Genomic DNA, 72,089 nt, shown 5'->3' on the forward strand with positions numbered 1-72,089 from the left:
GGAAGTCTTACTCGTTGATTTCTACCAGAGAGAAAAGATTGGATCCAGTCGAGGGCCTTGTCTCTGACGCCAGACATGTGAAGTCTGCATATCAGGGTGTGGTGGGAGACTGTGTCGAAGGCCGCCAAGAGGTCGAGCAGGATGAGGGCCGCAGTCTCTCCCTTGTCCAGCAGGGAGCGGATGTCATCCATTGCAGCTAGCAGGGCTGTTTCAGTGCTGTGTTTTTTTCTGAAGCCAGATTGGGAGGCGTTGAGGATGTTGCGGTCTTCAATGAAAGTTGCGAGTTGGCTGTTGATGGCTTTCTCAATTACTTTCGCTGGAAAAGTGAGCAGGGAGATGGGCCTGTAGTTCTTGAGGTCGGTGGGGTCCGCTGAGGGTTTCTTGAGGAGAGAGTTAGTCTTGGCGCGTCTCCAGTCGTCGGGGAAGGAGGCGTCTGCTAGGGAGTGGTTGATGGTGAGGCAGAGCTTGGAGGTGATAGTTTCAGTGCCTCTGTTGAAGATGTGGTGGTGGGGGTATGGGTCCGTGGGAGCCCCGGAGTATATGGTCCTCATGGTCTTCAGTGTATCTTCGGTGGTGAGGGGGTCCAGTTGGTGATCGTTGTTTTTTTGGTGTCGGGTTCAGGTGGAGTGGGTTCTGCACGTAGGTTGTCCTCACAGAAGTTGTCATAGATGGTCTTGATTTTGTGATGGAAGTTTGTGTTGAGTTTGTTGCAGAGATCTTGTGAGGGTGGGATGTCCATTGCTTCGCTGTAGGGTTGGGCGAACTCCTTTGTGATGCTGAAGAGTTCCCTGCTGTTGTGTGAGGAGATTCTTCCTTGTATTGCTTTCTTTCTGGTGCTTTTGATGAGATGGTGGTGTGCAGTGGTGGTGGCTCTGAAGTTGATTTGGGCTTCTGTAGATTTGGCTTTTCTCAAAAAAAATTCAAGGTGTCAACATGTGCGTCTGGATTCTCTGAGTTCTGTGGTGAACCAGCTGGCTTTCTTGGCGTGGTTGCTGTTGTTCTTTTTGAGGGGGGCTATGGTGTTGGTGCAGCTGGCGATCCATTTGTGAAAGGTGCGGGGTGCGTGGTGCAATGTTCAGGTCATGGTTGTGTGCGATGGGGGGGTGGAGTTTGCAAGGGTGGCGGTGAGCTGGTCGTCAGTTATTCTTGCCCAGCCCAGCTTCTATGAGATCGTTGGTGTTGGGGTTTGAGGATGGTGGGTGTGTTGAAGGTGAAATGGATGCAGCGATTATCTGTCCATGGAAGTTCGGAGGTGTGTCTGAAGGTGATGAGGTTCCTGTTGTGAAGATGGGGTTGAGGATGTGTCTTGCTGAATCCATTGGTTTTCTGCATGATCTGACAGAGCTCTATGTTGTGGAGGTTGTCTAGGAGGGATGCGTTGTTGGGTCTTGTAGGTTGTCGAGGTGGAAGCTGAGGTCACCCAGCAGGGTGTAGTTGGAGGCTGCAATGGCTTGCGCAGTGATACTGTCTGTGATGGAGTTGGAGAGAGGTGCATGGGGCCCGGGTGGACAGTGGATGAGGGTTCCCCTGAGGGTGGACGTCGGACTTGTCTGAAGTTTGAAGTGAAGCTTGTGGGGTCTTCTGAGTGTGTACTCAGTCGGATGTTAGACTTGTGGACAATGGCGATTCCCACCCCGGGGTGGCTGGTGAGGTCTTTCTGGGTAATCTTGTATCCTTGGGGAATGGTGACGGCAATGTCCGAGCCAGAGGTGGTGTTGATACAGGTTTAGGTGAGGAATGCGACGTCCGGGTGGTGCTATCAAGGAGGTCCCAGATTTCTGTAGAGTGTTTGTGGAGCGAGAGGACGTTGAGGAGAATGCATTTCAGGATCTTCAGTGTGTTGTTGTGGGTGGGTTGGGCGGGGTCGAAGGTCTTGGTGGTGGTGTAGGATTGGCGGCAGCGGAGGCAGCTTAAGGGTCCATCGGTGTCGGCCAGTGATGAGGGCTTGCAGTTGTTGTTGCGTCCTGGGTTGAGTGCGTGTAGTGCTGCTGGTGTGTAGAGGTGGCGGGTGGGAGTTCCAGGGGTCCTGTCGCTGGTCGCGGTCAGGGCGCGGACGGGCGCAAACGGGCTTGCCTTCGGCACACCATCGGCACACCATCGGCACACCCACTGCATGCGGCCGCCATTAAGTAGGGAGAGGGAGGAGTAGAGGACAGCTGGGAGTGGGAAAAACAGCACGAAAAATGGGGCGGGCAGTAGCGGCGGGGAGAGGGAAGAGTGAAAGTTGCGAAAAAGCATGAAAGAGAGAAATGGCAGAGAATGCGGGAAAAATAGGAAAATTAGAGTAAAAGGCACAGAAAAAGAGGAATAAGATAGAAAAAAGCACAGAAAGCGCAAGGGCACAATACAGCGAGCAGAAAGGCACGAAAGGGAGAAGACAGAGAAAAAGAAGCGGCGGGCCAGTGGGCAGCCTAGCAGAAGAGCAAAGCTCTCCCACTAGACACCAGGGATGAGGCACAGGCAGGAGCCTGCGGGTGAAGGAGGGCCTCGAACTTCTGACCGGGGTCAGAGTTCAACAGACACGGGTTGCACTTACTGGAGGAGCAACACGGAGGCAGAGCAGTTCTCTGACTAGGTCAGTGGGGTTGATCTTCCTACCGCGCAGTGGCTGCCATTTAGTAGAGAGAGGGGGGCGGAGAGGACAGAAGGGATGCAGGAGCGGGAAAAGCAGTCCAAAAAAGGGGGGCAGGCCAGGGGGGGCAGCAGCGGTGGGGACAGGGAAGAGTGAAAGTTGGGAAAAAGTGTGAGATAGAAAAATGAAAGGGAATGCGAGAAAAATAGGAAAATTAGAGTAAAAAGCACAGAAAAAGAGGAATAAGATAGAAAAAAGCACAGAAAGTGCAAGGGCACAATACAGCAAGCAGAAAAGCACAAAAGGGAGAAGACAGAGAAAAAAGGAGCAAGGGCTGGTGGGCAGCCTAGCAGAAGAGCAAAGCTCTCCCACTAGATACCATGGATGAGGCGCAGGCAGGAACCTGAGGGTGGAGGAGGGCCTCAAACTTCTGACTTGGGTCAGAGTTCAACAGACATGGGCTGCTCTTACTGGAGGAGCTACACGGAGGCAGAGCAGTTCACTGACCAGTGGGGTTGGGTTAGAGACATAGCATACAAATGGAAGTCACCACACAGCCCACCTCACAGCAGATAGCGGGCGGAGGTGTAAACGTTATTTCCCTTTGAGGCAGTTTGACTCAAAATGTATTCTTTGTGCCCTTGTGATGATATCCCACCTCAGACACTGTTGCACTTTACCCTGTTTTGTAATTTTTATGAAACATTTAGGTGAAGATTTTTATTACCTATTTTAAAAAGGCAGGGGTTTTGTTAGTGCAAGGCAGCTTTTTATTTTCTCTGCATGGTAGAGGATGCTGCAGTCTGTCATGTGGTGGGAGGTTTTCTAAAAAATGCAATACATTGGAGTAACTCTGTCAATTTTTCATGTGTTACTTACTTATGTTTTTTCAGTCCATTGTTGTCATCTGATTGTACATTTTATGTGATGTTTGTTCTTTTCTGGTTATTTTTATTAATTGAATAATGAGATTTGACTGATATATATGTATTCACTTAAAAAACAAAGGTTACAGTGATGTTATAATTAGGCTCACATTTTAAACATACAAAACCTTGGAAATTCACTTCTTACAGTTAGAGTTATCATTAAGTAACTATAACTCATGGTCTAAGGCAACTATAACTCAGAAAATATGCGTGCAGGGAAACAGATAAAAACTTCTCTTTCTGCAAGTGAGAGCTGTCAAAGCTCCCACCAAGTCAGAGCAAACAACTATGTCCCGGGAGTGGGCAGCCTGGGACATAGCAGGACCAGCTGTAAGGGGTGGCGGTCCCAAGGGCCATCATTGGCTCTGTGAGGGGGGGCATGTGGCCTCCCCTCAACCTATACAGCCCCTGGGAGGTGGTGGTCCCCGGGGCTCCAAAACATACCCCCTTCATTCTTTTATTGAAGCCTCACGGAGTTGGTGGTTCCTGGCACTGCGGCGGGTGACCACATGGCCCTCGCATTCTATTTGATTGAAGCCCTGAGGAGATGGTGGTCTCTGGGGTTGCGGGGGGCCTAGTGCTTCCCCTACATCCAATTTCTTTTAAAGCTCTGGGGACGTGGCGGTCCCCGGTTCTGCTGCCCCCCTCCACATGCAATTTGTTTAATGTCCCGAGGAAGTGGTGGTCCACAGGGCTGTGGATGGGCCGGCAGCCCCCACACACATAATTTTAGCCCTGGGAGGTGCCCCCACCCCTTTTTCTCAGTCCTCGCTTGACGGATCACCCTAAAACTTTTCAGACAGGAGCTGATGTAAGCATCAAGTTCTTTGGGAACATTTTGTGCAGATTCGTCAACAGATGCCAAAGATATAGGCAAGTAAAAAAATGCTTTTTCTATAGAAACTAGCTCTTAACCACCTAGTGGTGACCACCACTATATATATATATATATATATATATATATATATATATATATATATATACATATATCCACAGCAAAAGGTCTAGCTGCTGGTGCGGGCATTGGGGTATAGACCATTACCCCCAATAGATCCAAAACCAAGAAGACGTCGCACTCCCGGAGGTTTCTCTGTTAATTTTCATTTATTTCAACCAGCATGAAAACAGACCCCACGCTGGGGAGTGCAACATCTTCTTGGTTTTGGATATATATATATGTCAAATCAAAAAAATCACTGCACTCCCAGGAGATTCGTATCAACCCATTTAATGGTAATAATCGTCAGCATTTCAACCATTACCACCTACGCGTTTCGACTTCCGTCTTGATAACGGTGGTTTAACATAGATTGATTTGCACCTGATTAATGATTTTTAACTTGGAAAAGCATTGTGGGAGTTGTTGTCCATAATATATGTAAGTATCAGCAATGGCATATTAATTAAGGCGGCAGCATCATACGATCAAAGGTTTGCAAGAGCATTTCAAATCCTTATAGTTTTCCCCAATACTCCGTTGTTTTCAAAGTTCTTTCAAATAAATGCTTTGTTATAACATGTTTCCTTTCAGCTCAGTGCTGCAGACACCGTTATTGCCTTTCCAATGCTCGTTGTCCTATTTTCACTCTCCCACACATGCCTTCTTTAGGATATTAAAAGTCCATGTAGATAAGCTCCCGGGCCCGTACCTTCTGGCTGTTTCACAGTGTACAGGCCGCATCGATGCCATGATGGAAAAGTTTACAAACGTTGCAGAATTTTCAACACGGCGCATTTGAAGTCACCAGCTATCAAGCTTATTTGAAGTCTTCAAGTGTAAAAATACACACGCAAGGGATTAGTATCCCCATTTCCATTCTTCACAACGTATTTGCTCTTCTCCAACTGGTCCCACACACATATATATACATATATACACACATGTGTGTGTGTGTATGTTATATGTTACACACACACACGCGTAATGCTTGGTAAACATTTGTTTGCTTGATTAAATCCCTCCACATAAATACCCATATGTACTTAAAAACAGCAATATTTACATGGTCTGGTGCCCACATTTATCATGTGGTACATGTTTATAGTTTCAAAGTGCTTTGAGAATGCTTGAAAACAGTTATAGGTGGTAAATGTACTTCTGATTGAAGAAAATATATAATATAGGCTCTGCTAAATGGCTCTTACTTCTTTCATGTTTACAGAGCACCGTATACAGCTTATCAGAAAGCAAACAATAAGGGGTTTTTAACAACTTTTGCTAGTGAAGTTCAATTGCTAAGATTAAACACGTTTCCCTCTTAGCACTGATTTATTAAATAATGTATGGGCTATGGCGTGAACAGAGAGAAATGAAACAAGGAACTATTTGTCCTGTCTGTATGAGGAAAAAACCCACAGCTCCTTGAAAAAACATCTAAAGCAGTTAGTTGAGAGAAATTAATTTACCTTGCAGACTTTGAGATTGTCATATCTGCTATCTATACAATTTTTTTTATTTCAGGGTGCTCATTTATTTAAGACTTCTATCAAAGAATAGCGCACACTCTGACGGTGACATAGCCTAGACAAGGGGTTAGATAGTCGCCATTTTGGTTTATTGCAACAGTTTGGGATCACAATTAAGGGGCCGATATGACAAAAACCGTTACAATTTTAAGTGTGCTGTAAATTAAACATGCATACGCTTTGAAAACAATTACTCTGCCTGAAAGCTGACCTTTATTGATTGCGAAAATCCATATTATTCTCAGCTTCTGTGCCATTATTTTTTATGACTACTGACAATTAGTATTTGATACTTTTTAGAGCCCATATGTTGCGATCTGCTATTCCCTTGTTGCCATTTTCATGTTGCCTAAGACAGCTGCGTGTGCTCCCATAATGAGCACAGGTCGTGGTTAACCTGTATTTGTTACCAACAGTGCTTAATTGGTGCTGGTTGTTTCCGGTGCTGAGCACCGGCACTTATGATTTTAGGGCCGGCACTTATTTTTCTGCCTCAAGCATTTACTGCGAGCAAAAGACACATATGGGAAAGACGGAGGAAGAGGGAAATGAAAAAGCGTTACAATGGGAGAAAACTGCATGAGTGAGCTGAATGGGCAGGGAGTGGCTTTAAATGGATTGAAGAGGAGGGCTTTGGGCACCGGCACATTTTAATTTACAAATTAAGCACTGGTTACCAACCTTCACACCAGCTCTTGCTCCATACATATCACAACATCAGGAAAAAATGGCTGGGGTCCCATCCATTTTTGTCTCCGTTGCTCCAACATCCTAATTTTAAACCATCGAAAATGGTTTACCCTGCTGTACCTCTTTTGCCGAATACCTATCTTGTACCTTACAGACATATTTTACCTCAGTGCCCTTACTTGAACACAGAGACACTTGTCTTGCCTTGAATTTACAACTTGCCTCCCTCTTCCACATTCTGTTTCCCAGCATTAGTCTCCTGTTACTTTTATTTGTCCCATACTGGACATTTCACATCCAGTATCCGTTTTCATTCCAGAATCCCTACTTCCTTCACTCATGTGTCCCCTTTACCTTCTACCATGTATACAACCCTATTGTCCCCTTACACCCTTTTGTCCCCATACACTGCCCCGCTGTCCACGTGTAGTGCAAAATCCTCCCCCTTACGCATCAAGTAGTTGGTTCATTTAAATAGCGGACCCTCCATTTCCAATGTGATCTCTATTGGGTTTAACAGAAAACAATTAATATAATTTGTATTTACAGCAGTATTTGCACTAGGTTAATTCTGCTCATATGATCTCGCTGTTGCATTCTCAAGTATGCACTACTTTGCCACTTGATCAGAATATTTGTCTCCCATTGTGACTATGCTGTCATGCCTTATGGATTGTACATTTCAGCACTGTTTGTTGTATTGCTCCCAAAAGATTAAGAATGTAGGAATAATTTAGGATGGCAATACCAGATGTTATAAACCTACTTTTTGACAACAGCTGCCGAAAATCACGTAGCACTCCAAACTAACACTGGATGTCTTTGTAAATTGTCACATTTAATTCATATGCAAGGCAACAAACCCTTGTCAGTACAATAAACTCTGCCTCTTGTGATGACGTTATGTTAGGCAGGTACAGACTGCAAAAGCACCCCTAGTGCCCCACATGGTCTCTCAAACAAGCCTTCCACAAACAAGGTCAGGTCAGTAATTTCAAGTGGATCATCTTTGGTATCTGGTCTTGGTTTGGGACATAAATCCGTAACATTGACACAATTGGGGTCTGGATTCTCATCATCAGTGTATTCATCGCTGTCAGAAACTGGTAGCAACGTTGCAGGGTGCAGAGAATTGCACCGCCTGATCAAGATGTTTTCAGCTGCTAACATGATTTGCTCACAACTCAACAGGCAGCTGTCAGGGGCTGAGTTCTGGAATAGGTCCGCGAAATTTCAACTGAATGAGGAACAAACAAAATGAACATATGTCCCACTACAATCGCCACGCTTTGTTCAATTGCAATACAAACAGCTGAAACTGCCTTCAGACAGCCAGGAAGAGCTACAGCTACTAGATCTAATTTAGCAGAAAAAAGTCAACAGGTCTCATCACCCTTTGTTTTTGAGTTAGAATAGAAATTGAACATTCTCTCTTCTCATGACAACTAAAGGAAAAATTCCTTAGCATACTCCCTGAGGGCTGCTGCACTACATAAATTTCTCTTAATTCTTGGAAGGCCTTCATGCATTCTTCATCAAATGGTACTGGATCCTTGATAACACTGTGAGTTAGCCTTATTATAGGCTTTACAGTCAGGAAAACGTTTAGAATCCACTAACAACAGTAGCTAACTATCCGCAGGAACATCCTCATCTTTCTCTAGGTAGTTGGAGGATTCATCTACAGGATTGCAGAAATTAGTTGTTTTGAGACTTTCCTTGCTTCTTTTTCAATGTGATGACCAAGATAAATCAATTATTTTTCACAGCACTGCATCTTTTTTTGATGAAACATTGTGACCACTGTCGGCAAGATGATTCAAGAGTGTAATAGTATCTAGTTTTCAATCTTCCCTTGTCCTTGTTTCCACTGATAGGTCATCAATCTATTAAACTAAAACTGAGATACTGGGTAACTGCAAATTTGCTAAATATATCTTTAGAATCTGACTAAAATTGAGGGGCTTCCGGCATACCCCGTGGAATTCGACACCAAGCAGGGACTTTATTTTGGAACCAAAATGTGAAAAGATATTGACTATCCTCATGCAGAGGAATGGAGACGAATGCTTGGCATAAGTCAATGACTGTATACCATTCTGCATCGACAGGAATCTGAAATAATATTACAGCAGAATTTGCTACCACCTGTCAATATGAAATCACAATCTGATTGATTTTTCACAGATGCTGCACTATTCCCCAATTACCATTTGTTTTTTTAATGCTCATCTCAGGATAGTTGCAAGGACAACCTAGCACCTACTGTAGAATACCTTTGTCTATCTATCACTTGTTTATATGACAGGCTTTCTTTTGCTTCTTTTGAAGTTTATGTTGCCTAATACTAGTATAACCAGCATTTGGTTCACCTGAATTCTGACTGGCATTGCACATTTTATCAAGTTTGTTTCTTTACCTGTAAAATTCCACATGTGACATGGGTGTGGTTAGAAGACCACATAAAGATTACAACATGGTCGAGAGCGCTTGCGCACGCTCGACCCTAAAAATGGAGGGTTAGGCCTAGCACAAAGGTTTAGTTTGCCAGGTCGATAGGACAGTGTTAAACCCCACTATAGGCTTCAAGGGCAGGCCTGATACGTGTTTAGTGGTGGCACAATGAGTGCTGCAGCCTACCATTAGCATTTAAGTTACAGGCCCTGGGTACATGTAGTACTATCTACTAGTGACTTATAAGTAAATGAAAGGTGCCAATTAGGTTCAAGTCAATTTTAACAGATTTTAGGGAGAGCGCCCACACACTGTACCATTTGTTAGTAGGAGTAAAGTGCACAGGATCCTCAAAACGAATTCAGCAAAAACAGGAGGTGAAGGCAAAAAGTTTAGGGGAACACCACGCTGAAGATGTCAGGTCTAACAGGTGCTCATTCACCTCACCTTCTACATACGGACCACTGTGGTCCACCAGTAGGACTGCACCAAGTAAGCCATCCTCCTCTCCACTTAGGCACTGCCATTGTGAATTAGTCTCCATGAAAACTGAGATAAATCATTATTTATAATCAATAGATTACGTTGGCATCCTTAATTTTGTTCCATTTTGTTTGTCATGTTTTGCTGCATCATTCTACATAAGAGTTTGTTGGGCTTGTGCAAAAAATTGCATCTGTGTTTCATCTGTTGTATTTTAGTGAATCTGGGGTACAAACCCAATCTGGATTTGATCTGGATTCTGTCTGCACTCATGCTTCCAGTTCCCCATTTTACCACAGAAATAACAAGCAGTGCTCTTCTTCATCGTTTTAACATTTACATTTACTCCAGAATTATTCACATTCGCTCTACCACGAACCTGTGTCTGCACTGTTTCATTCTTCATTCTGACACCTTTCATAGGATTTACTCCATACATTCTAGAATTATCAGGCTGCACAAAATCCAAATCAGAACCCATTGCTTGATTTCTGTTGTTTCACTCAATCTGCTTCATCTGAACAGTCATGAGCTTCTCCTTAATCTTTTTCTTCTTTGCGTCAAAACAGTTATTGAAATGCTTGTGTTATGGGCATCACATCTAATCACGTTACACACTCCTTGCCACTAGTATGTCTTCATCATGTTATTGTGACATTGGTTTATCCATTGAGTGCCTGCTTACTTAGGAACACTAATTGTACCCTGGTGGGAGAGGTAAGCACCACTTTTATGTTTACTGTTATTTGTTTGATCATTTATTTTAACACTGGTGGCAGTGGTAGGCAGCAGCTTATTTTTATTTATGTACATTTGGGCTTATAATCCTGGTGGCAGTGGTAGGTGCTAAGTAGATCGTCTACACATGCATGTTTACAACAGAGCTGCGTGATAAAATGCTGGTCTCCATGATGATTCAGCCATGGAAGTGCATTTGCACGTGTACACGTGTCACGTGCATCCGCCACTCGCGGGCACGGTTATTTAAACAATGTTATGAAGGAACTCACTGCTTAGCTTTGTTGGATCTTCAGCATAGCTTACCTGGCTCTCGTCGGCACCCTCCTGGCTCCTGGACCCATGGTGGCATTGATCCCACGTCTTCAGCCATTTGGATGCAGGTCTACTTGTCGCATTCGCTGCACTGCTGTATGCAGATTACTGCATTGCCTGAAAAGGAAGCACAAGACAAAATAGGACCACAAGACTCGGACAAGAATTCTAGCATCTTGTTTCAAGCGTCGAGCAGGCACACCACATGACAAGGTAAAATCGAGCCTTTGTATATGTGCAATGGATTCTAGTGCAAGCAGCTCTTTGATTGTCATTTATTTCCCAGGAAAGCATACTTTTGAACTAACGCTTGACTCTGATCGGTTCAACTACAGGAAAGACGTATTTCCTGTAATAGCTGCCCCATACAAAACTGTGTATTGGGACATTAGCAGCTCAAGACATTGACAATTAATAGACTTTCAAGTCAGGGTAAATGTTTATTCTGAGCGCCAATTGCTGGACAAATTCCTGCAGATTATATTGGGGGTCATTACGACATTGGCAAAATGACCCCCATTGTCTTTTCTCTGTGCAATAAAAATCTGTGCAATGTATAGAAGGCACTTCTTAGAAAACGTAGTTGTTGTTCATTATGCACTAGTTGGTATGTTGATTTTAAAACCTGACATATGTATTGTTTTGAGTGTTTTGAGTTGACACATATCTAATATGTGTATTTCAACTGCAGAGCATAATCATCCTCAGAATCCACACCCTCCTGAACCCAGTGGTATCTGACACAGACCAATCTGAATCATTGAAGACCTGGTATTTCTCTCTTTCTCTCTTTCCCACCTCCATGTCCATTGGCAACTTTTAGGTGGGCAATGTATATTTAATTGCTACCTCATTAGTTCTCACCAGGATTTTGGGAATACCGTTGCCCCATTGGAACCGCCTGGAGTTCAGGTGAATGGCTCACAACAGAAGGCTAAGCCACAAAAAATAGTGTTAACTTTGGATGACGACAACATGGATCCCTTGGCGCAAGCCTAAGCTGAGGCTGCCTCTGATACAGAACAGTTACCTACTATCATTGAGACCCTTCATGTGGAAATGCAATAACTCAAGGGAAAAAATCAGGAGCTAAAAGGGGCATTAGCACTTCACAAACCCTTCATGCAGTGGAGAGAGACCATACAGAAGCTCCCCATTCTCAGTACACCCAAGTTTGGAGGAAATCACACTCAAACCAGCACATCATCAAGCACAACCCACTCAGATCAAACTGTACATTAAAAAAAAATATATATACATATATATTTATCTTTTTGAATTTTCCATATAACAGTTGTCTTTCCTTTCAGTACAATTGTTATGTAAAAAAACATTATAGATATGAGGCGTAGACAATATTCACTGACTGTACATAGCTCAATAATGCTCTTGTTCACGTATCGTGTTTACATATTTCAAGGAGTAAAGACAGCAAAAGTAAGAAAGAAAGATAAAACGAAAGAAAAGAAAGTGCCCGTATTCCTCTATGTTACGCGTACTAAACCAGTACCTTGTACAATGGCATGGTGATTGGTTAGCAACTTGATTAATAACACAACTTTAGTTTCTAGCGTTCTTGACCGTATAGTAATGTCAAAAGTTAATTCAATCACGCAGCCCCGTCGTTTGGGTTATCCCATTTTAGGATTGTAACCAATGCTACGGTGTACTGGAGTTTGCTATGCAGATGTGGACCGTGTTAAGGGAGGCAGTTCATCATTTTTAGCTTCCAGCTTAATAACAAAAGCCAAAATGTACATGTTACCATTACAACCCCAAGTTGCGTACCATTAACTAATGCAGAAAGGTTTACTGGGGATACATTACACTGCTTTCATGAGTCAGTGCCAGTGGCATTTCAGCAAAAGTTGCCTTCCTGATTTTCTATCTACGGGAGTTGCGGCCAATTGGTCCATTCTTCTAATAGAGACAAATGACCTCATTTTGTATAATTTTACTGCATTTAAGACTGCCATTACATGATTGTTTGCTAAACATGTCTTCATACAGTCCAGTGATAACAAGCTGTTAAATTTATGGCAAGGTTCCAAAGACCTCTTAACTTACATCACTACCTTTAATTGTCCAATTTAAAAAAAACTCGTTGGCTAGAGGAAAAATGCACATCTCTCTTCTTTAGAGGACTGAGAGATGATCTTGAAGATGGCCTCTCACATATAGTAGACTTGCCTGAAGATTGCTCAGAATTCATTAATCCAGTTGTAAAATTAGACCATAGATTAAGTGAACGAAAAACTGAAAGACCCCATGGTGAAACCAAGATAGTAGTATTAAAACAGACAGAAAAGAACCTAATGAGAAAATATCAGTGGCAGAACCAATGCAGATTGGAGGGATCAGGGGCTCTCTAAGCAAAGAAAAGGTGACGGAAGGCCTACCTCTGCTTTTACTGTGGCAAACTAGGGCATTTTGTGACTGTTCACTAAAACCAGAAAAAAGAAAATCTGTTGCTACCACAGAAGCCCCCAAAAAACAGGAAAACTAACTCTCTTGTGAAGAAAGTAGGTCGCTTCTCCGAGAGAGCCAACTTCCAGATCTCCCAATACCTCACAAATGTGATAAACCCTGTTCCCAGACACATATCTATCAGAATAACTATCAGCCTGTCACAACAAAATTGGCACATTTTGTCCGTGCTCATTGACCCAGGAACTACTGGGAATTTCTTTGACTTATCCTTAGCGGATAAGTTAGGTGTTCAACATATAGCCAAGGCAGAACCAGAACAAATTCATGCTGTGGATGGCTCTCCGTTGTCTTCTGGCTTGATTCGGGTTCACACCAGTCCATTGACTCTAGTTTGTGGCAACAGACACACGGAGGAGACAATCTTCAACCTCATTAGTACCCCAAAATTTGGTGTTATTCTTGGAAAACCTTGGCTAGAGCATCATAATTACAAAATTGATTTGGTCTCAAGAACCATTCCCTTAGATTCTCTGCTTTTAATGACCAATGGTTATCACGGGGCCCAATATCGGGTGACACCACTTCATTGTGCTGTAACCGACGTTCCCCAATCAGACCAACTACCAAAGGAACACCAAGATTCCCAGAATGTTTTGATCCGGTTTGAGCAGCCCAATTACCCCCACCCAGAATCTATGACTGCTGCATTGATCGTGTTCCCGGGGCAGTCCTTCCATGTAGTAAGATTTATACCTTTACCGAATCTGAGATGCAGCAATTACCCAAATACCACTCCATACTGTCTCCTCACCCCTCTTTTCTGTTTACCAAAAAATGGGGAATTACAGCCCTGCATCAATTACAGGGTGGGCAACAAAGTCACAATATAAAATCGGCATCCCTTGCCCCTAATACCAGTCTGTGGTTCCACTATCTGGTATTAAGTCTGTGGTTCCACTATCTACATGAAACTGGATTTACGTGATGCTTGTCATCTAGTACATGTAAAAGAAGGAGCTGATTGTAAGATGGCTTTTAGAACAAAATGTAGGCTCTATGAATAGACTGCGATGCCCTTCGGCCTCTGTAATGCCACATCAGCCTTTCAATGCTTAATTAATGAAGTACTTCACGATTCCCTTGACGTCTGTGTCATCATCTGCATAGGCGACATTCTGATTTACTCAAAAAAGGAACAAGAACTCATCCAGCATGTTCAAGCCATACTGCAATGGTTATGCAAACCCTCCCTGTACGCTAGAGAAATTAACTTTCCATGTGACGTCAGTGGAGTTTCTGGTTACCACCTGTCACCCTCAGGGATTATTATGGACGCTAAAAAGGTTGACACGATTCTCACTTGGCCAACTCCAACCACGGTCAAGGACGTCCAAAGAATCCTTTGCTTTGCCAATTTTTACAGACTATTTATACAGCGATTTTCAGAGATAGTGGTTCCCATTTTCTACATTACTAAGCTTCAAATCCGCTCTCATATTATGACATCCAGACCCAGATCAGCTATTTTTTGTTGAGGCGGATGCCTCGCAGTTTGCACTGGGGGTATGTTGTCTCAGAAAGACCCACAGACAGGTCACCTCCATCTCTTTGCTGACTACTCATGAAAATTACTCCCTGCAGAACAAAATGATATGATAGAAGAAAAGGAGTTATTAGTGATTAAGTCTGTGTTTGCAGAATGGCAACATCATTTATTAGGAGTCAAACATACCATCACAACATTCATGGACCACAAGAACTTACAATTCATTAGTTCAATGAAGGCCCTCCCTCCACAACAAATGCATTGGCTTCACTTCTTCAGTGATTTTGACTTCCTTATTACATACTGACCTGGAACCAAGCAGTTGCAATCAGATATCCTTTCCAGATTTGGGCATTCTGGAGACCCTAGTTACACCAATACCACTCCCAGTGTAATTCCATCTAACAAGATTGTGGCCACCACAGACACAGACATCTTTATGGCTGCTGTGAAACAAGTACTCAAATAAAGCAATCCTGAAATGTGGACAAAGAAACCGAGCAATACAATAGCGGATGGTTACTACCTTCATGTGGGCAAACTATACATGCCAGACCAGAACTTACAACATCAGGTTATTACTTGGAATGGTGACTCGGCCTTTCCATAGTATCCAGAAATACAAAAAAGACCTATATAGTTGTTTATGGAACTTCTGGTGGGGATCCAACCGTCATGATGTATACCTTTATGCCACTACCTGTCCCAACTGTGCCCATAATAAGGCACAACACGTAGCACCATCTGGCCTTTGCCAAACCTTACCAATACCACCAACACCATTGCACACAGTCTTTATTTCACACTTTATCTGTCTGACTTCATGCAAACACACAGACATTTTAGCGGTTGTAGACATGCTTTCTAAGATGGACCACTTCATACTGGTAAAAGGCATATTTAGAGCTTGGCAACATATTTCTCCAACATGTAGTCAGGCTCCATGGGCTACCAACTACGATAATTTCTTGGCACAGAAGCCAATTTACATTCATAATTTGGGTGGCATTTTGTTCCTTGTTAGGGAGTGAAATAGCACTCTCATCAGCTTATCACCCCCAAAGAGATGGCCAAACAGAATAGGTCAACCAAACATTGGAACAAACTATTAGATGGCTCAGGTTCATGCTTACAAGTTCTTGGGATCAGGCTCTTCCATTAGCTGAATTTACTTATAATAACACTGGTACACTGCGCTAGGATGTTCACAGTATTATTACCTCACTGGGTTTCACCCTCGCATTCTCCCTCTGGAAAGGCCACACACTTAAACACCTGTCCCTTCAGACTCAGAGTGACTAGCCAAACTACAAGACAGTTAGCATAAAGCCAGGGAATGTTTGACTAAAAACAAGATCCAAATTAAGGTAGAGGATGTCAAACATAGAACTCCTAAACCTAAGTACCGGGTTGGGGACCTTTTTTGTCTCTCTACATGCAACATTACTTTAGAGGGACCAAGAAAATTACAACCACGCTTCATAGGGCTGTTTGAAATCAAACAAGTGTTGGGCCCTGTCACTGTCCATCTTCAGTAGCCTCCTGACTATGCCATACACCCAGGGGGGAGATTTGTAAACATTTTACGGTGGGTTAGCATCACAAGTGTGACGCTAGCTAGCACAAAATGTTTTTTTCCTAATTTACTTTCCGGTGCAAAACTTCCACTGGAAATTACCCTAAAAAAAGCAAAGCAGCGCAAAGCACTGCTTTGCGTTACTTAGCACCAAGGGGGCATTACATGGGTGGTATGTGGGTGTTCCCATGCACCCACTCTTTTGATGCAAAACCCTACTTACAAACAATAGTAGACAAGGTTTTGCACCAACAGTTAATGTCTTTTAAAAGCAGGCGTTAAAGAGGAAATGTTTTCATTTCTCCTTTCTTTTCTGACTTTACACGTGTGCTGCACTGTACAGCATACATACAACGTGGAAAAAAGTTTTAAAGTGTATCTAAAAATTGTAATTTTACTGGAAGGGTACCCTTCAGTACTAAACCTATGCTAGACTCACGCACACTCCCTTCCACTATGGCCCAAAGGTGTGTGTGTGGCGCACAGCCATTAAAAGTAGCGCTGGCGCTGGGGGGGGAGGGGAAGAGAGAGCCAAATCTCTGTAGGTAGGAAACTCCTCTTCTGCTCCATCCTGTCACACAGCACAGCATTTTTCTCTGCTGCACTGCGCTTCGTGACTTCTTGGTAAATCTGGGCCCCAGTGTTTCATGTCTCCTTGATTAAACTCAACCATCCTGAAACCAGGATAGATTCCCCAGCTCCTCCTATCATAGTCAGAAACCATCAGGAATGCGAAGTACAACGCATACTAGATACAAAGCGCACCCGGGGAAAACGATACTATCTGATAGACTAGAAAGGGTATGACCTGTCCGAATGATCATGGCAACCAGCATCCTTTGTTCAAACAGTGTTTTCACGCTCTCAATCCAACTAAACCCTGTCCTGTAAGAAGACATTTTTTTGGGGGGAGAACTGTTATGAGGATCACATCCCATCCAGTCACGTCCTTCGTGCCACTAGTATGTCTGCGTCATGTTATTGTGACACTAATTTATCCGTCAGGTGTCTACTTGCTTAGGAACACGAATGGTACCCTGGTGGCAGTGGTAGGCAGCACCTTATATTTATTTCTATATATCTGTGTTCATAACCCTAATGGCAGTAGTAGGTGCTAAGTAGAACGTCTACAGGTGCGTGCTCATGACAGAGCAGCATGATAATATGCTAAGCGCCATGAGGATTCAGCCATGGAACAGTGTTTGCACGTTTACACAAGCAAACTGCCAAATTTACATAATCACCCACCGTGCAAACGGCCACAGTCTGCAATGTGCTTGATTCTACACCGTGGCAGCAAGACACGTGTCACGTGGTCTGTCACTCGTGGCCGCGGTTATTTACATCTTTAGCGTCACTTACCTGGCTCTCACCGGCACCCTTCTGATTCAACAATCATTCTTCCATTGCGCTCCAAGCGCTGAGCAGTTAAACCACTAGACAAGGTAAAAACGAGCCTTACTATATGCGCAACAGATTCTAGTGCAAGCAGCGCTTTGATTGTCATTTATTTCCCAGGAAAGCATACCTTTGAACTAACGCTTGACTCTGATTGATTCAACTACAGGAAAGACGTATTTCCTGTAATAACTGTTCCATACAAAACTGTGTATTGGTACATTGGCAGCGTAAGACATTGACAATTAATAGACTTGTAAATCAGATTAAATGTTTATTCTGAGCACCGATTGCTGGACACATTCCTGCAGATTATTTTGTCTTTTCTCTGTGCAATCAAAACCTGTGCAATGCATATAAGGCACTTCTTAGAAAACGGAGATGTGGATTACGCACTGGTTTGTATTGTCGCGTAGGCTCTCATTATTCTAATGAGAGTACTGGAATTTGAGCACAGAATCGCCCGCGGAGTTGGAGACAGAGTCTGACCCACTGCAGGTGACACCTTTCGCTCCAATCCAGGTTTTCCTCCGGCCAGTTAGCAGTGCCTCATCCCTACCCGAGGGCAGGGATGACTGGGCAGCCAAGCGCATGACATAAGTGGTTTCTCAGGGAAGCCGTGGTCACTCAGGGCTCATCCGTTTCTCTCAGTTTCCTTAGTCTCATACATAAAATGACAAACAGAGGCAGTATATGTTTCAATAATGATTTTAATAAAACAACTGCATCTTAGATAGCAAAGCATGAGCTGCAATAACCAGGACGACACAGCATGACAGTATTAAAATTGTGACCAGGAAAGTGAAACATAAAAATAACGCTATCATATTGTCACTACGGTCAATAGACTAACTCCTACCTAGGCTATGATACAGCACAGCGTGTTAAGCTCTAATTCTGCCCTTCAGGTTCCACTGGGAAGACATCATCCCCCATACCTGCGCAAAGGCCTGTAGTCTGCGACAGCATCTGTAGCGAAGCATTCGGCAAGCAGCATACAGTAGTGGTTCTCTAGCTGGAATCTCCCTCTATAACGTGTAAGGGACAGGGAAGTGTTTTTATAATAACACAGCTGATGTTCTGAGAAGATGTCCCTATGTAAGAATGTGTGTTTTCTACGAATATTGGAGACTAAACTTATACCACGTTCACCAGCAATGTACCGTGCTGTAGCCTTGGAAGAAGCACAGAGTGAGAAAGAATGTCTTGTTTGAGAACTGAGTTGTGGCCTAGGCAAAAACAATTAGATAAACAGAAAATAAAACAAGACCGTAAAAGTGGCTGTTGTAACAGTAATAAAATAAAGGCGAATAAAATATATCTAGATTAGAGTGCACAGCGGCTTGGCATAGTGTGTTAAAATGACGTGCATGGCGCTATAGCTAAAATGGCTACACAACAGTATGTTGATTTTGAAATCTGAGACATGTATTGTTCTGAGTGTTTTAAGTTGAACCATATCTAATAAGTGTATTTCAATTGCAGAGCATAATCATTATGAATATATTCCTGAGCAGTCTAGTATCTGGTGAACCTGTGTCCTGAACCCAGAATCCACGCCCTCCTGAAACTAGCAGTATCTGACACGGAGAAACCTGAATCATTGAAGCCCTGGCATTTCTCTCTTCCTCTGTTATCCCACCACCTTTCCCCCTTGGGAACTTTCAGGGGCTCTATGTATATTTCCTTGCTCCCTTGTTAGTTCTCCTGGGATTTGGGGAACATTGTCACCTTATTGGAACCACGTGGAGGTCAGGTGAGTGGCTCACAACAGTTTAGCATATTTAAAGATCTTGTCAATAGTTTTGGTTTGCCAGCGCTTTACACAATGCTGAATCTAAGAACTAAGCTGCACAAACTCAAAACAAAAGCCAATAGGAATCCATTAATACCTTCCTTCTCAGGCTCTTCAACTTTGCTGCACTTGCCACAAATCTGCATAAGCCTCTCACAATAAGCATGCACTGATACATTTGACTTCTCTGTAGCTCCTTGCCTATTTCTCTTCCTTCTCTGGCACTTTCTTTGTCAAATGTTGTATCACCACTCTGTACTTATCAGCAACCACCTCAGCTGTAGCATTGTTAGGTGCAACTATAGCTGAATCCTTTTTCGGCCAAGTAGTATTACTGTAGCCTTGCATTCTGTTCATAAATCACTAGGAACAACAATCTCAAATAATCGAAATCAATCCAGAGCATTTTAGTAGCTGTCACTAGTCAATGAACGCCTTTGTAAGACTTGTCCGATTTCGCTCATAATTTTGTAAAACTTATTGTAGAAGCATAACGATTATCCCCAGTCCAAGGCAGATGTACAGAATTCCCTTCATGCACTTCTCTTAAAGGAATTTATGACACAGTACTCTCTGGTCCTGAATCACTAGTTACCACCTTTGCTTTCTTCTCTGTCTCAGTACTTTTCTTTTTAGTGGTAACATTTTGTTTCCATTTTTCTCTGTACTTCTTTAAGAATCTTTAGTCATTTGTTTTCTCAAATGAATCTTTAATGTGAGCTCTCAAAGTAACTAAGTCTATTTTATATTTCTCTTTTTCACTCAAATCCACTTTATAGTTTCTTTGTAAATTCCTCACTTTACTTATATAGACCTCATATTCATCAGCTAATACCTCAAGTATATTGTGTGCTTCATTCGCACACCTTGCCGTTTCTCAAATGAAATATCTCATTTCAACTATGTTATATGGCATTAGTCTATTTAAAATAACCGTTCCCTCTCAAATTTCTCAAAATTAAATCTTTAAGAGTCCAATGTTAACTTATCTCGCTTTAGGAAGCACAGTTGGTTCAGGAGAGGCAGAAGCAGCAATATGCACAGTAGTAGACACAGTAGCAACAGTAATAGAAGTGGTAGCAACAGCAGTAGAGACACTGCTACTAGTACAAGGAGAGCTTTGCCTAGTTGCCAATGTACTCTCAGGTGGAACACTTGCACTCAATGTTGTACTCTCACTTGTCACTGCAATTACTGTCAGTTTCTGTACACTTGTAGTTGGTTCACCTGATGCACCCATGTCAGATACCAGGGCAGAGATCACCTGTGCTTCTGTGTATGGAGGAGGTCTAGAATTCAAAAGATAATTTTAAAAGTTAGCCTCATTATCTGAATATTGTTCTTTGTCTTGTTTCTTTCTTTCACCCTCATCAGCGTTTGTCTGTCTGCTCTTTCATTTACTATTGCAAGAAAACTCTCACTCTTTCTACCATATCCTCTCTCCAAAATCTGTCCTGATTATCACACCTGTTTAGTAGCGAATGCTTCAGCAAACCATTATACTCTTTTTTTCATTTTCGTTCTCACCTTTTCTATGGCCATTCAGTCTCATTTGTTCAATGCCTCAAACTGTGTGGGTCTAGAGAGTGGCTTTCTTTCATTCATTATCTGTCTCAAGAAGTCTAGCTTCCTAATTTTAAACATACCCTTTAGAGGAAAGTGAAAGTCCTCATTGCCAGAGGTATATTCATGCCAGTCTCTAATTCATGCACACATAGAGAGCCCAACATCTGTCAACATTCTGTATGCAAGCGAGTCCTCTAGTGGAATCTCCTACTGTAGCAGGTAATGCCAGGGGCTTTAGGCTTTTTCAACACAGCAAACATTATTCTCACTCAAAATAATCAGACATATAAAATGAAGAAGCGAACAACAACCAATCCCAGTGCGGCTAGGCTAAAAGAAAATCAATCACAGCACGGCTTCGACAGTAACCAACCAATTACACCACAAATAGGTCATGAAGTCTCACCAATAGCAACATCAGCAGCAAGTTAGAAAATAAGATTCTCACAATCAATAGAAACAAGGCCAGTACCTTCACAGCACTTGTCAAACACAATCCACACTAAAGCACACTCCTGTCTAGTAGCAGTCCACCTCTGATTAGTGTATTCACTTCCATGCACAAAGGAACAAATAACACCAACCTCATTAGACATGCTAATTCCTAAGAAGGTAAACTAGTTATTAGAAGGAAATTCATATCTGTGTAAATGCAGTGTCTCATAAAACACAGTACCGATTTGCATACAATTTCAACAATAATATCTCATGATCTTGGATTTTGACTAATCCAATTACCTAGTCACCAAATAATAATCAAACAGTAATCAAATCACCAAATGAACCAAGAATCAACATCAAATATCCAAAAACCTCACATGCAGCATAACAATCCATCTTTCAACACAAATCACTCTCTCAAATACAACTTCCAAAATGCATCTCTTGCACACCTAACACTCTCAAGAATCACTCCACCCTATTAATACTTAAAATCTTTTTGCTCAGGCACAAGATTGGTGTGCGTTGGGAACTCAGCAATAATACAAAAGTGGAAAATCCACAGTGTATTCAGAAATGTATACTGAAGTCAAAGTAGAAAAACAGGCAAAATTAGTCTTTAAAAACACCCCTTAAATTGCAACCATCCTCTGCTACCAAATATTTGTAGGTGCGGGGAGCCCCTAAAATCTTACACCCCAAAAGACATCTCAACAATATGCCTGCAGGGATAGGTGGATTGAGACAATGTTAAAGCTCAATTTCATGAGGAAATGTATCCTAAAATAAGGTACACAACAGATATAAAAAATACAGTCAAATGCAAAAAGATAGACTCAATGGGTAAATTCTAGTGCGGAATTCAAATATTGAAAGAGATTTATTACTAAAATTCAAAAGTATAATATAGAGATTGTAAAGTGCAGATGCATAAAATCATTGCCAAGAAGGCTCTCAGCATTTAGACAATACAGAATAATAGGCAAAATGAAGAAATAGTTTAAGTCCCACATGAGCAGCAGAATCATAATAAATTAGACAGCATCCCTAGCAGCATTAGAAAGGACTCTGGGTCACCCCCATATTTGAGGATTTATATGGGACATCTTCTCAAAGAATAAAATAGAAACTGCAGATTCATCATGGTGTCAGCAAAAGAATTACAATTTCAGCAAATCTTAGCATAGAACATTTGAGTATCACACTGCCTTACAACCTAAGCACTACCCCACTACATGAATATTAATTCAGCCTCCTCTATGCTAATGGCATTGGGAGATGGCAGAACAAACTAGTTACAAAATAACAGTGAAATACTGCGAATGAATACAACACAGCAAGCAGGCAGAAGAAACCTAGAAGTATGAAACATTACTGAGCCAATGCTAGAGAGCTTTCATTGAAAATGTAATTCAGAAATAAACAAACATGATTTTCATGAATATGTACAGCAGAAATAATAAGCAGTGAATGTAAAGGATGAGACATCCATTTTCAACAAGATGCAGTTGAGGCCAAGATGAGGACTAGTTAGCATAAGCCAAGAAAATGCAATTTAACAGGTCATATCAAAATCATTTCAAAGGCAATAACATCAGTTAAAGTGTACAAATGTAAATTTGAGTGTGAATACATATAATGCTCATTGTTAATAATGCACGATTTTATAAATGAACAAAAATGTCTACAACAGTCACCCAGGTCAGGATACAACATTATAATCAATATGCCTCAATCTTGCTGCAACTTTGTTTAGCATGTCCTTCCCTAACAAATAACCAGGAAATCACTTGGAGACTTCAGAGGTCCAATTGCTGGGTTTCCCCGAGTGATAAGATTGGTGGAAGAGGACACTAATGCCATAAAAGACATGATTTAAGAACCCATGGAGCACCAGCAGCTTACTCACAGCTTGCACTTAAACCAAGGTGCATCTGGAACTTGAAAGAAAGTTCCTATATGTAATTTTCTTCACCACATAAGTCCATTTCCGAATTTGACTACTACTTTCTCTCCTAGGGCCAGATGCAGGAAGCTATTTGCGAGTCGCAAACGGCAAAAAATGCCGTTTGCGAGTCGTAAATTGCAGTTTCCAATGCAGAAATGCATATTGCGAGTCGGGACCGACTCGCAATATGCATTTCAGAATCGCAAATAGGAAGGGGTGTATGCGGTCGCAAAGGGTGTTGCAGTTACCATCCACTTCAAGTGGATGGTAACCCACTCGCAAATTGGAAGGGGTCCCCATGGGACCCCTTCCACTTTGTGAATGGACCCAAAACTATTTTTTCAGGGCAGGTAGTGGTCCAACGGACCACTACCTGCCCTGAAAAAATACCGAAACTAAAGGTTTCGTTTTTTTTTTAAATGCAGCTCGTTTTCCTTACACTTAAAAAAAAAACTGCTTTATTTAAAAGCAGTCACGAACATGGAGGTCTGCTGACTGCAGCAGGCCTCCATGTTTGCGAGTGCCTAGACTCGCTATGGGGCCGCAATTTGCGACCCACCTCATTAATATTAATGAGGTGGGTCATTGCGACCCCATAGCGACTCGCAGACGGTGTCTGAGACACCGTTCTGCATACCAATTTGCGAGTTGCAAATTGCGAGTCGCAGGGACTCGCAATTTGCAAGTCGCAAATTGGCTTTTTGCTACATCTGGCCCCTAGTTACTGATTTAAGATGGATAAGAGAGGTTTCTGTTTTCCCCAGAAGGATGTCAGACCATTCCATTGCCAAAATGGGTCTGGACAGGAATAGACCGGAGCATAATATAAAGCTGCTTAACTCCTGGTGGCTGATGGATGAAGAGTTCGCCCAATATTTGAGAACCAAAATTAAAGGCTCATTTAAAATCAATGAGGACTCAGTCTCTTCCATGTCCACACACTGGGAGGATGGGAAAATAGTACTCCATGGGACATTGAAGGCATACCTTTAAAAGAAAGGGAGGGAAAACCAGAACAAGAGGCCTAGATATTAAGGTTGTTAGGTCAGTGCAATGATGCATTCTAATTTGAAATGGGAGCCTGATGCAGCAACTAAAAATTAACCGATTTGTTTTTAAAAAAATACCCCTAGATTAAGCTATGCAGACATGAATGGCTTCTCAATGCACATTCTATGAATAAGGAGACAAAAGATGGTAGCTCCTATACTGGATTTCTACTAGGGAGACTGTTTCTAGGATTATACCCTAAATGGACATAGAGAAGCTGCTGCAGCATATCATGCCCTGAGATGTAAATGGTGGAGATTTCCCCTGCTATTGCAACTTTCTATATTACATCTTACAGAGAACACACTGTCCGACAGAGAAATGACAACTCCCCTGGAACCTAAATGATTTTGCTCGGGACAAATTAGAATGTCCCATAACAGTCGAGGAGATTGCTGTATCTGTCTCAATAATACAAATTGGATAAACTCCCAACTTTAATGGTTTTCCACTCAAGTTCCTCAAGTAATTTTACTTTCTCTTGTGCTCACATCTTCTCAATATGTGTAATGAATCCATACAAGTGGTTGCATTGCCATCTGGCCTAAAGCTAGCTATGGTGATGATTAAACTGAAACTGGCTGACAACCTAAACCCAGTGCATGTTACAGCTCGATCTCTTTGAACTATACAGAAACTAAGATTGTCACTAAACTGCTGGCTAATAGACTTGTTGGTGTCATCCCTTACCTAATACACCCAGACCAGAATAGCTTCATACTGGGCCAGACTACATGACACTGCATCCAAAGTGTAAGATGGCCCCATCAGAGGCACTCGAACACCCTAATCCTTGTGCCATTGCTGGTCAATTTCAAAGAGATAATTGACATTCTCAACTGGACAATCCTCTTCCAGGTGCTGCAATGAATGATCTTTGGCCCTCACTTTTTACCCTACATTAAAATGCTATACAACTGGCCGTGAGTGCAAGTGAAAGTTAATGATGATTTATCATCTGCCTTTATGATTTGTAATGCATTTTTAAAAAGTGCACAAGCTTACCACCAAACTTGAATTTGAGCTAATTGCATTTCCTAAATGCCAAATTCACATTTAGGAAATGCATGATACATGTGAAAAGGTAATCGCAAATAGATATTCCCTATTTGCGATTCCCTATTAAGGGAATCACAAAATGCGATTCCCTAATCGGAGTCGCAATTTTAAGGAATCAATATTTTTGCGATTCCTTAACATTGCACTGCAAATTCCTTTAATAAATCATGAAAGGCGATTTTGCATTCGCAGACGGTGGATTTTACCAATTCGCACCCTTTGCAAATGCAAACTCCTTTGATACATCTGGCACTAAATTCCGGCACCAAGTCTGTCCAGGACAAGTGCTTGCCCAGGGCATGCCGAAGCTGAAGATATTTAAAGAACTGCGTGTGGGACAGTTGAAAGTCAGATTGCAAATCGTGATAGGATCGCATGGTGTCCACCCCTCAATACATCCCCTAGGTGTGAAACGGCCACTAGGTCCCATTTCACAAACCCTTCCAGTGTCGCCGACTCGCTCAGCCACCTGCCATGCCACAGTGGGGTCCACCGGGTATGCCGCAGTGCCACTCACCAAGCTCTGGTCACTGGATCCATGTCTCGGGGAAGCGGCAAGCAATAAAGAAGGTCTAGAATATGTGGAAATCCCAGTGAATTTAATGCTAACTGATAGGCCGGGTCCACCAATCCCCCAATAAACCAGTCATGCACAACCAGGAGTTGTGTCGGCAAGTAGCACAGGTATGGGTTAGCCATACCCATCCCCCATCATAAACCCCCATCTGACAGTGTTGTATTGCTACCTGGTGTCTCGCGCCATATCAGAAGAACGAGGTGGTGGCTCTCTCCAGTGCTTGGAACCAGGGACGAGGGATCAAAAAATAAATATTTTGGAGCACATACAAAAGGCGTGGCAGTACCATCATTTTAAATAGGGCCACACGGCCCAGGACGTTTAACAGCAATACTTACCATCTTTGTAGCTCCGCCTTAGTTCGGGATAATAATAGGGCCAGGTTTAGGGTCCATGTGAGTTCTGGAAGGAGAGCCACCCATATACCAAGGTACTTAAGGCTCAGCCGGCGTATGGGCATCACTCCCTGCCAATCATAGCAATCTTGCGACAGCCTTAGGGGCACCAACACCGATTTAGAGTGGTTCATTTTGAGCCCTGATGCCTCTTCATAACAGCGCAGAAGGTGGAAGCTCCTTGGACCAGTTTCACTGGGTTCCTCCATATAAAGCAGAACATCGTCAGCGTACAGGGCCACTCGGTCTTCAGAGGATGGCCCCCAGTTCCAACCGTGATACAGTGGGTCTCTCCTAATCAGCTGCTCCAAAAGTTCGATGGCAATGGCAAAAAGGAGAGGGGATAGGGGCCACCTCTGGTCGTCCCACTGAGGCGCTGTCCCTCCGGTCCTCCAGTCGCGGTGCGGTCCCCACTCCGCTCCGAACTGCCGTGCAAGAAAGGGGGGGATCCTGACCCACCATGGCCCCCACCCCGGGGCCCACGCGCGCACCCTCCACCACCATCCAACTGTGCCGCCTCCTCACCTCTCATTTGCCGCCGTCCATTCCCGGGCCTTGCCGGGTGACCTCCACACTGTCCTGCCGGCCAGAGGGGGGGACCAGCACACTAGATCCTTTCTGTTGGGGGTTTTTCCTGCCCCAGCACCACTGCTGGCCGGGGCTCAAGGCACCCCTCATGGGGCTGGGCCGGGAGTCCAGGCCCAGGGCTAGCCACGCACCCTGGGGTCCGCTGCACGGCCCCCCTTCTGCTCGCCGTATGTTGTCTGCAGCTGCTCAGGTCTCTTCTCCTGTCGATTGGCCCCGCGCCAATCTGGCCACAAGTGGGAGGCCGCACACTCCGCTACTCTCCCGGCCCCCAGGAATACCTCAAAGGGAACCGGGGGTCCCCGTAGCTGCACTCTTGTTTTCTGGGACTGATGCGCACGTCAGGCCCGGCCGACACACTCCTGGGGCCCGCGACACAGCTCAGGCTCCCCATCCCGCCATCGCCCGATGCTGCTCCTCACTGTTTCTGCCTTCCGTTCGCATCCGGCCGTCACCCGGGTTGTTCCTTCCACCGGGTGGCCTCCTCTCTCATGCGGCAGCGGGTGGGGGGTGGTCACTCCCTTTTCATGCACGCTGGGGCCTCAGAGCCCCAGCCCAGCTGCCGGCCGTGCACCCCGTCAGCGGTGCCCGGCTGCCATTTTAAGTGCAACCCGTTCCACATCATCTCATCGCCTGCCTGGTTCCCGGGGCTCCGTCTCACAGCACTAACATCCTGGGGCAGCAGAGAGACTGCTGGCTTTCGCCCCGCTTCTGGGATGGGCTAAGAAGGACACTGCCTAAGGCAGATGACGGAGGGGTCCGGAGCACTACGAAAGTGTGACCGCCATCTTGATGCCTTGGCCACACCCCTTGACATTAGATTCTTATTGTGACATCAACATCTAGCAGATTCCTGACATGAGCTAAAAGTCTGATATATTTTTTATTTTTTTTTGTACTGTCACATTTTGATGCCAGGGAACAGGTGAATTTGATACATAGTTCATAATGTGGCAGTACAGGTTGACATCCGTTTTTTTAAGTGATGCCATTTACTTTGTATAAGGCTCCCTGAGAGTTGTTGAAGTGTGAGAGTTTTTTAAGTAAATGAAAATTAAATACAAATAATATGTAGAATAAACATGTAGGTATTACACGAAATGCATGAGTAGTAAGTTTTCATAGTCACATGAATTTAGCTAAAACCACTGACTAATCCATTTCGTTTTCTTTCTTCACCCAGACCGAGGTCAAGAATGTGAGATATAGACCTTCAATGGCACAAATGTATTTTGAGACAATGGAGTGAATAAAATTTAGTGTAGTAATTCATCTTTCTCATAGGCAGAGTTTTCATAAAATATAATAATGTATTAAAATGTTTACTATAATTTCTGTAGAATGCTTCTTTATGAATAGGTTTTGTCCATAGAAGCATACAGGAAAGGGAATGACTTCACCTAGTGATGGAGTGCTCTAACCATGACCTGTTTTAGTCTTGTAGTAAGAGGCGCTGGTAATCAAGCTTAAGCTGATAGTTGCACTATTTTCATAGCACATTTGTATTGTATATTTAGAAACTGTTTGTCTTAGTTTGCTTAGAATACAGAAGCTGTCCTGTTCCCATGATAACATCGGGTTCTGACTGTGCCACGGTGTAAAACATTCACAACATTTGAATTAGTGATAGATCTGACATGTTATAATGCGTTCCTAGGGAAGGCTAGAAGATCCTGCTTAGAAATCCTTTTTACACTTCTCTACAGACCCAGACCTTTTGCAGGCACTTTTCAGATTTATTCTGAGAGATTCTTTATTTCCCTTGCCTGAATCTATGCTGCTCGGAGATACTATTGAGTGTCTTGAACTTCTCTTTATTACAAGTTATGCTTATGGTATAAACATTTATGCTTCCTGCTTTCTGCTTTCACATCTCGAAATCTAGCGCTCTTAATGGGTTCTGACTGATGTGCCCCCTCTCACTTTCCATAGTATAGAATAGGGCTCAACTTATATGGAATGTGCTTAATGCTTTTGTGACGGGCTGGATTGCGATTGCCCGCACACAGCCCTGGCTTGTGCTGACTCTGCCCCTGGTGCTCCTAGTCTGACCCACCTCCCGTCCCGTGATTGGTGGGATGGTCATGAATGGCGGGCCGCTGAGAGGTCAAAACTGCCACTGGCAGCACTTGCAGATGTCGGCGGTTCGGAAGACACAGACGAACGACCACAGGAGGAGGAGGAAACTCGACCACGAGAGGAGAAGGACAATGCACATCAGACAGACGAAGGAGAGGGAGAGTGGTGGCGCCTCGAGACAAGGGAAACAGCGAATCCCGTCTTCTACCCGGGAAGACAACCGGAGGCGTCTGACGTGTTCAGCAGAGACAGGCAACCGGGAGGACGGAACGCTACCACCCGCCACGCTTCTGGAGAAGCGTGGCAACTCCAGGTGCGTGGGATTACATCCCTGTGAGAAAATGAGAGAGAGAGAGAGAGAGTGTGAGGGAACTGTATGGAAAGGGGGGGGAGAAGAGAGAAAGGAGGTGATAACAATAAGGGGAACAAAACAGGCACTGAAAGGAGGGAGGGGGGGAAAACAGACAAACCACCGATTGAGCACCATAAAGCACTTTTACTAGAATATTGCACTTCAAAGGCACTGCGCACAAAACGGCATAGGCACCAAAGAATAAGGAAGGAGGCACTGAGCAATATAATAAGGCCAAGCGGACCGTTCCAGGACAGCGCATAGAAAAGACAGAAAACAGAAGAGAGACAGATAATAAAAACCTGTTAAGGACAGAGAAAGACAGGAAGGAAACATAATAAAAAGACCAAAACAAAGGCAACCTGACCACTTACCATATTTCCTCTGTTCTCTCCACATGTACTTCCCGGGGACACCTGTACGCCAAGAACACAAAGAGAGAGAGACGAGTGAAGAATAATCCACAACCGAAACAGCCATTCCACCCACCGCCCAAGAAGAAAACCGTAAACATACCTGTACCTTAACTCACCAATTACCACATAGATCCAATAAAACTCTGGTACACCAGAACAGCGCGTTTGAGTATTCCTTCCACGCAGGCCCGGTCACAAGTGGTGTCAGAAGTGGGATGTAAAGAAGCCCCCGCCATGGAAGAAAAGGCAACCATGGCCGACGTAATTGCTCAACTAGCTGAAGGGCAACGTCATCTACAGTTGATATGGGAACAACAAATGAAAGAAGCTAAAGAGGAACGTGAGGCATTCCAAACTGCTTTTAAAAGTCAGGCCACAATTATGGCCAACAACCAGTTGGTGCATGAAACCGCATTGGGAAAACTTACTGACACAATCGCCCATACCAAAGTACACCCTAATGTACCGAGCAGTGTATTGCAGCGTTATCAGGAGCAGGAAGATCCCGACTCTTTCTTCACAATCTTTGAGAGGGTAGCCAGTACAGCTAATTGGCCTGAGGATAAATGGGGCCAGTATATCGCCCCTCTTCTCACTGGTCACCTGCAATCTACTTACCAAGCAATTAATCCAAGTGGGACTCTCCCTTATAGAGAAATCAACAAAACCATTTTAGAAAGAGTGGGCTTAGATATCGAAAGCTACCGCACCGGATTCCGACAAATGAAATGGCAGCACCAGGAGAACCCCCGCACTTTATACTACAGAGTCCAACACGCAGCTGGCCGATGGTTACATCCCTCAGAAAAGTCCAGGGAAGAAATGTTTGATGTCATAGTCTTAGAGCAATACCTGGATGCCTTACCATCTACCACTTGCAACTGGGTACAACAACATCCCGGTCTCACTAATGAAACAGCTGTGGATCTAGCCTGTGCTTATCATAGGGGTCCGGACTTCAGTTCTACTGGGAGACGAGCTCCTCCCCCTCCTGTCCGACCAGTTATCTCTAGAAATGTCACACATCGACCAGTGGCGATCCATGGCCCTGACCGCGCTCAACCTATGGGACCGGTCGCTCCCCGATACCCCGGTACTGGACCACAATGTTATAACTGCTCCGAATGGGGCCCTATTGCCAGGTATTGCGCTCAAAGAAAAGACCCAGAAGAACCCATGGAGATAGGACTGACAAAGGGGAGAGTGTTCTGGACTGGAGGAGAAAAACCTAAATATACCCTCCCCATCATTGTCAATGGTAAAGAAAGAATAGCTCTAATTGATTCAGGTTGTAGCCAGAGTGTGATAAGGGGGGATCTAGTACTACCAGGCCAGAAAGATACGGAAACTCAAGTCCTCATCGCCTGTGTACACGGTGATCAACGATACTACCCCCTTGCCAATATATGATTGAAGTGGAGAGACCAAACCGAGAATCTACAGATCGGGGTACTCTCTAAATTAGATGAAGACATTATACTAGGGACCGACTATGAGGGTTTCCCCTCTTTATTAGAGAAAGCTGGACAAGAGCACCTGTTTAGGGACTGGTGGAAGGAGGCACCCAGTGGGGTGGTTATAGAGGAGCCCAAACTAGTACGAAATACTCTCAGTAGGAGACAAAAAAGGGAGCAACGGCGTTCTTATGGTCAGAATAAATCCCCCCCAGATGTACTTATAGTCACCGGAAAAGTTTGCACCGTCACAGGTGACTTCCGGCGGAGTCAGAATGAGGATCCTATGTTGAAACACGCATGGCAACAGGTAGCATCCGGGGCAGCACAAGGGGTAGGTCCCAGATTCCTGATACATAATAATCTATTATACAGGAAACCCACCAACACAAGGGGAAATGACCTATAATTGGTTGTCCCCAGAAGCCACCGCCAACAGGTGTTACAGTTAGCACATGGGGATAACGGGGAAGGACACTTGGGAAGGGAGAAAACCGAGGAAGCCGTGCTTAGACGGTTCTATTGGCCTGGGGTTTATGGGGAGATTCGCAGACATTGCTCCGAGTGTTCCAAATGCAGCTATATAATCCCTCTAATACAAGACCCGTTCCCTTACAACCACTTCCAGTTATCGATATTCCCTTTACCAGAGTTGGGATGGATATAATTGGTCCTCTCACCCCTTCTACCCGAGGTAGACAATATGTCTTAGTGTTAGTGGACTATGCCACACGGTATCCGGAAGCAATTGCCCTCCCTAGTATGCATACTAAAGCTATTGCCCAGGCAATGATAGAGTTTTTTTTCGAGGGTGGGTTTCCCAAAAGAAATATTGAAGGATCAAGGGACTCCTTTCATGTCCAGACTGATGACTGAAGTTTGTCGGTTGCTAGGTGTGAAACAAATCCGTACTTCAGTATACCACCCCCAAACAGACGGACTAGTGGAAAGATACAACAAGACCATTAAGTCTCTCTTAAGAAAAAGTATATCTGAGGCGGGTAAGGATTGGCAGAAGAAACTTCCTTTGGTTCTATACGCTATCCGTACCCACGTACAATCCTCTTTAGGTCATAGCCCCTTTGAAATGTTGTTTGGCCGACAGCCTCGTACGTTGCTAGATATGTTATCAGAACAGTGGGAGGACACCGAAGAAGAAATAAAAGATTTGTTAACTTACACCTGAGATTTGCGAGAAAATCTCCACACAGTATGGGAAGAAGCCCACACTGCTTTGCGTGAAGCCCAGCACAAGCAAAAGCAAATATATGACACACGCAGCGCAGTTCGGACATTATCTGTAGGAGATAAATCATTGGTCTTACTCCCTAGCACTGAAAACAAATTATTGGCTCGATGGCAGGGTCCCTCTGAAGTAATTGCCCAAATAAATCCCACCACTTATAGGTTAGCCATACCCCAAAGTGGCGGAAGAGAACAGATATACCACATCAACCTTCTTAAGAAATGGGTAGAACCCACTGGTGGACAAGCCATCCATTATGTCACCTCTGATGTAAATGAAGACATTCCTTATCCGTTCCTCTCTCATCAAGAGGTATCCAACCCAGGAAAACCACAGATCAATCCCAACCTTACCAGGTCGCATCTTAGCCAGTTAAACCACCTGGTGACCCAAAACCAAGATGTGTTTTCTAAATATCCGGGAAGAACCACCTTAGTCCAGCATCCCATTCGCCTCAAAGAAAATACAGTATCCCGACAGAGACCTTACCGTATCCCAGAAGCCAAACAGAAAATTATAGAAAAAGAAGTCCAAGCCATGTTAGCAGCCGGTATCATAGAGCCCTCAACCAGCCCATGGTGCTCGCCGATCGTACTGGTTCCCAAGCCCGACAGCAGCACCTGATTTTGTGTAGATTATAGGGGAGTCAATAATTTAACATACTTTGATGCCTATCCCATGCCTAGAATTGACGAGCTGGTTGAAAGATTGGGTCAAGCCAGATATCTATCTACGTTAGATCTCACGAAGGGTTATTGGCAAATACCCTTGAGGGGGGAAGATAAAGAAAAAACAACCTTTGCCACCCCTTCAGGCTTGTACCACTTCACTGTCCTGCCGTTTGGGCTACATGGGGCCCCTGCCACCTTCCAAAGACTCATGGATGAAATCTTACGACCATACCGGCAGTATGCGGCACCCTATCTTGATGACATCGTTATCTATAGCAAAACTTGGGCAGAACATATATCGCACCTAGAGGCCGTTTTATGTGCCCTTAGGAAAGCTCAGTTAACCACCAATCCAGAAAAATGTCGGCTAAGACAAACTAGTATTAAATATCTAGGCTACATTGTAGGAGGTGGTAAGATTAGGCCCCAAGTAGAAAAACTAGAAGCTATTTCCCAGATGTCATATCCAAAGAAGAAAAAATATATCAGGGCATTCTTTGGGCTAGTTGGCTATTATAGACGCTTTATTCCCCATTTTTCCACGATGGCTGAACCCCTTTCTAACTTGTTACGGAAGTCGTGTCCCAATACTCTTGGTCCTCCTTCAGTCTCCGAGTTACATAGTTTTGACAAACTCAAGTCCGCTCTCACTTCTGCCCCAGTTCTCTGTTGTCCTGATTTTGATAAGGCCTTTGTATTACTGACCGACGCCTCTGAGGTGGGCCTTGGGGCTGTGCTGTCGCAACCGCAGGAAGATGGCTCCCTACACCCCCTTTTGTACATCAGTCGGAAACTTCTTCTCCGTGAAATGCATTATCCGGTTATAGAGAAGGAATGTTTGGCCATTAAATGGGCTGGTGAATCTCTTAGGTACTATCTGTCTGGCAGAACATTTACCCTGGTTACCGATCATGCTCCTCTCACCTGGGTAGCCCACAATAAGGACACCAATTCCCGTGTTCTACGCTGGTTCCTTTCCTTACAGCCTTTTTCGTTTCAAATCCAGCATCTCCCGGGTAACCAAATGGTGACTGCGGATTTTCTGTCCTGGTATCCTGCCTCTAAGCGTCTTGACAGGCCGCTTTCTAGGGGGAGTGTTTGTGACGGGCTGGATTGCGATCGCCCGCACATAGCCCTGGCTTGTGCTGACTCTGCCCCTGGTGCTCCTAGTCTGACCAACCTCCCGTGATTGGTGGGATTGTCATGAATGGTGGGCTGCTGAGAGGTCAAAACTGCCACTGGCAGCACTTGCAGATGTCAGCGGTTCGGAAGACACAGACGAACGACCACAGGAGGAGGAGGAAACTCGACTACGAGAGGAGAAGCACAACGCACATCAGACGGACGAAGGAGAGGGAGAGTGGTGGCGCCTCGAGACAAGGGAAACAGCGAATTCTGTCTTCTACTCTGGAAGACAACCGGAGGCGTCTGACGTGTTCAGCAGAGATAGGCAACCGGGAGGACAGAACACTACCACCCGCCACGGTTCTGGAGAAGCGTGGCAACTCCAGGTGCGTGGGATTACATCCCTGTGAGAAAACGAGAGAGAGAGAGAGTGTGAGGGAACTGTATGGAAAGTGGGGGGAAAGAAGAGAGAAAGGAGGTGATAACAAAAAGGGGAACAAAACGGGCACTGAAAGGAGGGTGGGGGGGAAACAGACAAACCACTGATTGAGCACCATAAAGCACTTTTACTAGAATATTGCACTTCAAAGGCACTGCGCACAAAACGGCATAGGCACCAAAGAATAAGGAAAGAGGCACTGAGCAATATAATAAGGCCAAGCGGACCGTTCCAGGACAGCGCATAGAAAAGACAGAAAACAGAAGAGAGACAGATAATAAAAATCTGTTAACGACAGAGAAAGACAGGAAGGAAACATAATAAAAAGTCCAAAACAAAGGCAACCTGACCACTTACCATATTTCCTCTGTTCTCTCCACATGTACTTCCCGGGGACACCTGTACGCCAAGAACACAAAGAGAGAGAGACGAGTGAAGAATAATCCACAACCGAAACAGCCATTCCACCCACCGCCCAAGAAGAAAACCGTAAACATACCTGTACCTTAACTCACAAATTACCACATTGATCCAATAAAACTCTGGTACACCGGAACAGCGCGTTTGAGTATTCCTTCCACGCGGGCCCGGTCACAGCTTTGTTCTGTATTGTATTGATAAACTGATTATTTGATCAATACTGATAATTTCCAATAAAGAAATACCTACTAAAAGATGTAATAAAGCTTTAAAACTCACACCAAAATCTGATCATTGACTCCCATGAAAAAAATAAATGATTTGCAATGATAGAAAATTGTTGTAGCCCCGGATTAGTTCCTTCACTTGCGTCAAAGGTCCACCTCTTTTGGGTCCATTAATTGGAGCTGGGACGTTATGTTTCTGGATAGGTTGGTAAGATTAATGCTGTAAACCGAAATTAATAGAGACAGAGAAAGAACATAGTGGAGGGAGTGTGATTATACCCTGCAATTACCAATGAGAAAAATGAGCAGTCTGAAAAACACAAAAAACCCCAAAGGAAAAGGATTAAAGGAGAAAAGGATATAAATGATTAAACAAAATCAGACACTGATAATGATTCAGGAGATAATACATTAGATGAATTATCCACCACGTTAAGTAGGTCCCAGGACAAGTACTGGTAGGAAGTCAACTAATAATGAGACAGTGGCTACAGCTCCTGTTGATCTAAATGCATATGAAATTGAGACCATTATCAATGACCCAGCCCATTGTAGCACAGCCTGCTATAGATCAACGTGCTGTAGCACATCCCATTGCAGTACAGCATGTTATGACACAACCCGCTGTATAACCTGTTATACAAAATAATGTACCTGCTCAAGTTGAAACTGTACAAGCAGTGATGCCTACAAATGTTGGGATAGCACCAGTGTTTGAAGACAGGTTACAAAAAGGAATTTTGAGAGAAATTATCAGGAGTCCATGCAACACACCGATTATGCGATTACAAAAGCCCAGTGGCAAGTTTAGGATAGTACAGGATTTATGAAAGGTGATTGACATTGTAATCCCATGTCCTGTGGTACCAAAACCAGCCATCATTCCGTGCACAGGAGAATAGTTCACTGCTGTGGACCTTTGCCAAGCTTTCTTCTTGATTTCATTACACAAGGATAGCCAGTTCCTATTGTCATTTGTTTCAGGAGAGAGCCGTAGCATGGTGTTGAGTCTCACAAGAGTATACTGGGAGACCTTTAATCTTTAATTAGATCCTAAAGAAAAATCTGGGGACATGAAACATGCCATGTAAATCAGTCCATATGCAAAACAGTGATGACCTACTTGTGGCATCAAGCACAGGAGAAGCTTTCAAACAATACACCTTTGCTCTATAAATCACTTGGCTGCGATTGGACAGAAAGTGTCCCCCAGAAAGTTACAGTGTTCTCAAAAAGAAGTCCAATATTTGGAAGTTATCATTGAAAAGGGAATTAGAAAAGTGTCACCTGAAAGGGCAGAGGCCATTCTAAGGATTGGTCCTCTGAAGATACAAAGAGAAGTCAGAATGTTTTTAGGAATGGTTGGCTATTGTAGACAGTGGATACCCAGCTCTTCCTTGGTGGCTAAGCCTTTACTGAGATTAACACACAGAGATGAATTTGAATGAATTAATTAATGAATTTAAATGAAATTATGAAGTTATAAAGCGCATAACACCAAAACAGGAGTGAAAGCGCTAATGTAAAGAGAGTCAGCAAGAGGAATATTGGTTGGCATTCAAATAAAAGGCAAGTAGTCAAGGCAAGATGTAATGAGCTCTATGATCACTGCTACCCTAAGTTCCTTCAGTAAAAGGGGGAGTATTTTCATTAGGGTCTTCAGGATCCAAAAACAAGAACTCACCATTCTATTGACCCAGGTGTCAAAGGTCAACAAATTATCAAAAATCAACCCCAGATGTTTTGCTGCATTGATCGGCGCAGAAAGCGGTCAACAAGTTGTAGGCCACCAGCTGTTAGAGCAAATTGAGTTCTCCACCCCAAAGACCAAAATTTCTGTCTTCTACCCTTTCATTTTGAGCCAGTTCTCGTTCGTCCATATGCTGACCACAGCCATACCAGATCTAAATTTGTTGGCCACTTCCTTCCAATCATCCAAGATGGAAACAATGATTTCGGTGTCATCAGCATAGGAAGAGACTTGAAAACCAAAAGAGCACACAGGTTTCGCCAGAGCAGCTACATACAGGTTGCATAGTGTGGGGCTGAGGGAAGAGTCCTGCGGAACTCTGCAAGGAAGCTGAAAAGAAAGAGCTCTGAAGTCACCACTGCTGACAGAAAGAGTCCTACCAACCAGAAAGGACTCCAGCAGGTTTAAGGCAACATCCTGCAGTCCAGCCTGTTGCAGTCTTCGCACCAAAATAGATGGAGATATGGTATCAAAGGCTGCTGACAGTTCAACCACCCTTGATCAAGCATCCTCTTGATCAACCCCCGTGAAGTACCTCCTTGATCAACTTGTCTGCAGGGGTGGTCCGCTGCCATAAGCAAAGAGGATTACGTACTATGATTCCTTCTAAACCCATTTTATAAAGGGTCCAGCCATTCATGATCATTGAGAAACTGCTCTAATTCCAGGTTAATGTGTTTCTCCAGGATTTTAGCTGGAGCAGGCAGCACGGAAATCCTACGAAGATTTCCCAAATCCCAATCGGGCTTTTTCTTTAAGGGAATAATTATCACTTCCTTCCAGCACTGGGAGTACACTCTAGACTTCAGAACCCGGGAGTAGCTTTTTTGAATGAATCTGCAATAATGTCTGGGACCAGTTGAAGCACCTTAGGTGGACAAGGATCATACGGCGATCCCAAAGTGGTCTGCGCCAAAAGTGTTTTAACTTTAGCTGCTGGAAGAGGTGAGAACTTGGCTAAATAATCATCAGAAGGCTGACTGTTAGAGACCTCTTCTAAGGGAGAGGCCAGAGGTCTGTCCTCATGCTCAAAATCTTCATAATCTTCTGCCTGAAGAACTCTGCCACCTTATTGCAAAAATCATGGGAGTTCTCCAAAGCTTGTTGAATCGGGGGTAGGGGGGAAGACTGGTAACAGTCTTGAAAAGTTCTCTTGGCATGTTACTGGCTCATCTTATCTTCTGTGAAAAGTAAAAAGATTTAGCCTCATTAACCACACATTTATATTTTCTCACTAACTCGTTGTGATTATTCTTATCCTCCGGGTTAGAAGTTAGTCTCCACCTACGTTCCTGTCTGTGGCATTTCATTTGGTGGTACTTCAAGTCTTCCAAAAACCACGGAGCAGAGGTTGCTTTCTATCATCTTTCTTAAAAGGGACCGGGGCAACCTCATTAATAGCTGACAGAATTAAATTATTAAAGTTCTCTGGGAATGTCCCGGGCCACAGAGGTCTCTAGCATGAAATTTAGTCAGGACCTCAGTTAATTCATTTCCCGTGACTTTGCTCCACCTTCTAAAAGAGGGCACAACTATGCATTAGACCAGAAAAGGCACAGACATCATTATCTCCTTGTTTTTCTAAAGAAAATCCTCTAGAATGGTACAATTGCTGCTGGAGATGAGTGGTTCTAACACCTGGTTCCAGTTAATTAGGAACTGAGTTTTAGGGCCTGGAGGGGGATACACCAGACGTCCTGCCAGAATCTGAGAACAGTCAGAATGTATTTTAAAATATCCCACCACGCAGTCTTCAATAGCAGAGGGAGTGAAAGACTCAAGAGAACATACCAGCCCGTCCCTAAAAACTATCCAGTCCCCCCTCCTCACCAGGCACCACTATCCACCCTCACAATGGCATACACTGGGGTGGGGAGCAGTCATCAGATCAGGACCCAAATCTTCCCTAGCCCAAGTCTCTGTGATAAACAGGCAATCAACCTGTGTTGTACCAATCAGCTCACTAAATTCAGTACAGTGCTTAGTCAGAGAATGATCATTAATCACTGCACAGCTTGAAATGTCCTTCTCTGCCCTGTCCTCCAAGTCCGTCTTGTCCCTGCCCACCAAAATAGACTTGCTGGTAATCACCAGACTTCTAATTGACCAGTTACATCTCAAGCAACACCATCTTCCCCTACAACAAGGGTCCATCCGGCACATCTCACGCATGGGCGGGCACAGAGAGGCTTGCCTTAGGCATGCCTTTGGTGCATCAGCGGTGCGCCCACTAGCCGTCCACGCATGGGCCTGCTTACATGCAGTGCTAATACCCATGAGAGGAGTGTTAGAGCGCTAACTTATCCACAAAGTTGTGCACCCAAAATGGCCACCAAATAAGTAAAATGTGGGTTCTGACAGGCCCTCCAGACACACAATGCTTTTCTTGGAGCCCAGTAGCATTACAGAACACAAAATATAATCACCCCTCCCAAAATTATTCTACACTTTAAAAATCAACAGATTTCAAGTTAAAAATGCCACATTTTGCTGGGAATTACCCTCCCTCCAACCTACCAGGCCAGTGTCCACGCATCAGCTAATGCCCATGTGGGGAGCGCTAGAGCACTAATTAATCCACAAAGTGGTGCACCCAAAATAGCCACTAAATATGTAAAACACAGGCCCTAAGAGGCCCTCCTGACACACCACACTCCTCTCAGAGCCCCGTAGCATGCAGAACACAAAATAGAATCACCCCCGCAATACTATTATCCACCTTAAAAATCTACAGATTTCAAGTTAAAAATGCCGCATTTTGCCAGGAATTACCCCCTCTCCAACCTAGTAGGTTGGATCCTAGTAGGTGCCTGATCCGAATCCATAGGACAACAAGGCGGTGATTCTAACCGCGGCGGGCGGCGGTCGTCGCCCGCCATGCGGTTACCGCCAAATGACCGCACCGCGGTCACAAGACCGCGGCGGCCATTCTGGCTTTTCCACTGTGCTGGCGGGCGACCGCCAAAAGGCCGCCCGCCAGCACAGCGGGAAAGACCCAGCAACGATGAAGCCGGCTCCGAATGGAGCCAGCGGAGTTGCTGGAGTGCGACGGGTGCAGTAGCACCCGTCGCGAATTTCAGTGTCTGCTAGGCAGACACTGAAATTCCTTTTGGGGCCCTCTTACGGGGGCCCCTGCAGTGCCCATGCCATTGGCATGGGCACTGCAGGGGCCCCCAGGGGCCCCGCGGCACCCCCTACCACCATCCTGTTCCTGGCGGGAGACCCGCCAGGAACAGGATGGCGGTAGGGGGTGTCAGAATCCCCATGGCATGGAGGATTCTGTAGGGCAGCGGAAAACCGGCGGGAGACCGGCGGTTTTCCTAGTCTGACCGCGGCCGAACCGCCGCGGTCAGAATGCCCTGCGGGGCACCGCCGGTCTGTCGGCGGTGCTCCTGCCGACCCTGGCCCCGGCGGTCTGAGACCGCCGGGGTCAGAATGACCCCCCAAATGCCTGCAAGCCTTCCTAGAGCTGAGAGAAAGTCTCTGCACTGGCAATATCTGAATATGCCAACTACTTTACTTTTGCTTACTCAATTGCATTGAGATGCGAGAAGGCCTGTGGCCTATTTTTCAATTAACCTTGATCTTGTTGCTGCAGGGCTGCCTGGTTGTCTAAAGGAGGTAGCCACTATGAGTATTAGCCTTGAAAGATGTGAAAGCATAGTGATGGGACATCCATTAACTGTTATAGTCCCTCACTAAGTTGAGGTTTTGCTTACCAGAAACAAAACCCAATACATGACCAAGGGCCTGATTTAGATCTTGGTGGATGGATTACTCTGTCACAAATGTGACGGATATCCCGCCCGCTTTATAAGGATCTCCATAGGATATCATCGGATCGTAATAATGTGGACGGGATATCGATCACGTTTGTTACGGAGTATCCCCCTCCGCCAAGACCTAAATCAGACCCCAATTCAAGATTAACCAAGTATGAGCAGCAAATCCTTGCTTCAACAAATATTGAGCTAAAATGCTGTCAGATTTTGAATCCCAGCACATTACTTCCCTTACAAGAAAGTGAGGTATCTGATAAATTTGATCATGACTGTCTTGATGTCACAGATTTATGCACCAAGCCAAGACACAACATAAAAGATGAGCCTTCAATTAGTCTTGATTATTTTCTTTTTGTTGATGGCTCATGCTTTGTCGCAGGGTCTCGCTGTAGTAACAAGACTGCTGGATTTTGGGCAGGAGCACCGCCGAGTATGGGAGACTGAGTATGACCCCACACCATGTGACTTCTGTCTGCCTAACCCTTTGGGCTACCTAGCAGCACCTCATCAATACCAAGATTAAGAATGATTTGTGGCAGCCTATCGCATTGCACTCAGACTCCTCCAGGAAGTTGTGGTGGAACAGATCTGACCTCTTTTTCTCAGCTACATAAGTCTCATACAGGCAAGACAAAACAGAAGCAGAATCTTGGTTCAATAAGTTTTATTGAAGCAACTGTATTCTATGTAAAAAGGCATGAATTGCAATCATGAGGATAATGAAACACAGAGACGACCTGCAGCATGAGTGGTAGGCTGGCTGGAATGTCCCCTCTAAGATGGTGTGGGCAGTGTGATGTTTTATAATAACATATCTGTTGTTTTAAGAACTACCCTGATGTGACAACACATATTTTCCTGTGCATGCCCTTTGGACAGGCAATACCCAGTAAACACTGTGCACACCCTTGGATTGAGCACAGGATGAAAATGGCATGCAAAGAAATTAATAACAGATTCTGCATGCAAGGACAACTGATAAAAATAATAAAAACATCTCCACTAAAATGAAGCTTTGCTAAAATAAGGAATAAAAGCTAAATGTAACTGGGTGAGAGGACACAGGCCCAGGGCTAAATAGCGTGCCTCTGTAAAAGCTAAAATAACCTCACAACAGCTTAAGAACAAATGGAGATTCCCTGAAAGCAGATTATGCTGTCTGTACAAGAGCATGTAGAAGCCTCCTAGCTTCAAGGAATTTCTTCAGCACAATTGCAAAATTAATTGCTCTTACAAGAGCTTGCAGCTCAACTGCCCAAATGAGAGTGACTATGTTTACAGATAGTCAGTATGGATTGGTTGTAGTTCCTGTATTTAGATAGTTATGGTCCCAAAGAGGTTTCAGGACCTCATCTGGCTGTCAAATATGAAAAAGCAAGCATGTGAGAAGACTGCTACAAGCCTTCCAGCTTCTGAGTGAAATTGCTGTTGTAAATTCTGCAGCATAGAGGAGCGACAATGGTTATGTCACAGTCAGCAACAGATACACAGACAAAGGTGGTCATTATGACATTGGCAGTAAATCCCGATTACTGCCGTGGTGACGGCTGCCAACATACCGACGTGGAGGCGAACATCTGTTTGCCATTTTATGACACACACACACTAAACCGACAGAATACTGCCACAAACACATTTCCACCAGATTAAAGGTAAGTGTTAAACTGTTGGTACGAACACCCACAACGTCACCCCAACAAAACAACGCCCTCCACATTATGACCCACGGATCACCTCATTCAACGGCAGTAAACCATAGGCAGTACACACCGGCGCGGTCACAATGCCCAACCAAATAAAAAAACACAACATTGGCCAATACCAAAAGCACACACCTGACACCAATATACACAGCACACCCACCCACCAACAGCACTATAAAACATACACCCACATTACTCATAACCCTTTACAAACATGGAAAATAGCCACGAGACAGACATGCAAATCACAGACACAACTACACACACCACTAACACCCAGCCATCCATCATGCACCCCACCACATCATTCAACACGCACTGCACAACACACACCACACACCACACAACACCTATGTCCCCACAAAAGCACCCCTGTTTCACAGATGAGGAGTTGCGGGTCATGGTGGCGGAAATACTCAGGGTAGAGCCACATCTGTTTGGAGCACAGGTACAGCAAAAATCCATTGCAAGGAATATGGAGCTATAGCGGAGAATTGTGGAACGGGTGTACGCTGTGGGACAGCATCCAAGAACAAAAGGACGACATCAGGAAGAGGTGGAACGACCTACAGGGGAAGGTATGTTCCATGGCAGCAAGGCACCACCCTGCCATCCAGAGAACTGGCGGCGGACCCCCACACCCTCCCCCACAGCTGACAGTATGGGAGGAGCAAGTCTTGGCAATACTGCATCCTGAGGACTGGACATTAGTGAGTCAATATTTACAAACTATTACCCCCCATACCTGTATGCCATCTCACCACCTCACCCTGACTCCCATCACTCCACTCCATCCCACACAGTGCACCTACATATATGACTAATCCCAATGCCAAGCCTTGCATGCCATACCAACTGCATGTACAGCCCTCCCAGCCCTGCATATACACCCACCACCTATGCATGCACAGCATGGAGAACCAACAATCCCACAATACATCACCATATACAAACAAAGGTGGCAGGGCAACAGCAAGGATATATAAGGGAAGCTAGGAATGTACAATATGTCAGAGACATGAAGCATAATACATCACTTACATCCCCCGGTGCCCCAGCCAATCCCAGCGGTGAGGAGGTGCCAGGGCTATCCAGTCCCCCAACAGAAGATACCCTCAGTGATGACAGTAACTCTGGACATCTGGATCTGGTTGAACTTCCTGGCCCATCAGGGACCACTGGTCAGTTGGACACCCCAGCCCAATCCCAGTCCACCACAGAGCCCCCCCCCCCTCAGTATCCAACACCACAGCACCCACCAAACATCCCCACACCTTTATCCCCAGGACACATCAATCAGCAGTGTGCCCACCTGTACAGGGACCCCAGTCCACACCTCACAACCAAGACAATCAGGGTCCAGGGGTCAGTGACAGTGAGCACACCGTTCAGGGGACACAGGAACAGGGGGACAAGGACACTGGGAGAACAGCTGTGCACCAGGGGGAGGACAGGCTCAGGGTACCGACTGTCCTGTAGGCACTCACTAATGTCCTGGGGGCTTACCAACAATCCCTGGGCAAGATGGGCCAGATTCTTGACATCATGCAGGAGAACCAGGAGCTACAGGGGGTACACCATCAGGATATCAGGAAAGATTTGCAGGCCATCAACACCACCATGGTCTCCATAGCAGGGGTGCTGGCTGACATGGCCAACATAATGAGGGAATATACAGCAAACCAGCGGGCCCCTTCCACTAGACAGTCAACTGAACAGCCCACCACTTCTGCTGCAGCTAGTGGATAGGAGGCCCTGCCACAGGACCCACAGGCCACCATCACCCCTCCCTGTGACCCAGACAGATGCCAGAGACACTTGCCAAGACCAAGACCACCACCGTGAAATGAGACCCTCATGAATGTCCTCCTTGTGTCCCACTTTGTCACCTTGTCCACTCTGAACTGCCTATGCTCTGCTTCCTATGGCCCCTTGGACACTGGACCTGTGCTACAAACAGACTGGACCAATACCCTGGACTTACCTCTACCATCACCCCAATCCATTGCACTATTCCGTCCATAAATGTCACTACAATAAACACCCTTGAACACAACTTGAGTGATAGTGCTTTATATTAAGAAAATGTGCAACTAAAGTAACAGTTACATCTTGTGCAAATGACCTAAACTCTATGATAGCATACAGATAATGACCTGTAGCTGTCTGTAGTCATCACATTAGTACACAGCAGTAATAACACCAACATCTGCGAAATGAGAAGGCATAGGTGACAGTCAGTTGAGATGCAAAGGAATTGACTGCCATCATGCTACAGCCACACTGAAAGGATAAATATGCAGAGGAATGGTTAGTTCCACTGTCTCACCTGTGTGTCATTGGAAGTGCTGACGTATAACTGATGTTCTGTTGACCACATCCTCATCCTCTGCCTCCTTATCCTCACTGTCCTCAGGGTCCACTGCTGCCACAGGGGTATTTCCAATCTCCTCCTCCTGCAGATAAGGCACATGTCGTCTGAGGGCCAGCTTGTGCAACATGCAGCATGCAACAACTATCTGGCAAACCTTCTCAGGGGAGTAGCACAGGATCCACCTGTCAGATGGAGGCATCTGAACCTGGCCTTCAGGAGGTTGAAGGTATATTCTATGATCCACCTGGTTTGCCCATGTGCATCATTATACTGATTCTCAGCCCCTGTCCTGGCAGCCAGAGTTACCTTCAAGTATTGAGGGGAGAAACATTAGCCTTACACAATGGTATGGGGATGACTACTGAGGGCATACACTTACATACAGCGGGTGTGGACTCTGGTTCACCTATTAGCCACACCCTGTGCCTCTGTAGTTGTGCCATCACATTTGGGATGCTGCTATTCCTCAGGATGAAGGCGTCGTGCACTGACCCAGGATACTTGGCAGTGACGTGGGAGTTGTACTGGTCAGCCATGCACACCATTTGCACATTGAGTGAGTGAAACTCTTCCGATTCCTGAATACCTGTGTTCCGTCAATTGCACCAATAATATTTGGTATATTTCCCATTGCATAGAATCCAGCCTTCACAGTGGCCAAATCTTCCACTTGGGGGAAAGCGATATAGCTGCACATGTGTTTGACCAAGGCAGAAAAAACCCTTGCCAGCACTACTGAGAACATTGGCTGTGACATTCCTGCTGCCAAGCCCACTGTCACTTGAAAAGAACCAGTTGCCAAGAAATGGAGCACTGATAGAACCTGCACAAGAGGGGGATCCCAGTGGGATGATGGATAGCTGATATCAGATAAGGCTCCAATTGAGTACATAGCTCTGTGACTGTGGCCCTGCCCAGTCTATAGGTCAGTATTATGTGCCTGTCCCTCAGTGTAACCAAGTCCACAAGGGGTCTGTACACAGGGTGTTTTCACCTCCTCCTCCTCTTATTCCTCTGCAGTAGTAGGTATCTACGGGACATAAGAGTGAGTAGGGTGTCAGAATTAGAACAATGGAACCACCACCTCAGTGTACATAGAGCATGCATGTAATCTCACAATGTGAATGGCAATGTATGTGCAATGTATTGCAATGACGCAGTTTCCTATTTCTGAATGTTGTCCACCACCATAAAAAGGTGACCGCCTGTCCTGTATGTATGGACAGGTGGAAGTGATGTAACTCCGCCGGGTTGGGTGTCATGTAAGGCGGTCTTGCACCACCGTGCTATTCCTCATTGGCTAAAATGGGAGTCTACGGAGTACAGTGTCCAATGGGGATCACTGGTGGCGGTGACGTGTACACCGCAGCAGACGTCACTGCCATTTTCTGTCTAAAATCTCACTTGATTCCTGACTTTCCACAGGACAACACCTCCACTGCTTGTGCTGCTGTGACCTATGGCCCCTTGTACACTGGACCTGTGCTACAAACAGACTGGACCAATACCCTGGACATACCTCCACCATCACCCCATTCCATCCTGCCATGGCCTTTGTGACAGGGAAAGGGCACATGCCTTCACATCAGAGGAGTTAGAGCGCCTGGTGGATGGGGTCCTACCCCTGCATGGACAGGTGTATGGGCCTCCAGACCACCAGGTGAGCACACCATGGGCATGATGCATGTGACAAGGTTGCATGGAGATGTGTGTGCTAGCAGTGTGTAATTTGGGTGGGGGTATGTCTGGTGGTAGTGTACATGCAGTGCTCCAGGTGATGTGTGTGCCAATGGAGATGGAAATGGTATTTTGGGGCCATATGTGTGACTGGCTGGATTGTATGGTTAATGGTGTCCTCCTGTCTGTATTCCCTCTGCAGGTAAGCATGCATCAGAAGAAGGGATTGTGGCGTGCCATCACCAAGGACGTTCGGACCCTGGGGGTCTATAGCAGGTGGAGCACCCAATGTAGGAAAAGGTGGGAGGACCTAAGACGCTGGGCCCGGAAGACCGCGGAGGCCCAGCTGAGGAAGGCCTCCCAACGAGGGTGGGATGCCCATCGGAACCTGACCCTCCTGATGGCCCACATACTGGTGGTGGCCTAGCCAGAGCTGGATGGGCACTTGAGGGCAGCACAGCAGCCACAAGGAGGTGAGTACAGTGAGCGTAACAACAATTATTTTTGGGTGGCATGGGATCCTGTAAGTAGGTTTCAGTTAGTGGGTGCCCCTTAATGCCAGCTCAGCCATTGCTGCGTGATACAGCTCAAGATAAATGGGTGTATAGCAAAATCTGGTAACCTAGATAGGTAGCATTCCATGTCAGACAAGGCTTAGTGGGTCCCAGGAGGGGTGCAGTTGGCGATGGTTGGCTCTCATCTTGCTGTGGCACTTAGCCAATGTAATGCCAATCCTGATTTCTGTGTGTGATGGTAATGTGTATGTCAACTGTGGTGTTGTTGCTGTAATTGACCCAGTGCTCCCTTTCTCTCCCCCCCCCATTATCTTCTGTCATCCTGTCCATGTGTGCAATAGCATCATCTGGCAGAAGAGCAGTGGCACGGGCGACTAAGGGAGCTGCTTCCCACAGGATCCAGGAGGCAGAGTCCACCGACCAGTGGGACGGAGGGTGAGGGAAGCACTACGGCGGAGACAGGAGGTGTCAACACTGACTCTGATTCCTTCTCCGATGGGATGTCCCTGGTGGTGGCGGACACCTCTGGAACCACCCCAGCTACAGGTGCAGCCGCCACCCCTATACCAGCACTGCCCTCCCAGTCGCCCCCCACCGAGTTGCCCATGCCCGCTCACCCAGGAGGGTTGGCCTCTTCTAGGACCCAGGCACCTCAGGCCCTGCCCCAGTGAGCCCTGCTGCCCTCAGTGAGGAGGATATTGACCTCCTGAGATCATCTCTGTAGGGCAGTCAACCATTGTGAATGCCATCCAGGGGCTGGTATCCCAGCTGCAGCAATACAATGCATACCTGGAGGGCATCCAGGGTGTCTTGGCGGCCCTACAGAGATCGTTTCAGGCTCTGGCCTCCTCTCTAATGGCAGCCAAGTGTCCCTGTTGCTACCGTCCCCCCTCCAACCACCACTTCCCTGTCCCAGTCTCCTCAATCTCAACCCATCCAAGGCACAGATACAGACAAGCATGCACACAAAGCATCACACAAGAGAAGCACAAACACTTGCACATACAATCACATCCACTGCCTCCAATGTCTCCCCCTTCTCCTCCTCCCTTACAATCATATCCATATTCAAGCCTGCATGCATTGCTTCAACAGCCACCACCACCATCACCATATCATGCAGGACCAATTAAAGTGAAAATTCCTACTCAACCACTAATGAAAGTGAAGGTTTCCACTCAAGCACCAATGAAAGGCAAGAGGCCCACTCCACCAGCAGAGGGCAAGAAGCCTCCACCTCCAGCAGAGACAGAGCAGCCCTCACCTCCAGCAGAGACACAGCAGCCCTCACCTCCAGCAGAGAGCAGGGAGCTCCCACCTCCAGCAGAGACACAGCAGCCCTTACCTCCAGCAGAGACACAGCAGCCCTCACCTCCAGCAGAGGGCAGGGAGCCCCCACCTCCAGCAGAGATAAAGCAGCCCTCACCTCCAGCAGAGACACAGCAGCCCTCACCTCCAGCAGAGGGCATGGAGGCCACCCTCCAGGGACTGTTGTAAAAGGAGCCCGTTCCAGAAACAGTGGGCAAGTTCCCCACTTCAGAGACTGTGGCATTGCACTCCCCAGCAAAGACAAATGGGCATGGAGCCCCCTCCAGAACCGGTGGGCAAGTTCCCCACTTCAGAGACTGTGGCCTTGCACTCCCCAGCAAAGACAAATGGGCATGGAGCCCCCTCCAGAACCAGTGGGCAAGTTCCCCCTTTCCCCATGAGGTGCCTGCCCATTTCCAACATGATGTCCCTGAACAGTGGATTCTGGTAGTTGTCAGGAGTCAAGTTGGGCCTTGGACTGTGCCCTGTGGCCATGTGGCCCTTTTATACTTTGGACTGGCCATTGGCCCATTCTGAAAATTGTTGCCTGCATTTGGAATCAAATAGACAATGTAGTGGCTGTTGGCATCAAATTACAGTGTTTGCTAATTCTTATAGATGTCCTTGATTTATTTTAACGTGTGTCCTGTGCCATTGGTTTAACTCTGCAGCTGGTTCTGTGTGTGGTGTGTGTGTGAATGATGTGTGTTGTGCGTGTGTGTGTGCCACTCTCCTTTTTCTCCCTCCTTCCCTTGCGTGCTAGGTGGCTGTTCTCACCATCGTCATCTTCGTCAGGGTTGGTGTTCCAGGAGGGACATGGCATAGAATAGCATCGGGAAGAGTTGAAGTTCCGGTTCCATGGCAGTGGCGGATTCCTCTGTATACCTGTTGGTGAGTCTTTTCATTTTCTGTGTGCTGTTTCTGCCATGCTTTTGATGGCGTTGGTACCACCCCAGAAATCCTGGTGGTTTGCTCTGTCATAATATGGTGGGCGGTACCTTGTCTTCTGCCTGGCTGTTGATGGCTACCGCTGTTGTCAGTGGTGTTAACGCCCTGGCAGTTGGTATGGTACATTGGCTGTCTATGGGAGGTATCACTGCCATGGTCATAATTTGGCAGTATTTACCGCCAGCCTGTTGGCGGTATTAACACCACTTTATCACTCACCGCCAATATCATAATGACCAACAAAGTGTTACGCTATTGTTCAATTGTGGCCGGTACATTTAATGGGATGAATCTCAAGAGGACATTGGCCCTCATTAAAACCCTGGCGGTCGGTGATAAAGCAGCGGTAATACTGCCAACAGGCCGGCGGTAAAAAAAAAGAATCACGACCATGGCGGAAACCGCCAATACAGACAGCCACTTTAACACTCCGACCGCCACGGCGGTAGAAACAAACACCGCGGCAGTAACCGCCAACAGACAGGCGGAGGACAATGTACCACCCACACTATTACAAGGCACCAATCCGCCAGCTTTTCCGGGGCGGTACCAACACCATCAAAAGAACAGCAGAAACAGTACACAGAAGGGAAACCACTCACCTCTCGACACCCAACGAGGAACCAGGACGCCATGGAGCCCGAGTTACAGGTCCTGTCCATGTTGGTTTACCTCCTCATCTACCAGGAACATCAAATACGGTGGTGACGATGAAGGTGAGTACTGCACCTAGTACACAGGGGAGGGGGGGAGGAAAAAGAGAGTGACCCACACACGTGGCACGCAACACCCCCACCCACAACAACATACACACACACATATCCAATAACATCACAGATAAACCCCGTCACCCCCTGGAAGAACGCAAGGACCAAATGAAATGAGTTTAGCAAGTATAATAATCGAACAATCAGATAGCCCAAGATAACTTTAAATCATCAGTGTATATACAAATATTTACAACAAGTACACAAGTCTGTACACTGTCCCATTAAATGTCTGTGGACCAGTGGTCCCAAAAAGCATGGGCGAAGCTCACACATGACACGTGCCTCAAAATGGAGAGAACACTGCAGGGGCATCAGGTCGAGAAAAAAACAGGCACCTCAGGGGGAAGGGGAAGGGGGCACCTCAGCCGGATGATGGGACGATGCTACTGCTCCTCAAGGGGGCTCCATGCCCACTGCCTGGTCCTGGAGAATGCAAACCCACAGTCTCTCAAGTCACTCAAGTGGGTTCACTGCCCACTGCTTGGTCCTGGGGAGTGCAAAGCCACAGTCTCTCAAGTCACTCAAGTGGGTTCGCTTCCCACTGCTTGGTCCTGGGAAGTGCAAAGCCACAGTCTCTCAAGTGGGTGGGTTGCCCACTGCTTGGTCCTGGGCAGTGCAAAGCCACAGTCTCTCAAGTCACTCAAGTGGGTTCACTTCCCACTTCTTGGTCCTGGGGAGTGCAAAGCCACAGTCTCTCAAGTGGGTGGGTTGCCCACTGCTTGGTCCTGGGGAGTGCAAAGCCACAGTCCCTCAAGTCACTCAAGTGGGTTCACTGCCCACTGCTTGGTCCTGGGGAATGCAAAGCCACAGTCTCACGAGTGGATGCTGTCCTCTACTGATTCTGGAGGGGGCATGGTGCCCAGAGTGCTTCATCTTGCCAAGGACTAGGTGAGTGGATGTTGTTCTCCACTGGTTCTGGAGGGGGCTTGGTGCCCAGAGTGCTTCATCCTGCCAAGGACTGGGTGAGTGGATGCTGTTCTCAACTGGTTCTGGAGGCGGCTTGGTGCCCAGTGATGCTGCACCAGGGGTGTGGCAGTTCCCATTCCCTCACATGGGTGTCTGAGCAACGTGATTTACCGGTAACAGGTAGCATTATACTCCATGGAGGCAGAGACACACTCCTCCTTGCGACGACTGAGGCTGCAAACTGCTGGTAGTGCCAGTGCTGGTGGTGGTGCCTCATGTAGTGTGTGCAGGGTCCAGGACGTCTCCTGCAGCCTCGGACGGCGGCTCACTGGGGATGATGCTGATGTCCGCTGTAGTGGCACTGGCTGGGCACGTCGTGGGGCAGGTGGCGGTGGCTGCGGCGGTGGCTGCAGCAGAGATGCTGCCGGTGGTGCAGGTGTCTGCACTTGTGGAGGGAGACACCAGGCTATCTCCTGCAGCCTCGGCCGGCTGCCCACTGGGGATGCTGCTGATGTCCGCTGTAGTGGCACTGGCTGGGCACGTCGCAGGGCAGGTGGCGGTGGCTGTGGCAGTGTCTGCAGCGGAGATGCTGCTGGTGGTGCAGGTGTCTGCGCTTGTGGAGGGAGACACCAGGCTGTCTCCTGCAGCCTCAGAAGGCTGCCCACTGGGGATGATGCTGGTGACTGTAGCTGAGGCAGCTGCCGTGTAGGTGGCGGTGCATATGGCAGTGCAAGTGGCGGTTGTTGCAGCAGTGCTCACTGCTGTACAGGTTGCTGGGCTGACTTGCGAAAGGGGGGACACCAGTCCCTCACCCGGAGGCTCCGTGCCCTGAGTTGGCTTCCCTTTGCTCTTGTGTCCCTTCCCCTCCTTGGAAGTCGCTGCTGGGACCTTGGCACTGCCCTCTTTGGTTCTCGATGAGGCCTTGCTGGGTGGGTGGTGCCCCTTCTTTATCTTGGCAGGTGGCGGAATAGAGTGGTTCTTGGCTTCACTAGGTGGCACACTGGCAGTCCTGATGGGGGCCTCCTTCGATGTTCCCGGACTTGCAGGGACCACACTGGATGACGATTTGGTGGCTGAGGTGCTGGTCAGGGCTCTAGACAACCTGGCCCTAGGGGAAGGACGGGGGGAGGTGTAGGGAGGAGGTCAATGGTAGCCAGGAAAAGTTTCTTAGACACACTGGGACAGGAAGATGGAGGGGGTTTGGGAGTGGAGGAAGAGGTAGTGGTTGTAGGAGGTGTACGTCTGCTGAGTTTGGGTGAAGGTGCATGGGTTGGAGGCTGTTGTGAGGTGGATGGCTGTTGAGTGGGTGTGTGCCGGCGTTTGTGTACTTTGGCAGGAGGGCTCACACTGAGAGAGGACATAGGCGATGGTTGAATGGTAGTGGGGGTGGTGATTGCACGTGAGCGGTGTGTGGTGATGGGCGTGCTGGTGATGGAGGTAGTGGCTGAGGATGTAGTGCATACAGGTGTGAGTGTAGACGAGACTGAGAGGGAGGTGGAGGATGTGGAGTAGGTGGACACAGTGGAGGCAATGGATGTTGGTGTGTCTGCATAGGTATTGTGCTTGTGTGAGTGCCTGTGGGATGTGTGGTGCTTATGATTGCCTGAGACACTTTTGTGTGTTGTGTGTGTGCATGCTGGTCTGATGGTGTGCTTGGGATAGGCTGAGGTTGAGGGGATTGAGTAGGGGTAGTGGAGGTTGGAGGGGGGAGGCTGGACACAGGGACAAAGGCTGCCATCAGTGCTGAGGCCAGAGCCTGAAATGCTCTCTGTTGGGCCGTCACACCAGAATGAATGCCCTCCAGGTATGCATTTGTTTGCTGCAAATGCCTCTCAACACCCTGGATGGCATTCAAAATGGTTGACTGCCCAACAGTGAGGGGCTTCAGGAGGTCAATAGCCTCCTCACTGAGGGCAGCAGAGCTGACTGGGGCAGGGCCTGAGGTGCCTGGGGCGAAGGAGATGCCCACCCTCCTGGGTGAGCGGGCACGGGAAACACGCTGAGGGGCTGCTGGGAGGGCATGCTGGTAGTGGGGGTGGCAGCTGTACCTGTTGTTGCGGTGGGCACAGAGGTGCCCGCCACCGCAAGGGTGCTCCCATCAGAGGAGGAGTCGCTGTTGCTGGTGTCCCCTCCTGTCCCCGTAGTGGAGCTCCCCTCACCCTCCGTCCTACTGGTGCCTTCAGACTCCGTACATACACCCTACTGGGCCATGTGGGTTGCAGCTCCCTCCTGCTCCGGTGCCACTGCTCCTCCGCCAGATGATGCTAATGCGCACAAGGACAGGGTGACAAAACAAAAAGGGGGGAAGACAGAGGAGACACATGGTCAATGCCAGCAACACCACTACCGTTGGTGGACACAACACACAGGGAGCAGCCCTATGCACTAGCCCATGCACTAACAGTTCTTAGGAAAATCACCTGCCCATGGGGGACTATGCCTAACCCCATTTGCTGCACACCTGGAACCCACAGGAGGCTGACTAGTTGTAGATGGCCACTACCACTATTGGGGTTGGAGTGCCACAGAGGCTGTCTAACAAGGGACCTACCCTACCAAGTTTGCCCTGGCCTAGGGGAACCCACATCCCACATCCCCCACCCAGACACCTTGTAACGCGTGCAGAATCAGGTGAATGAGACTGTACTCACCCCCTTGTGGCTGCTGTGATGCCCTCAAGTGCCTGTCCAACTCCGGATATGCCAGGATCCGGAACATCAGGGGGTCATGGTGCAACAGGCACCCCTTCCACTTTGGGAAGCCATTCCCAGCTGGGCCTCCGCCGGCTTCTTGCTCCAGCGGTGCAGGTCCGCCTATCTCTTGCGGCAGTGGGTGCTCCGTCTATGATAGACCCCCAGGGTACGCAATTCCTTGGCGATGGCACGCCAAATACCCTTCTTCTGGTGGGCGCTGACCTAGAGGTAATGTAAAGTAAGAATGGAAATTACTCCCCCGTCCGTTTCTTCATACTCATTGGCCACCAGTTCCCACCCATGCCCTGCAACACATACACTGACCATCCTCACATGCAGGCCTCAGCGCCCCCCACAACATGTATCTTCCATCCAGACCACTCCATACATTCATTTCCCATGCATCATGCTCACAGTTTACTTACCTGTTTGTCTGGAGGACCGTAGAGTAGCGTGTACTGGGGGAGGACCCCATCCACTAGTCTCTCCAACTCCTCCAAAGTGAAGGCAGGGGCCCTTTCCCTAGACACTCGAGCCATTGTTGCTTCCAGACTGAGGTCACAGCAGCACTTGCAGTGTAGGTCCTCTCCTGTTGAAGGTCAGGTATCAAGTGAGTGAACAGCTAGAAAATGGCGGTCATGTCCGCGGCGGTGCGTACCTTCACTGCCGGAGTACATTGTCATTGGCTCCTGGAACCCATAACGCCCAATGATAACCAATGCTGAATTGCGTGGCGGCCTTCTACCACCTACCGCGACGCTACACAACGCCAGCGCAGTTACCTCATTTCCCCTTGTCCCTCCTTACAGGTCAGGCAGCTGCCATTTCATGTGGGCACCTGGCAGGGCACCTAACTGCGTCACAGCACATTTGGGCAGGAATACGGACAGACAGCGCCATGCACTGATGACATCACATTAGTGCAAAACACCCTTGCCAAACCTATGTGGTACATGACCCTCTGCTCACCATTCTCCTCCATAGGGGACATCCGCTGGGGCAGATGATGAGATGGCGTCATCCCCTGGTGTACAGACCCCTAGTGGACCTATCAACAATGGAAGACAGACACATCATTATCACCTACAGACTTGATCGTGCCACAATCCAAGAACTGTGTGCCCAATTGGAGCCAGACCTGATGTCAGATATCCGCCATCCCACAGGTATCCCCCATCTAGTGCAGGTCCTGTCAGTGCTCCATTTCCTGGCCAGTGGTTCCTTTCAAACAACAGTGGCCATGGCATCAGGGATGTCTCAGCCAATGTTCTCGAACGTTTTGTCCAGAGTGTTATCTGCCCTGCTGAAACACATGCGCAGCTACATTGTTTTCCCCCAGGTGGAAGATTTGCCCACAGGGAAAGCCGACTTCTATGCCCTGAGACATATCCCCAACATCATTGGTGCCATTGATGGTACACATGTGGCATTTGTTCCCCTCCCGTGGGAATAAACAGGTGTACAGAAATCATAAAAGCTACCATACAATGAATGTGCAGATGGTGTGTTTGGCAGACCAGTACATCTCTCATGTGAATGCCAAGTATCCTGGCTCTGTGCATGATGCTTACATTTTGAGGAATAGCAGCATCCCTTATGTGATGGGGCAACTCCAGAGGCACCGTGTGGGGCTAATAGGTGAGCCCAAGGTCCCCACACAGTATGAGTAGGTGTCTGGGTATGCGGTAGTCCGTAAGGGTTGGTGTGTGTCTAACAGATATCCCTCGACATTTGCAGGTGACTCTGGTTACCCCAACCTGTCATGGCTACTGACCCCAGTGAGGAATGCCAGGACAAGGACAGAGGAATGCTACAATGAGGCACTTGGGCGAACTTGGAGGATTATAGAGGGACTTTCGGCCTCCTGAAGGCAAGATTCCGGTGCCTCCATCTAACAGGTGGCTCCCTATACTACTCACCGAAGAAGGTGTGCCAGATCATCGTGGCATGCTGTATGTTGCATAACCTGGCTTTGCGACTCCAGGTGCCTTTTCTGCAGGAGGATGGGCTTGATGTTGGTCTTGTGGCAGCTGTGAAGCCTATGGACAGTGAGGAAGAGGAGGCAGAAGAAGAAGATATTGACAACCGAAACAACATCATCATGCAGACTACTGTGGGACATTGTATAAGTCTGCCTTATTACTTCTGTGCATGGACACTGACAGTTCACTTTGGCTTTCCTTTTCACAGATCTGGGTACCACATTCTGCCTTCTGCTATGTTCACTGCTGCCCAACAACTGTCATACTTTGGTATGTGCAAATGAACATTTACTATGTTATTTGTCAAAGAGGTTGTAATAACACATTTGTGAAAGTACAGACTTACTCCAGATTGCAGATTGCTCCAGACTGGGAGCCCTGTAGTGGTGGACACACTGCTGATTGACGTGTCCTGGGGACAGTGGCATGGGCCCGCTGGGTGAGTGCTGTGGTGGTGTTTCCTGAGGGGGGAGGTTCAGTGGTGGTTTGGGACTGTGGCAGGGGAACCGACTGTCCAGAGGTCCCTGATGGGCCGGGCTGGTCATCTTGATCCAGACGTGCAGAGCTGCTGTCGTCACTGTGGGCCTCTTCTGTGGGGGGACTGGATATGGCTGGCACCTCCTGTCCGGTGACGTTGGGTAGGGGTCCTGTTGGGGTGTAAATGCATAGTAATTGTATCTGTGTGTGCCGTCTTGTGCAATGGGTGAGTTTCCCTCTACTCCTGTGCTTGCATTATCGCCTTGGCCCTTGTGTAAGTGGTGATTTTGTGTCCTGGCTGAGTCTCTCTACTGGACATGCTGTGGTGATGGGTGTCCATGCAGGTCTGTGATGGGTGTCCATGCATTGTTGTCACATGCAGGGCTTGGTATTGGGATGTGTGGGTTGTGATAGCAGGGTATCTGTGAGGTGTTGGGGGGATGAGTGTGAGGGTAGGGGTAGAGGTTTGTGATGGCCTGCAGGTAGGGGGGCGTGTTAGTAATAAAGATTTGACTTACCAGAGTCCAGTCCTCCTGCTACTCCTACCAGGCCCTCAGGATGCATGATTGCCAAGACTTGCTCCTCCCATGTTGTTAGTTGTGGGGGAGGAGGTGGGGGGTCCACCGCCAGTCTTCTGTAGGGTACCTGGTGTCTGGATACCACGGAATGTACCTTCCCCGTAGGTCGTTCCACGTCTTCCTGATGTCATCCCATGTTCTTGGCTGCTGTCCCACTGCGCTGACAATTCTCCACCACAGCTCCATCCTCCTAGCAATGGACATCTGCTGCACCTGTGATCCCAATAGCTGTGGCTCTACCGAATGATTTCCTCCACCATGACCCTGAGCTCCTCCTCAGAAAACCTGGGGTGTATTTGATGTGCCATGATGTGGTGTGGGTGATGTGTGAGGTGATGGTTGATGTGAGGTGATGGTTGATGTGATGTGTGGTGTGATGTGTTGGGGTGTGTTCTTTGATATGCGTGGATGGTGTATGGGGGATGGTGTTGTGTGCCTCTGGATGCTGATGTTGTCTTTGCTTTTCTGTCTCTCTGCTTCTTCCAAAAATGTTGTTGTAAGGGGTTGTGGGTAATATGGGTGTGTGTTTTATAGTGGTGTGAGTGTGTGGGTATGGTGTGTGTATGTGCCACAGGTGTGTGTATTTTGATCTGTCCAATGTGGTTGTGTTTTGTAAGTGTGTGTGTATTTTGAGCGCAGCGGTGTGTACCGCCGATGGATTCCCACGGTTGAATGACCGCCACGTTGATTCGTGGGTCATGATACTGTGGGCGTATTCCTGTTGGCGTAACTGTCATACTTTGGTATGTGCAAATGAACATTTACTATGTTATTTGTCAAAGAGGTTGTAATAACACATTTGTGAAAGTACAGACTTACTCCAGATTGTTTTGTGATTCAAGGGTGTTTATTTAAGTGCTAATAAGTGGAGGAAGATGTGCAATGGGCTGGGTTGATGGTGGAGGAATATCCATGGTAGAGTCCAATCTCTTTGGATCACAGGTGCATTGTCCAATGGGACATAAGAAGTGGAGCAATGGCAGTTCAAGGTGGTCAGGGTGACATAGTGGGACAGAAGGGTGACAATCAGGCGAGTCTTATTTCCTGGCGGGGTCTTGGCAATGTTCTCTGTCTTGTGCCTGGATCGCAGAGACCGTTTGCGGGCTGGTTCTCCTTCTGCAGTGGGTGGGGTGCTGGTGGCCTGTTGGTCCTGTGGCGGGACCTCCTGTCCACTAGCGCTGGCAGACGAGGAGGGCTGTTCATCGTTCGGGCTGGTGTCAGTGGCCTGGTGGTATGCCACTGTCTCCCTCATGGTGTTGGCCATGTCTGCCAGAACCCCTACAATGGTGACCAGGGTGGTGTTAATGGACTTCAAGTCCTCCCTGATCCCGCGGTACTATTCCTCCTGCAGCCGCTGGGTCTCCTGAAACTTGGCCAGTACCATGCCCATGGTCTCCTGGGAATGGTGGTATGCTCCCATGATGTTGGAGAGTGCCTCATGGAGAGTGGGTTCACTGGTCCTGTCTTCCGCCTGTCGCACAGCAGTCCTCCCAGCTTCCCATTTGTCCTGTGCCTCTGTCCCCTGAACCGTGTACCCACTGCCACTGACCCCAGGTCCCTGATCGTCCTGGGTTAGTGGGTTTGCCTGGGAGCCCTGTAGTGGTGGACACACTGCTGATTGACGTGTCCTGGGGACAGTGGCATGGGCCCGCTGGGTGAGTGCTGTGGTGGTGTTTCCTGAGGGGGGAGGTTCAGTGGTGGTTTGGGACTGTGGCAGGGGAACCGACTGTCCAGAGGTCCCTGATGGGCCGGGCTGGTCATCTTGATCCAGACGTGCAGAGCTGCTGTCGTCACTGTGGGCCTCTTCTGTGGGGGGACTGGATATGGCTGGCACCTCCTGTCCGGTGACGTTGGGTAGGAGTCCTGTTGGGGTGTAAATGCATAGTAATTGTATCTGTGTGTGCCGTCTTGTGCAATGGGTGAGTTTCCCTCTACTCCTGTGCTTGCATTATCGCCTTGGCCCTTGTGTAAGTGGTGATTTTGTGTCCTGGCTGAGTCTCTCTACTGGACATGCTGTGGTGATGGGTGTCCATGCAGGTCTGTGATGGGTGTCCATGCATTGTTGTCACATGCAGGGCTTGGTATTGGGATGTGTGGGTTGTGATAGCAGGGTATCTGTGAGGTGTTGGGGGGATGAGTGTGAGGGTAGGGGTAGAGGTTTGTGATGGCCTGCAGGTAGGGGGGCGTGTTAGTAATAAAGATTTGACTTACCAGAGTCCAGTCCTCCTGCTACTCCTACCAGGCCCTCAGGATGCATGATTGCCAAGACTTGCTCCTCCCATGTTGTTAGTTGTGGGGGAGGAGGTGGGGGGTCCACCGCCAGTCCTCTGTAGGGTACCTGGTGTCTGGATACCACGGAATGTACCTTCCCCGTAGGTCGTTCCACGTCTTCCTGATGTCATCCCATGTTCTTGGCTGCTGTCCCACTGCGCTGACAATTCTCCACCACAGCTCCATTCTCCTAGCAATGGACATCTGCTGCACCTGTGATCCCAATAGCTGTGGCTCTACCGAATGATTTCCTCCACCATGACCCTGAGCTCCTCCTCAGAAAACCTGGGGTGTATTTGATGTGCCATGATGTGGTGTGGGTGATGTGTGAGGTGATGGTTGATGTGAGGTGATGGTTGATGTGATGTGTGGTGTGATGTGTTGGGGTGTGTTCTTTGATATGCGTGGATGGTGTATGGGGGATGGTGTTGTGTGCCTCTGGATGCTGATGTTGTCTTTGCTTTTCTGTCTCTCTGCTTCTTCCAAAAATGTTGTTGTAAGGGGTTGTGGGTAATATGGGTGTGTGTTTTATAGTGGTGTGAGTGTGTGGGTATGGTGTGTGTATGTGCCACAGGTGTGTGTATTTTGATCTGTCCAATGTGGTTGTGTTTTGTAAGTGTGTGTGTATTTTGAGCGCAGCGGTGTGTACCGCCGATGGATTCCCACGGTTGAATGACCGCCACGTTGATTCGTGGGTCATGATACTGTGGGCGTATTCCTGTTGGCGTAACGGTGTGGGTTTTGCTATCGCCAGTTTATCACTGACCTTTGGTGTGGCGGACTTGTGTCTGTATTGTGGAGGATTTCTAAGTGTGGGTCATAATACCTGTAGCGGATTTCTCACGCAAGCACGGTGTGTTGGCGGCCGTCAGCACGGCGGTCAGCGGCCTCTACCGCCAGGGTTGTCATGAGGGCCATTGTCTTTTCAGTGTTGATGTCGGTAGCTGACACACGGGAAGAACCAAAAGTTTTACAAGAAAAAAGTTACAGAAGCAGAACAACAGGGTTGGATCAGAGGAGGATGTGGAAAAGATGCAAATTACATTTGGGTTTAAGCGGAGGGAAGACCAGTGTTAGCAGACAGTTTACTATCACCCATGACACAACACTTCCATGGCCCCACATATTTAGGTAGGGATGCAATGCCAACAGATGAATGTAGGAAAACAAACACCAGTTACACTGAATTACACAGACAGATCAGGTGGTTCCTTTCACTGAATGGAAGTAGTAGAGAGTTGTCTTACCAGAGTCCAGTCCTCCTCCTGATCCGGCCAGGCCCTCAGGATGCAGGATTGCCATGCTGTTAGCTGTGGTGGAGGAGGTGGGGTTCCACCGCCATTCCTCTGTACAGCGAGCTGGTGTCTTGCTACAATGGAACGTACCTTCCCTCGTAGGTCATTCTACCTCTTCCTGATGTCATCCCTAGTTCTTGGGTGCTGTCCCACGGCGTTGACCCTGTCCACGATTCTCTGCCATAGCTCCATCTTCCTAGCTATCGATATCTGCTGCACCTGTGCTCCTAATAGCTGTGGCTCTACCCTGATGATTTCCTCCACCATGACCCTTAGCTCCTCCTCTGTGAAGCGGGTGTCTTTGTGGTGCCATGGTTGTTGTGTGGGGTGTGTAGGTGAGGGTGTGTTGGGTAAAGTGTTGGGGTGTGTGACATGGAGTGTGTGAGTAGTATATAGGTGTGAGTAGTGTGTGGCTCTGGTTATGTCAGTGGTCTTCATGTCTCTCTGGTGGCAATTGTGATGGTAAAGGGTTGTGGGTATTGTGGGTGTCTGTTTTATAGTGGTGTGGGTGTGTGGTGTGTGTATGGGTGTCAGGCGTGTGTTGTTTGAATTGTCCAATGTGGTGTTGTTTTATTTGTGTGTGTCGATTGTGAGCGCAGCGGTATGTACTGCCAATGGTTTACCGCCGTTGAATATCCGCCGTTGTGATTCGTGGTTCATAATGTGGTGGACATAGTTCTGTTGGCGTAACAGTGTGGATTTTGATACTGCCAGTTTGTCACTGACCTTTGGTGTGGCGGATTTGTGTCTGTGGCTGAATAGTGAATGATTGGTGTACGTGTGTCATTATATGGTGAACGGATATCCACTGCGGCGGTGGTAAGTTGGCGGCAAGTGGGATTTACAGCCAATGTCATAATGAGGGCCACAGTTCCTTGAAGTCGATAGCTCCACCTGGGGCTATCCCACCGTCATGATCAACAAAACCAACAGTTCAAGCCGGCCGTGGCGTCGCGGGCAAGCTACATTGTTGGGAATACCCGCAAACAGTACCTTGGATTTGCAGGGAGTTGTGATCCTCGCAGTGAGCTCCGGAGAGCGGCGTTGCTGGCGTCGCAGTGTTGGTTCCGGAGTCGGTGCGTGGGTCATCGGGCCTTGAAGTCACACACGTTGGTGATCGAACTCCGGGCTGATGAAGTCAAGAGCTGCGGAGCGAAGCGGGACAATGCGACGTGAGGTGCCTACAGGTCACGGTGCAGACAGCAGCTCGGTGACGGCATCCAGCGGTGTTGGTGAGACCAGGGCTGAGGTATGAAGTGGAGCGGTGCAACGTGCGGTGTCACCAGGTCACGGTGCAGGCAGCGTCATCATCATTTCTGAAGCGCTGTCATCGGTAGGCCCAGGTCAGCAGTGCGGGCGGGACGGTGCTTCGTGACCCTCACGAGCGGTGTCCACAGGCCATGGTGCAGGCAGGGATGCCTGGTGACGACACTGGAATCGATGGTGCTGGCGTCGGTGGACCCGGGCTGCGGTGTGGGACAGGACGATACTTTGCATACCTCACGAGCAGTGTTCACAGGCCACGGTGTAGGCAGTGTCAGCAGAAGCGGCAGTGTTTGGGATGCTAGGGCTGTGGTGTGAGCAGGCGATGCCGGAGTGCGGGGCCCATAGGTAGAGGTACGAGCAGCGGCTCGGTGAAGTCGTCCGATGAGGGTGTCGGTGAGACCAGGGTCGCTGGGCAGTGCGGCTCCGTGCAGCGTCAGCAGGTCACGGTGCAGGCCAGCGGCATCGTTGATGGCGTCACAGTGGTTTTTCTCCTTGAACAGCACAAAACACACAGTTCCCAGTGCTGTAGGAAGAGGAAACTGAAGTCTGTGATATCGCTGAGACTTCCAATAGGAGGCAAGCTCTACTCCCCGCCCTTGGAGAACTTTCTCAAGCAGGACACACAGCAAAGTTCACCCTTTGCACACTTTTTAGGCAGCAGAGCGACTGCAGGCCAGTCCAGCAAAGCAACACAGCAAAGGGACAGTACTCCTCCTCCATCTCTTCAGCTCTTCTCCTGGGCAGAGGTTCCGCTTGATTCCAGAAAGATTCTAAAAGTCTGGGGGTTTGGGTCTTCTTCTTATACCCCTTTCTGCCTTTGAAGGTGCCAAACTTCAAAGCAAAGTCTTAAGTGTTTGTGAGATTATTGTTTGTCCAGGCCAGGCCCCAGACACACACCAGGGGGTTGGAGACTGCAGTGTGTGAGGGAAGGCACAGTCCTTTCAGGTGTGAACGACCACTCCTCCCTCCCCTCTAGCTCAGGTGGCTCATCAAGATATGCAGGCTACACCCCCGCCCCCTTTGTGTCACTATCTAGAGAGGTGCAAAACAGCCCAACTGTCAAACTGACCCAGACAGACAATCCACAAACAGGCAGAGTCACAGAATGGTTTAAGCAAGAAAATGCCTACTTTCTATAAGTGGCATTTTCAAACAGTCAATTTAAAAAACAACTTCACTAAAAGATGTATTTTTAACTTGAGTTCAGAGACCCTAAACTCCACATTTTTATCTGCCCTTTAAGGATATTTATGGGAGGGATTCATGTTGACCTTTGAGGGATTCATGTTGACCTATGAGAGAGATAGGCCTGGCCCAGTGAAAACCTAATTTGGGAGTATTTCACTATCAGGACATATAAAACACACTAGTATATGTCCTACCTTAAACATTCACTGCACTCTGCCCCTGGGGATACCTAGGGACTACCCTAGGGATGCCTGACATGTAGTAAAAGGGAAGGTTTAGGCCTGGCAAGTGGGTACACTTGCCTAATCGAATTAGCAGTTTAAAACTCAACACACAGAAACTGCAGTGGCAGGTGTGAGCCGTGTTTACAGGGCCACTAATGTGGGTGGCACAACCAGTGCAGCAAGCCCACTAGTAGCATTTGATTTACAGGCCCTGGGTGCCTCTCGTGCGCTTTACTAGGGACTTACCAGTAAATCAAATATGCCAATCACTGATGAACCAATCAACAGTACAATTTATACAGAGAGCATATGCACTTTAGTACTGTCTTAGCAGTGGTAAAGTGCCCAGAGTCCTAAAGCCAACAAAACGGGTCAGAAAAATTAGATGGAGGGAGGCAAAAAACCTGGGGATGACCCTGCAAAAAGGGCCAGGTCCAACAAGAGACATGAAGGGAAAGTGTATCTTTTCAAAAGAAGAATTCAAGGCAAAAAAGAGCCCTGTGGGGAATAGTAATTGTGAACATATGTTTGAATTATCAGGAGGAACATGCACATTTCATAAGAAGGTGGTCCAACTATATCTGGAGTTTATTTTATGTGTGGTGAGAATGCATGTTAGATTACCTGCTGATTTTGAGTGTATGTGCTACTTAGGCTTGCTTTTTCCAAAACTATTCTATGTCCAGAGCTTAGATGCTTTAACAATGACACTTGCACACAGATATACACCTAGTGTTAATGATGGAGCACAATTAGTGGGAGACATATTTGCAGCTATCATACCAGCAGTAGGAGTAGTACTAATTGATGAAAAGGTTAGAAAGCTTTCAACAGTAGTGAACAAACTAGTAATGAACACATCTATAGCTTTATTGGTTGAAAACAATGAACTAGTAGCAATTATTTCAATGGTTTTGCAAAACAGAAACGCTTTTGACATTTTACTCGCAGAAAAGGGCAGAGTCCGAAAGATGCTAAAATTAGAAAATTGCTGCATGTATATTCCAATCGAGAGCAAAAAAATTGTGGGCACGCAAAGAATATTTCTAACTTAAGGCTTGACTTAGAACCTTTAGAAACCGCTAGTATAGTGAAAGGCTTCACAAAGGGAATTTTTGCAGTACGCAATTGGATTAACGCAGCAGGAGGAGGAATCCTCAAAGCTATATCAGTACCTGTATTAATTGTAGTTGTCTGTTTCCTGTCTACACTAGGAGTTTATAAAGCTATCAAAGCATTATAACAAAAGAAGTAAAATATTCAAAACAATAAACGAATTAAGAAAGAAAGATTTAGAATTAACTGATTCTATTGATAAAGAATACCATAAACTAAAAGAAAGTGAAGAAAGAGGAAAGACTCAACTGAAGATGAAAGTGAAATCTGGTAGTATCTGTGAATGATTTTGTGATGGATAGAAACCATCATATAGGGGATGTTTAACTAAATGGAAATTAAATACAATTAGCATGTAGAATAAATGTGTAGGCCTTACACAAAAAGAAGTATTTTCAAATGTTGGCGTGAGCAGTAAGCTTTCATAATCACATGAATTTAGCTAGAACCACTGACTAATGCATTTTTTTGCTTTTCTTACCCTGATTGAAGTCTGGAATGTGAGATTTAGACCTTCGATAACACAAATATGTTGTGTGACAATGGATTGAATAGATTAAGTGTAATAGTGAAACTTTCATAGGCAGAGTTTTCATAAAATATAATAATGTATTAAAATGTTTAGTTTAATTTCCGTAGAATGTTTATTTATGAATACGTTTTGTCTAAAGAAGCATATGGGAAAGGGAATGACTTCACCTATTAATGTAGTGTTCTAACCATGACCTGTTTTTGTCTTGTAGTAAGAGGTGCTGGGAATCAAGCTTAAGCTGATAGTTAGATTATATTTGTAGCACATTTGTATCATACGTTTAGAAGCTCTTTCTTTTAGCTTGCTTAGATGACTGAAATTGTCCTGTTCTCTTGAAGACACCGCCTCCTGATTGGACTGGTGTGGAAAAAATTTGCAACAGTTGTACTAGTGATAGGTATGAACATGTTACAATAGTGCATGTTCCTAGAGCAGGCTACAAGATCCTGCTTAGAGATCCTCTTTTGACTTCTCTGCAGACCCTGACCCTTTGCAGATGCTTCTTAGATTTATTCTGAGAGAATCTTTATTTCCCTTGTCTGAATCTATGCTGCTCTGAAACTCTACTGAGTTTCTTAAACCTCTCTTTATGAGACGTTCTACTTATGATCTGAACATTTATGCTAAAAGATTTCTGCTTTCACATTCTGGCTATTGCTTTTCTCTCACTCTCCATGGTTTAGAATAGGGATCAACTTATATGGAATGCGCTTAATGCTTTGTTCTACATGTGATCAATATTGATTATTTTCAACAAAGAAATACCTACTAAAAGATGTATAAAAGGTTTGAAACTAACACCAAACTCTCATCATTGACTCCCATTAAAATGTAAATGATCTGTAATGATAAAAGATTGTTGCAGCCTGTGATTAATTCCTTCACTTGCATCACAAGTCCACCTCTCTTGTGTTCAGTAATTGGAGTGGGGACTTTGGTGGTCATTACAACCCTGGCGGTCGGTGTTAAAGTGACGCTAAAACCGCCAACAGGCCGGCGGTAAAAAAATTGGAATTACGACCGTGGCGGAAACCGCCAACAAAGACAACCACTTTAACACTCCGACTGCCACGGCGGTACAAACAAACAGCGCGGCGGTCACCGCCAACAGACAGGCGGAGGACAATGTACCGCCCACAGTATAACAACCTACCAATCTGCCACCTTTTCCGGGGTGGATTCACCGTGAACAAAAACACAGCGGAAACTGGACTTCGAAGGGAAAAAGCTCACCTCTACACACCCCACGGGGAACCAGGACGCCATGGAACTAGAGCTTCACATTTTTCCAGCCTTTATCTTCTTGCTCCTCTACCAGGACCACGAACGCCAGCGGCGAAGACCACGGTGAGTACTGCACCTACGACACAGGGGAGGGTAAAAACAGGGACACACACATGCAATACGCAACACCCCCACCTTCACCCACTACAACACACACACTAATACAGCATGATACATTACAGTTACAGCCCCCCCATCCCCCCCGGAAGAATGCAAAGACAAAAGGAAATGAGTGTAACCATTGTAATCTTTTAAAATCCAGTACGCAAATATATATATACACTATTAACAAATATATACACCAAGAATAGAAGTCCAGGTATTGCTCCATTTAAGTCCGTGGAACACTGGGCCCACACTGCATGGTCGAGGCCCACACAAGGTACCTGAACATGATGGAGAGAACACTGCAGGGGCATCAGATAGAAATAAAACAGGCACCTCAGGGGGAAGGGAAAGGGGGGGGCACCTCAGCCGGTTGAGTGCACGACGCCAAATCCACGAGGGGGCCACATGCTCACTGTTCAATCCTGGGGAGTGCAAAGCCACAGTCTCTCAAGTCTCTACAGTGGGTGGTTTGCCCACTGTTCAATCCTGGGGAGTGCAAAGCCACAGTCTCTCATTCTCTACAGTGGGTGGTTTGCCCACTGTTCAATCCTGGGGAGTGCAAAGCCACAGTCTCTCAAGTCTCTATAGTGGGTGGGTTGCCCACTGTTCAATCCTGGGGAGTGCAAAGCCACAGTCTCTCAAGTGGAGAACAGTCTCCACTGGTTCTGGAGGGGGCTGTGTGCCCAGAGTGCTTCATCCTGCCAAGGACTGAGGTTGTGGATGCCTTTCTCCACTGGTTCTGGAGGGTGCTTTGTGCCCAGAGTGCTTCATCCTGCCAAGGACTGAGGTTGTGGATGCCTTTTCCACTGGTTCTGGAGGGGGCTTTGTGCCCAGAGTGCTTCATCCTGCCAAGGACTGAGGTAGTGGATGTGATACTCCACTGGTTCTGGAGGGTGCTTTGTGCCCAGAGTGCTTCATCCTGCCAAGGACTGAGGTTGTGGATGCCTTTCTCCACTGGTTCTGGAGGGGGCTTTGTGCCCAGAGTGCTTCATCCTGCCAAGGACTGAGGTAGTGGATGTAAATCTCCACTGGTTCTGGAGGGGGCTTGGTGCCCAGAGTGCTTCATCCTGCTCATGGCGGACTCAGTAGCGTCAGTGCTCTTGGCGCTCATGAGCCAGCGGTGCTTGTGGCGGTGGTGTCCTGTTCAGTGGTGCTTGTGGCGGCGGTGTCCTTTGCAGTGGTGCTTGTGGCGGCTGTGTCCTTGGCAGCAACTCAGCTGCTGGTGGTCCTGTCTGGGCCTTGCGGGGCTGCTGCTGGCGGTCACCTCCTGGCCAGCGGGGCTGGTGGTCCTGTCTGGGCCAGCGGGGCTGGTGCTCGCGGTCGCCTCCTGGGCAGCGGGGCTGATGGCGGTCGCCTCCTGGGCAGCAGGGCTGATGGCGGTCACCTCCTGGGCAGCGAGGCTGGTGGTGGCGGTCCTGTCTGGGCCAGCGGGCTGCTGCTGGCGGTGCTGATGGCGGTCGCCTCCTGGGCAGCGGGGCTGATGCTGGTGGTCCTGTCTGGGCCAGCGGGGCTGGTGCTGGCGGTCGCCTCCTGGGCAGCGGGGCTGATGGCGGTCGCCTCCTGGGCAGCGGGGCTGGTGGTGGCGGTACTGTCTGGGCCAGCGGGGCTGCTGCTGGCGGTGCTGATGGCGGTCGCCTCCTGGGCAGCGGGGCTGATGCTGGTGGTCCTGTCTGGGCCAGCGGGGCTGGTGCTGGCGGTCGCCTCCTGGGCCTGCGGGGCTGCTGCTGGTGGTCGCCTCCTGGGTAGCGGGGCTGATGGCGGTTGCCTCCTGGGCAGCGGGGCTGATGCCGGTCGCCTCCTGGGCAGCGGGGCTGATAGCGGTCGCCTCCTGGGCAGCGGGGCTGATGGCGGTCTTCTCCTGGACAGCGGGGCTGATGCGGTCCTCTCCGCTGTGCCGATCTTCCCAGACTTGCCGGGTTTCTTGTGCCCCTTCCCCACCTTGGAAGGTGTCGCAGCTGACTCCACACTCCCACCTGTACCCCTGGGAGCGGCTTTGGTGGCTGATGTCTTCCCCCTCTCCCGCCAGGCACTGGCCAACTTTTGATGCTTGACAGGTGGGGGACTGTCCGTGCTGTGGCTCCTTGCCACACTAGCTGCCCTGCTACCTGGTGCACTCCAGAATCCGGTGACTACTGGCACCACTGATCCCGCCAATGTCGTGGCTGAGGTGCTAGGTTGGGACCTGGAGATTCGGGCCCTAGGAGACTGACGGGGTGGGGGAGGTGAGGGAAAGATGTCAAGGGTAGACAGGAAAAGTTTATTTGGAACACTGGGACGGGTAGCCGGAGGGAGTTGGGGAGTGGAGGAAGAGGTTGTGGTTGTAGGGGGTGTACGTTTGGTGACTTTGGGTGAAGGTGCATGCGCTGGAGGCTGTTGTGAGGTGGATGGCTGTTGGGTGGGTGTGTGCCTGCGTTTGTGTACCTTGGGAGGTGGCATCACAGACACACTGGGAGAGGACACAGGGGATGTGTAAATGGTAGTGGGGGTGGTGATTGCACATGAGCGGGGTGTGGTGGTGTGTGTGCTGGTGATGGAAGTAGTGGTTGTAGATGTAGTGCATGCCGGTGTGAGTGTAGACGAGACTTGGAGGAAGGAGGGAGACGAGGAGGAGGGGGACACAGTGGAGGTGGTTGTTGGTATGTCTGCATGTGTTTGATGTTTGCGTGAGTGCCTGTGGGATGTGTGGTGCTTATGTTTGCCTGAGCTTCCTTTGTGTGTTGGGGTGTGTGCATGCTGGTCTGATGGTGTGCTTGGGGTAGGCTGAGTGCTTGGGGTAGGCTGAGCTACAGGAGTGTGGGTCTGGGTGGAGGAAGTTGGAGGGGGAAGGCTAGAGACAGGGACAATGGCTGCCATCAGTGCTGAGGCCAGAGTCTGAAAAGCTCGCTGAAGGGCTGCCTGACCAGAATGAATGCCCTCCAGGAATGCATTGGTTTGTTGCAACTGCCTCTCTACACCCTGGATGGCATTCAAAATGGTAGACTGCCCAACAGTGAGGGACCTGAGGAAGTCAATGGCCTCCTCACTGAGGGCAGCAGGGGTGACTGGGGCAGGGCGTGAGGTGCCTGGGGCGAAGGAGATGCCCACCCTCCTGGGTGAGCAGGCACGGGGCAAAGGCTGAGGGGCTGCTGAGAGGGCGGTGCTGGAAGGGGGGGGTGGCGGCTGTACCTGTAGATGGGGGGGCATAGATGGGCCCGCCACCACAAGGGAGCTCCCATCAGAGGACGAGTCCGTATCACTGGTGTCAGCTCCTGTTCCCGCTGTGGAGCTCCCCTCGCCCTCCGTCCCACTGGTGAAATCAGACTCCGTAGTGTCGCCCTCCAGGGCCATGTGGGATGCAGCTCCCTCCTGCTCCGGTGCCACTGCTCCTCCGCCTGATGATGCTAATGCACACAAGAACAGGGAGACCACAAAAAGTGGGGGGACGACAGAAGAAAGACATGTTGAGTGCATGCATTACCGCTACCATTGGCGGACACGACAGGCACAGAAGCCCCCTGCACTCTTCCGCGCACTTGGGGTCCACTATGCAATCCCTGGGACACGGCCTACAAGGCTATGGCCGACATCTGCACACATGGATGTCACAGGAGCCTGACTAGGTGTAGTTGGCACTGTACCAAGGTGGGGTGGGGTGCCACAGGGTCTGCCTGAAAAAGGGGACCTAACTAGCACACTCTCCTTGGCCTAGGGGAACCCACAGCCCACCTCCCACACCCAGACACCTCCACTGCGCGCTGAATCAGCAGAATTAGAGTGTACTCACCCCCTTGTTGCTGCTGTGATGCCCTCAAGCGCCCATCCAACTCCGGGTACGCCACCGCCAGGATCCTGAACATCAGGGGGGTCATGGTGCGACGGGCACCCCTCCCACGTTGGGAGGCCATCCCCAGCTGGGCCGCCGCCGTCTTCTTGCTCCAGCGGCGAATGTCCTCCCATCTCTCACGGCAGTGGGTGCTCCGTCTGTGATAGACCCCTAGGGTCCAGACGTCCATGGCAATGGCACGCCAGATATCCTTCTTCTGGTGGGCGCTGACCTACAGGAATTGTACAGGGGAAAAAGAGAAGTTATTACCAACTGTACCGTAACAGTCATTGGCCCGCATCCCTACCCTTGCCATGTGGCACATGCACTCACTGTTGTATCATGCACGCCTCATTCTCCCCCCCCCATCTTTCATCCACCCCACTCCACACAGACATAGCCCATACAGCATGCTCCCAGTGTACTTACCTGTTTGTCTGGAGGACCGCAGAGTGGCGTGTACTGGGGGAGGACCCCATCCACGAGTTTCTCGAACTTCTCCGATGTGAAGGCAGGGGCCCTTTCCCCAGACGCACGAGCCATTGTCTCTTCCAGACTGAGGTCACAGCAGCACTTGCAGTGTAGGTCCTCTCCTGTCGAAGATCAGGTATCGAGTGATTGAACAGATAGAAAATGGCAGTCACGTCTGCGGCGGTGCGTACCGTCACTGCCGGCATACATCGTCATTGGCTCCTGGGACCCATAGGGTCCAATGTTAACCAATGCAGAATTGCGGCACGGTCTTCGACCGCCTACTGCGACGATGTACAACGCCAGCGCAGTTACCTCATATCCCATTGTCCCACTTTACAGGTCAGGCAGCCACCATTTCAGGAGCCCACATGGCTCTATTTTTAACTGCGTCACACATACCTAGGCCTTGCCTCAACACTCATACATGCTAATTTCGGATTATGTATTGTGTTCTGTGTAAGCTGTGTGTACGTACCTCTGAGTTGGTTGACTCTGTGCTCGCTGTTGTCCTTCATAGGCACTGTCCGCTGGGACATGTGAGGAGATGGCGGCTTCCTCCGGTATACAGACCGCTGGTGGACCTGTCGGCAATGGAGGAAAGACATGTAATCATTACCTACAGGCTTGATCGTGCCACAATCCTGGAACTGTGTGCCCAGTTGGAGCCAGACCTGATGTCAGCTATCCGCCATCCCACAGGAATCCCCCCTCAAGTGCAGGTGCTGTCAGTAATCCAGTTCCTAGCAAGTGGGTCTTTTCAAACTACAGTGGCCATAGCATCAGGGATGTCCCAGAGTGTTGTCTGCCCTACTGAAACACATGCAGAGCTACATCGTTTTCCCTCAGGTGGAGGATTTGCCTACAGTGAAAGGTGACTTCTATGCCCTGGGACATATCCCCAACATCATAGGTGCCATTGATGGGACACATGTGGCCTTGGTCGCCCCCGCAGGAGTGAACAGGTGTACAGAAACCGGAAGAGTTATCATTCGATGAATGTGCAGATGGTGTGTTTGACAGACCAGTACATCTCCCATGTTAATGCCAAATTCCCTGGCTCAGTGCATGACGCTTACATCCTGCGGAATAGCAGCATCCCTTATGTGATGGGGCAACTCCAGTGGCACCGTGTGTGGCTATTAGGTGAGCACCTGGAACAAAATCAGTGGGAATAGTTGTCTGGGTCTGTGGATGTCCCTATGAGTTCGTGTGTGTCTAACAGTTGTCCCTCGACATTTGCAGGTGACTCTGGTTACCCCAACCTGTCATGGCTACTGACCCCAGTGAGGAATCCCAGGACAAGGGCAGAGGAACGCTACAATGAGGCCCATGGGTGAACTGGGAGGATTATAGAGAGGACCTTCGGCCTCCTGAAAGCCAGGTTCAGGTGCCTCCATATGACAGGTGGATCCCTATTCTACTCACCAAAGAAGGTGTGCCAGATCATCGTGGCCTGCTGTATGCTTCATAACTTGGCTTCGCGACGACAGGTGCCTTTTCTGCAGGAGGATGGTCCAGATGGAGGTGTTGTGGCAGCTGTGGAGCCTGTGGACAGTGAAGACGAGGAAGCAGAAGAAGAGGACATCGACAACAGGAACTCGGTTATCCTGCAATACTTCCAGTG

Source organism: Pleurodeles waltl, chromosome 2_1 (assembly GCF_031143425.1).
Source record: "Pleurodeles waltl isolate 20211129_DDA chromosome 2_1, aPleWal1.hap1.20221129, whole genome shotgun sequence".
Classification (NCBI taxonomy): Eukaryota; Metazoa; Chordata; class Amphibia; order Caudata; family Salamandridae; genus Pleurodeles; species Pleurodeles waltl.